Here is a 72,089-nt window from a genome sequence, read left to right as displayed (position 1 = left end):
CAGTAACTGGGACATCCATTTCCAACACATTCAGCACCCTCTATTTTAACACATTGCCTCCCTGTCATTGGTACATTCTGTGCAAATCCTGAGCAAAGGGAGAAAAAAGTTCATGGACCAATGTGGAGAGCAAAGTAGAATCAGAACAGGGAGAAAGGGGAGCACAAGTTCACAGTCTTTCAAAGTGGTTTGGGGAACCAACACTCTTGTAACTTATGTCAATCAGATCTAGTCCAGCCCTTTCAAACATGATGGTGGCGGCGCATTTGGAGTGAGATTACTCTTCTCCCTTTGGCTCATCTGTCTCATGCAACCCCAGCCTCCACACAGTTTCATGGTGAGGGTGAAGCGTTTTCTGGTCCACCCCAGGCAGCCAAATGTCCAAGGCAAGCACTGCTCCCCGGTGCTGCTGGGTTTAGAATTACTACTATTATTTTATTAAGAAACCAGAGGCCTAAGTAAATCTTTTGATATGTCATCACCAAGAGACTCTATGTTTGGAACGAAGGGGGGGTGCAGGAAAAACTCTTTTTTTTCTTTATATGATGTGACAAAAATAACCCTCCACTCCAGAAAGAAACAAGATCGTTGCGTCTTTTTTAAGAAGCATAAGCAGAAGTTTAAGACTGTGTGGGAGGTGGAAAATAAGATCGGTGGATGCTGAGGAATTTTTATGACGCAGTAAAAAATGGCGGCTCGCCATGACAGGCTGCCGGTGAAAAGAAAAGAGAGATGGGGGAGGAGAATCAGGAATGCTGGAAAGAGAAGGAGTACGAAACTAAAGTTTGATCTGACAGAGCCCCTTGATCTATTTGATTTATTCGGCTAGCCTGGAAAAATAAAAGACAATGAAGAATTAATTTTGTTTACGGAGGTGTTGAACAGGGCTGTCCTGGACTAATCCCACACAGAGAAACCAGTTTTCGGTCTGCTTATGAGAATCATCAGAGATCGCAAAGAAAGGAATGTACGACAACAACAAGATGAAGAAAATATATAAAGAACTATCTGGACTGAACTGGATAGGACTGATTAATTAATGCAGTAAAATAAGTGAAGTCTGGACTTAGCCGGAATTTTGGACTCGTGTGGAGCTTGATATATGGGTACCCCCCAAAAAAATTAAAATTTGGCTGTATAATTTGGAACTAATGTGATTTGAACAATATGATGTGATTGGCCTGTTAATAAAAATTATTTTTTTTTAAAAAAAGAAACCAGAGGCCTTTCTACTTGGAATAATAGGTTTGGAAATGCCCAAGAAAGATGTTAGATTGTTTTTGTATGCCACAACTGCAGCTAGAATTTTGTTGGCCCAAAACTGGAAACCACAAGAAGTACCAACAGTGGAGGAACGGCAGGTGAAGATGATGGATTTTTCGGAGCTGGCCGACCTGTCCGGAAGAGTCCGCGACCAGAAGGAGGAGGAGTATCAGGAGGAATGGAAGAAATTCAAAGACTATTTAGTTAAATATGTTAAGATAACTTAAATAGAATTACTTGCGAGTATCAGATTGGCCTAGGATTTAAATAGAATACTATGGATAAAAGTTAAAATGAAAGAAACAAAGATGTTAATGGACTCAATAAATTTTATGTGAACTCAGTTTTGGGAAACTGCTGCAATGATTTATATGGAAACTCAGCCAGGGGGATTCAAGGAAGTCACCTAACAATGATTTAAAAAATGGAATTTTTACAGTCAAGATATCTGTTTGTTTTCTTTTTGATGTTTTCTTTTTTATGTTTGTGGATATGTTTGTTATAAATTTGGAAAATTAATAAAAAAGATTTGAAAAAAATATTGAATTACTGCTATTATTTTTCCCTGTGCAGACCCTGAGTGCAACAGCACTCTCTCTTTCCTTCTTTCCCTCCATCCTTTACCTGAAGTAGTCAGCAGCAGCACAGACAGGACAGCTAAGCACAGGTGAAGGATCTTCATGGCTCAGTCAGAATGGACGGATGCAGAGAGGCTGCAAGTCAGAAGGTTGTTAGGTTGGCAAGGCTGAGCTATTTGTAGGGTCCTGGGGGAGCTGCTTCCTCCCACTTCTTTGTGAAGTCCAACAGGTCGCCACCATGCCCTGACAGAAGGTGGCGCTGCTGGACTTTGCAGAGCACAGTGTCCTCTCTAGAATGAGACAACGAGATATAGAGATAAGAAGCTTTGGCCTCATACAAGACCTGAAAGATGGAACACCAGGAAAAAGCACCCAGCTGTGCCACTGAGTACCTACTGGTCTATGCATAGTTGCTTTGCAGTAGCCTGATAAGGGCCTGTGAATCTCAATTGTTTAACAGGGCAGCAAAGAGAGCCCACCCTCCCTGCTCTACTGCCCTTTCCATCTTGATAGCTTGAGGGTCACCAGAAGTGAATTTTTGAGTGGAAGGACCGTGAGCTCCATTTGATAACAAATTCCTGGGCTTGGGCTGCGTATACTTTAATGGACCGAAAAGCAGTGAGGTTGCTCCCCTGCTCCCCCAATGTGCATTCAGTGTTGGTGCTGACCTTTAAAACCCTAAACAGCCTCGGTCTCCACCCCCATCATCCAGCCCGGACACTGAGGTCCAGCACCGAGGGGCTTCTAGCGGTTCTCTCACTGCAAGAAGTGAGGTTACAGGGAACCAGGCAGAGGGCCTTCTTGGTAGTGGCGCCTGCCCTGTGGAATGCCCTCCCAGCAGATGTCAAGACAATAAACAACTATTTTACTTTTAAAAGACAACTGAAGAAGGCCCTGTTTAGGGAAGTTTTTAATGTCTGATGCTGTATTGTTTTTAATATTCAGGTGGAAGCTGCCCAGAGTGGCTGGGGAAACCCAGTCAAATGGGCAGGGTATAAATAATAAATTTTATTATTATTATTATTATTATTATTATTATTATTATTATTATTATATATTCAGGACATAGGATGAGCTTGCTGGATCAGGCCAGTGGCCCATCTACTGCAGCATCCTGTTCTTGAAGTGGCCAAACAGATGCCCTTTGGGGACCCTGCAAGCAGGATTCGAACATTGTGTGTAAATAAATACGTTGTTTAGCTCTACGATGTCTCACGCGTCTTGCCATGTTATGCCAGAAGTTTAAGTGTGCATGTATCATTTTATATATGTTGCCGGAGCACCCTGGAGAAGAAGGGAAATGACTTTTCCATTGCTGCGCATACGGGAGGATGCTCGGACAGTAGGGGCTGCAGGGACACCCCAGGGTGTTTTCCAACATGCAACACTGTGGGAGTCATAAAGCCATGGCAGAGGCTTGTAATACTGCAGGGTGCCCCCTGACCACAGCTGACCAGCACTCTGTGCCTTACAATGTATTGACCTTATATGGAGTTGTGTTTCCTCTGGGCAGTGATTACCTTATATGGGGATGGGTGTAGTAAAAGCCATGACCGGATGATGTAACGTGAGACATTGGCAGACCGGCCATGCGGGCAGAGGGGAACAAAGGAGAATAAAATCGGAGGAGAGTGGTCGAAGGAGCTGCTCATCCCGTCCTGAAAATATTGCTGGCTCTCTGTGTCTTTTTTCTATGCTTTGCACCATTTAATGACAGCTGGACTCCCGTCAAGTGGTGCCCCGTGTGAGGCAGACTAAAAGAATACGTCTGAGGCTTTTAAAAGAAAACCGTGTGAGGTTCTTCGATTCACACAACGGCATCATCGACTCACCACGTCCGGCAAGGGTTTCAAGCGCTAATCATCTTCGGATTCCCGGTGAGTCGATCCCTTTTATCTTGATTTTAGAAAAATGGGCAGCTCTTTGTCTATTCCCCAACAGAAATTTTTAAAAGACTTACAATTTCTCCTCTCCTCCAACAAATTGGAAGTTCCTGAGGGTGATTTGATACAGCTTATTCTGGCCATCGATGAGCATTCCCCCTGGTATCCTCAAGATGGAACTTGGGAATTAAAACATTGGGACAAAATTGGAGCACATTTCCACGGACACCCCAGCATTGGTGTTCGCGTTCTAAATGCATGGTGCAAGGTTCGTTACGCCATGGGCTCTTTATCACAAAAAAAATCTCCATGGCTGTATTGCCAACATCACCTCCGGCTTCTTTAGTCCAGCCTGCTGTGATGCCGTCTGTTCCGGCACTTGCCTTGCCAGCACCACCAGACCCCAAGCCTCCAGACTATTGTTCCTCACCAGAGGATCCAATCCTGCAAAAATACCGTGGTCTGGCTGGCAATGATCCTACTCTCTCATCGACAGAACCAGCCACCCCTTTTCAACGTGCAGTCCTTGCCTGTTCCTTAATTCAGGATACTGTGGCATTTCCTGTTATAGTGCCCCCTGCTGGCGCTCCAGCAGGAACTCAAGCCCAACACCAACCTTTTGACTTTAAAATCTTGAAAGAGCTGCAATTGTCAGTAAGGACAAATGGACTCCAAGCCCCATATACGCAGGCGCTTTTGGAAGCCACATTAGCACAGCTCTTGGTTCCAGATGACATCAAGCTTTTGGCCCGTACAGTGTTACCCCCATCAGCGGGCGTTTTGTTTGCCCACAAATGGGAAACTGCCTGCCGTGTTTATGCTCTGGCTTTGTTACAACAAATTAGAGGAAATAATCCAAATATTACCCTTGCAGACGTCCTAGACGCCATGATGGGGCGTGGTCTCTTTGTTCAGGCTTCAGTGCAAGCCACACTGCTGCAAATCTTATTGAGGGACACCGCTCTTGCTGCTAAACAAGCAATGAGAAAAATCCCAGAACCCACCAGTATTCAGTCAAGGTGGGGTTCAATCAGGCAAGAGGAAAGAGAATCATATTCTTCCTTTATGGACAGGCTGCTTACAGCAGTGAGTCGCCAAATTGAAACTCCTGAAGCCAAACAAATAATTATCAAACAATTGGCCTTTGAAAATGCCAATGAGGATTGTAAGGTTGCATTGCGACCGATAATACACAATCCTACCACAGACACAGCAGCCATGCTTCGCATTTGTCAGTCTGTAGGTACAGCCACCCACAAGGCTCATCTGTTAGCGGCGGCGCTAAATAAAAACCAGCCTGTAGCCACCGATACAACTTGTTTCCAGTGTGGCAAACCAGGATCACCGATACCCCAGTGTGGGTAGAACAGTGGCCTCTGCCAAAAGAAAAATCCGCAGCAGCGGCACCAGCTTGTTTCTGAACAGCTTATTTCTGAACAATTGACTTTCGGCCACATTGAACCATCTTCATCCCACTGGCTCCAGCAGACAGGGAACGGTTTGCTTTTACATTGCCAGTATATAACAATTCGCAGCCCACCCAGCGATATCAGTGGGTTGTCCTGCCTCAGGGCATGGGGAACTCCCCTACACTTTGTCAACATTTTGTGGGTGAAGCATTGAAACCTTTCCGCATGCGCCACCTGGAGGTGCTGCACACGAGCTGCATCTGGCAGTGTTTGCCTTCCTAACCATTTGCCTTGTCATCCTTTCCTGCACCGTTATACAAGGAAGAGAAGCAGACGACCCAGTCCAGTTGAAACCACCATATTTCACCTTATCGGCTGGCAAGCCGCTGTCGCCTGAATCCTACTCTGGCTGGCAGTATCCACGGCTCAGCCACTCTCGAACTAGAAGGACAGTGTTATTGAATAAGACTTTTAGGGGAGAAAATTATCATAAGATATGGAGGGATAATTTTTTTGTACAACATATGATTATGTTTACCAGTTTATTGCATGCTTCTAGATGCTGGTTGTGTATGCACATGCCCCCTTTTGCCAGTCATTCAGGCATAATGCTTCATGGTGTGCCTATCAATGGATCCTTTCAATTTACAAATGTTATATCCCCTAAGCAATCTTTTTGGCCTCCAGTACAATTGACCCTCCATGAGCCTGCCCCCATTTGTTTTCAAATTAAAGAGGGGAAAGAATCATGGGGCATATATCCAAACTGTCAATATACATTGAATTTCACTTTTAATAGCTCTTGTTCTCTTACAGGAACATACAGTGACCAATCTCAGTGCTATAGGAGCGATACCAGTGCATGGCTAAAAACTAGAAAAGAAACCTACCATGCAAATTGGAGTCTGAATTCTTCTTTCCCTGGCTTAGCAAATGCCGCAGATGAGCAATTTCATATCAGTTCTTTATTTACTGAAGCCCTTGATTGGTCCCAACAGAGTAGTAATATCAGCTATTTACTCCAAAAAGAGTTATGGTTGCTTTGTGGCGAAAAAGCATACAAAGCCATTCCTCGAAACCTCACAGGCACATGTACCTTGGGTATCGTGGTTCCGTTGTTGTATAAGGCTGATAAGTTACCATCTTCTCTTAGACTACGAAATCGTCGGGAGGTTAATTCACCCATAAATCAATATATCGGGACCCAGATTTCTTGGGCCTTGCTGCCCTCAGTGGGCGCAGCAATGAACTATAGGGACCTCAATCGGCTAGCAAATTGGACTAAAGGATTATTCAATGATACCATAAAAGCTTTGAAGAATCTCAACCAGGAGGTGTCTGCAATGAGAGAGGTGGTCTTACAGAATCGTTATACTTTGGATGTCATTTTAGCCTCAAAAGGAGGGGTTTGTGCACTTGTTCATTCTCATTGTTGTATGTTTATTCCTGATAATAATGTCAGCATATCTGCGACGATCGACCATATGGAAACCATGGTAGCCCACAATCCGTTTGCCCCCCCTCCTTCCGTTGATCCATGGGCATGGTTATATTCTTGGCTTCCGGATGGAAGTTGGCTTCGACATTTATTGATTTTAGTGATCCTAATAGTAGTTATTTACGTTATTTTGTGTTGCTGTATACAATGTATTCCTTCTTTAATCTCTATATGTACTGCATGGTTCTCCCGTCAGCGGCCTGCTTCTGGCCTCACAAGAGTCGCCTATCGCGCTCAATATAACCATATTGGTAATGACATATATGACTCTGATTAATAAAATAAAGAAAGAGGGCATGTGGGAGTCATAAAGCTATGGCAGAGGCTTGTAATACTGCAGGGTGCCCCCTGACCTCGGCTGACCAGCACTCTGTGCCTTACAATGTATTGACCTTATATGGAGTTGTGTTTCCTCTGGGCAGTGATTACCTTATATGGGGATGGGTGTAGTAAAAGCCATGACCGGATGATGTAACGTGAGACATTGGCAGACCGGCCATGCGGGCAGAGGGGAACAAAGGAGAATAAAATCGGAGGAGAGTGGTCGAAAGAGCTGCTCATACCATCCTGGAAATATTGCTGGCTTTCTGTGTCTTTTTTCTATGCTGTGCACCATTTAATGACGGCTGGACTTCCGTCACCACACATCCTGGGCATATCTGGGATTCAACAACCAGAATGCTCAAAAACTGGTTAAAATGTCCAGGGAAACTCTGGCGCATGGGAACCCATGTCAGAAATACTGATTTCTTTCTTACTAGGAAGCATGAGGAAAGGAATCAGAAAAAAACAACTATTGGTACTATAATGCCATTATACAAATCTATGATGTGTCTTTGGCCACATATGATAATACTTTGGCCACCTCATGAGAAGAGAAGACTCCCTGGAAAAGACCCTGATGTTGGGAAAGATTGAGGGCACAAGGAGAAGGGGACGACAGAGGACGAGGTGGTTGGACAGTGTTCTCGAAGCTACAAACATGAGTCTGACCAAACTGTGGGAGGCAGTGGAAGACAGGAGTGCCTGGCGTGCTCTGGTCCATGGGGTCATGAAGAGTCAGACACGACTAAACGACTAAACAACAACATGATGTGTCTGCATTTGGAATACTGTGTACAGTTCTCCTGTACCTGAAAAAGAGTATCAAATAGTTGGAAAAAGTTTGGAAAAGGGCAACCCAAACAATGAAAGGAATGGAACAACTTCTGTAAGAAGAAAGGTTGCAGCATCTATAGCTTAGAGGAAAGTTGCATGCAGCAGTTTGATACGGGCCTTTGAATCTCAATTGTTTAAGAGAACAGCACAGAGTGTCCATCCTCCATGGTCTGCTGCCCCTTCCATCTAAACTTTATGCCTCAGATAAAGAAAGCTTGGAGGGTAACCAAGAGTGAATTTTTCTATGGAAGGACCATTAGCTCCATTATGTTCTGGTACTGAAAACAATTTCCTGGGCTTGGGCTACGTACACATTAATAAGCTGAAAAGCAGTGAGGTTCTCACCATGGACAACCCAATGCCTTCTATGAAATGGATGCTGATTGCTTTGGTGGTAACTCTCCCAATAATCAATTCTTCCTAAGGTGGTTGCTTGATGTCCTTGATCATTGTGATTGCCCTTTTCTGCACCTTTTCCAGCTCCACAATATCCTTTTACAGGAGTGTTGGCCAGAACTGCACACAGTGATCCAAATTCACAATTTTGTATAATAGCCTGGCAGGAGCATTTGTAGTTGTAGGATCTCAGGACGGTTCACTGTATAAAAGTCTAAGAGGAGAACACAAAACACATTTCACATTCCACTTGGAAACTAATTGGCAGCCGGGGCAGGATCGGTTTAATATGCTCAAACTGTTTTATCCTGGTGAACAATCTGGGGGCTGAATTCTGCAACAAATGAAGATTCTGCACCATCTTCAGAGGCAGGGCTTTGTATAAACTGTTGCAGAGATGTGAGGATCCCCCAGAACAGTCCAATGAGGAGGACTAAAGAGTCTTTATTTGAGGCATATCTTAGCTCACATACCTGCCAAGTGCATTTTTGGGTTTAAGGCGTGATCTTGCCCCTCAAAAAGTGCCTTTGTGGGGGGGGGAAGAGTGAGGCATGGGTCATGTGACTTGCCAATGAACACAGCACGGAAGATGCATCTCCCAGTGTTGCGTCTCCAAAAATTGGACATTACGAGCTCACTGCGCTCTGCTGAGCCTTTGGCAAGTCCTCCCCAGAACAAGATGTAGATACGAAGAAATAAGAGGTCTTGGCTTTTGGCAAGATGCAGAGGATGCAAAACCAGGAAAAAAGCACTCAGTTGAGTCACTGAGTACCTCCTGTTAGATCCATGGCTGATTTGTAGTAGGCCAACAAGGACGCGGGTGGTGCTGTGGGTTAAACCACAGAGCCTAGGACTTGCTGATCAGAAGGTCGGTGGTTTGAATACCTGCAACGGGGTGAGCTCTCGTTGCTCGGTCCCTGCTCTTGCCCACCTAGCAGTTCGAAAGCACGTCAAAGTGCAAGTAGATAAATAGGTACTGCTCTGGCAGGAAGGTAAACGGCGTTTCCGTGCACTGCTCTGGTTCGCCATAAGCGGCTTAGTCATGCTGGCCACATGACCCAGAAGCTGTACGCCGGCTCCCTCGGCCAATAAAGCGAGATGAGCGATGCATCCCCAGAGTCGGCCATGACTGGATCTAATGGTCAGGGGTCCCTTTACCTTTACCTTTAACAAGGACTTCGGATTCCCATTTCCCTCGTCTGGCAACGTGATCTGGCAACCATTTGGCCTTCTGTGTAGCTACCTTCTCTGCTCTCCTTGACCTTGGACTGAGCGCTTCGACACTTTCCAGTGAAAGGGAGTCTGTTAATTCTCTCTCTCTCTCTCTCTCTCTCTCTCTCTCTCTCTCTCTCTCCCTCCTCTTTTTCTCCTGGCTGTGCCCCACTCGGTTCTGCCCAGCTGTTGTCTTCCAAACTATGTCCCTCTACAAACCATTGCTCCAAATCTATACTGCTCCACTGCTCCTGGGCAACTTCAGGATCCTGGTTAGGAGCAGGGGGAGGGGCAGGCCCCCACCATTCCTCATCAGAGTAGCTCTCCTCAGCCTGGTCCCTAACAGGAGTGGTCATTTGTGTGGAATCACCATGAGCTCTATTCAGTTCTGATCCCTGAAACAAATTCCTGGGCTTGGGCTATGTGCACATTAGTGGCACAATCTCCTTTATGCGGGGCTCAGCAGTGCAGCATGACTTCATAGCGCCCGGGGCGGGTGCGCCCAGGGGTAGGGCTTGTAGGGCAACATGTGGAGGATGTAGCAAGGCATGCATGCCCTCCAAGGACAGTGTGATGGCCTGGGACTCGGGCTCGGACTTGGAACCAGAGGGGTCTCAGTCTGCAACGGATCCTTTGCCTCAGGCATCATCTGAACCAAGTCTGGGGCCTGATCCTGAAGAGTCCCAGTCTGTACAGGTTCCCCTGCAACAAACACCAGCTGGGCCGAGTCAGGGGCCTGAGCCTGCCCTGTCTCCAGATGTGGGGATGACCTCGTTGCCTCCAGCTGGGCTCTCACTTACAGCTGCTCCACTACAGGTTGGGTCAGGGGAGGCTGAGGAGGGCCCTGGGTCTAGTAAACCACCGACGTCCCCGAGCTGCAGAGACTGAGGTCTGAGAGAAGGAGAGACCTGAGTACTCACAAGAGGAGTGCTCACCTTAAGGCGAAACAGGTGGGGTAGCTGGGGGATCAGGACCGGCTGTTAACCCAACAAAGATAAAAGGCTGTCAGACCCCAGGTTGCGGAAACAACATTGCTGTATGCCAGATCCTGCACCTGTCCTTGCCTGGTTTCCTGCCTTGTGTCCTGCTTTGGCCCCGTCAGACTGACTTCTAGCAGAACCTTTGGATTCTGGACTGGTCCTGGACCGTGTTTCTTGGGTTACCCCCCGGGCCAGCACAGACAGGACTGGGTGCAGAGGCACACACTTAGAGTTCAGAATCTGAAAGAGATAACAGGGATGTGACTCAGAAGAGTGTGACTCCAAGGTCACACAGAGCTTTACACATTTGTTGTTTAGTCGTTTAGTCGTGTCCGACTCTTTGTGGCCCCCTGGACCAGAGCACGCCAGGCACTCCTGTCTTCCACCTCCTCCCGCAGTCTGGTCAAACTCATGCTGGCAGTTTCGAGAACACTGTCCAACCATCTCGTCCTCTATCATCCCCTTCTCCTTGTGCCCTCCATCTTTCCCAACATCAGGGTCTCTTCCAGGGAGTCTTCTCTTCTTATGAGGTGGCCAGAGTCTTGGAGCCTCAGCTTCAGGATTTGCCCTTCCAGGAAGCACTCAGGGCTGATTTCCTTCAGAATGATATGTTTGATCTTCTTGCAGTCCATGGGACTCTCAAGTGTCTCCTCCAGCACCATAATTAAAAAGCATCAATTCTTCGGTGATCAGCCTTCTTTATGGTCCAGCTCTCACTCACATAGCTGAATAGAAATCTAGAAAAGCCCGAGGGTGGGGCCCTTCTTCCCGCCAGAGTTTGTGCCTGCTTGTAAGACGTCCAGAAGAGGACAGTTAGAAGGAAGAGGAGATGCCAAGAGCCAGTCTTGGCAAGGTCTTCATGGAGACAGCAGTGCCTGAGTGAACTCTGCTGTATACTAATTTCCTAAATAAAACGGCTAACTTTACTTTGAGTCTCCGAGGCTCCCTTCTGACCTGTTGATGAACCAGCTCCCCTGGCAGCCCCTTGACACTAAAACAGACAAATAAAGAAACCGTCGTGCATGTAAAAAGCCAACAGCAGAGGGAGATTGTGGCGATGCAACGGTGAGGTTGCCAGTGCCTGAGCAACTGCTGTCAGGCTATTTGGATCTAGGAATAGCTGTAGCTGTCTTATCAACTGAAGTTGGTCAAAGGCTCTCCTAGCCATAGAATCATAGAATCATAGAATCATAGAATCATAGAATCATAGAATCATAGAATCATAGAATCATAGAGTTGGAAGAGACCACAAGGGCCATCGAGTCCAACCCACTGCCAAGCAGGAAACACCATCAGAGCACTCCTGACATATGGTTGTCAAGCCTCTGCTTAAAGACCTCCAAAGAAGGAGACTCCACCACACTCCTTGGCAGCAAATTCCACTGTCGAACAGCTCTTACTGTCAGGAAGTTCTTCCTAATGTTTAGGTGGAATCTTCTTTCTTGTAGTTTGGATCCATTGCTCCGTGTCCGCTTCTCTGGAGCAGCAGAAAACAACCTTTCTCCCTCCTCTATGTGACATCCTTTTATATATTTGAACATGGCTATCATATCACCCCTTAACCTCCTCTTCTCCAGGCTAAACATGCCCAGCTCCCTTAGCTGTTCCTCATAAGGCATCGTTTCCAGGCCTTTGACCATTTTGGTTGCCCTCCTCTGGACATGTTCCAGTTTGTCAGTGTCCTTCTTGAACTGTGGCGCCCAGAACTGGACACAGTACTCCATTGAGGACACCTGCAAGAAACTACAAGATGCCCGTGGATTCCGGCTGACATTACGTGTACTCGACTTGAAACACCAGGATTGAAGCCAGAGAAAGAGGTAATGTGGGTCTGTGGTGATCACACAGGGTCCCCGGACATTTCACCATCTCTTGATCCCTGTTCCACCACTTTATTCCTCGCTGCCACCACCCAGGCCCTACCTGGTAAATTACTGAGTGCAGTCAGGGTTAAATTGAAACATAAACTTTTGTTTATTTATTGCAGTTTAACAAGCACGTGGTTTCATAAACGGTATCAGTCAATTACATTTATGGGGTGCCTATCCATTTATGGGGTGCCTATCCAGACCTATAGAGGGATGCGGGTGGTGCTGTGGGTTAAACCACAGAGCCTAGGACTTGCCAATCAGAAGGTCGTGGTTCTAATCCCCGCCACAGAGTGAGCTCCCGTTGCTTGGTCCCTGCTCCTGCCAACCTAGCAGTTCGAAAGCAGGTCAAAGTGCAAGTAGATAAATAGGTACCGCTCTGGCGGGAAGGTAAATGGCATTTCCGTGCCCTGCTCTTGTTCACCAGAAGTGGCTTAGTCATGCTGGCCACATGACCCGGAACCTGTACGCCGGCTCCCTCGGCCTATAAAGCGAGATGAGTGCCGCAACCCCAGAGTCGGTCACGACTGGACCTAATGGTCAGGGGTCCCTTTACCTTTACCTAATAGTTATTATTATTTCTTATTGGTAGAAGGCAATGTTAATTTAGGCGTCTTTGTTTTGCTGTCTGTGTAACTTATTTATTTTTAATCCAATAAAAGAAGAAAAAGAAGAAGATGACTCTTGGGCCCCTTCCAACTTTACCTTTCTATGATTCTATGATCCAGTGGCGTAGCGTGGGTTGTCAGCACCCGGGGCAAGGCAAGTAATTTGCGCCCCCTAACCCGTGGATTTGCGCCCCCTAACCCTAACCCCCAGATATTGCGCCAGGTGCGGCTGGCCCCCCTGCACCCCCCACGCTACGCCACTGCTGAGGCGTTATTTCGCTTCCTCTTTTTCTCCCTGCAATACGCACGAATTTCCAGTTTTTGACCCGTCAGGCTTGGTGCTTTCCAGGCTTCCACAGTTGGCAGAGAATGGCGAATCGATGAAGAAAGAAAGAAAGAGAAGGAAAGAGAAGGAAAGGGAAGAAAAGGGAAGAAAGAAAGAAAGAAAGAAAGAACGAAAGAAAGAAAGAAAGAAAGAAAGAAAGAAAGAGGGAAAACGTGATAGGAAAAAGCGCCAGAAAACCAATGAGAACGAAGGGCAAGCCAAGTTGAAAGCGGTGAAGGGGTTATCCTCTCTCCGCGCTCAGACAGAGGGGGGGGGGCAGCCTTGCATCCTGAATTAAGCATCTACAAAGTCCCGTTGAGTTCAATGGAAGCACCGGAGCACGTGCTGGAACCGCTCTCCTTTGCCATGCCTGAGATCCATGAGGCTGATGCTCTTTTGAAACTTTGAAAAGCTGCTATTTCCTTGATCGCCGGCACCACCGAGCAGGGCTGGCCTAGGGGTGTCAGCGCCTCCACAGGGCAGACAGCAATCCCAGCCAAGCTTACCTGAGAGTAGCCCCCCCATTGAATTCAATAGGACTTGCTTCTTTTGCGTTAGGCAGGCACCGTCAGGCTCGCTGGGTGTGACTCCTGCGTTAGGATCGCGCGACTGAGCCGAAGCCCTGGGTCCAGGCTTGCAGAGCTCACCAGGGTGCGCGGAAGGGCGACCCCCCCCTCTTCCCCTTTTGGGTGTTTGGTTTTGATCGACGTTTCGGCCTCTGAACAACCGCTCCCTTCCCCCCCCGCCCCCCGAACAGGGATTCAGGGCTCGCCTGTTTGGGTTGCTTTTGCAGAGATTGTTGTATCTCACGTCTGTCTTCGCCAGGGAAGCGTGCGCAGTCCAGCCGCTTTTGGGAAGGAAGAAGCCACGCGCCCTTTTCTCCCGACCCCCACGCGCAAAAAAAGTTGTCCCCGAATCCTCCCACTCCCGGGGAACCCGATTTGCTTCGCGATGGGGTGGGGGCTGGGGGCTGGGAGAAGAGAAGCCTTCAGATCTCAGCCTTGGGCCGTGTCCCTTCCATAACCCTCCGATGCCTCGCTCGGGGCTGTTTACACAGCTTTACCTGCGCTGCGCTGCTTTCCCTGTCAAATCCCAGCCCAGTAAACGTAACATAATCCTATTCCAGTCGATTGTATGCGGGCTAAAAGCAGTTCGGCGACGGGATGAAGTGTGTGTGTGTGTGTGTGTGTGTGTGTGTGTGTGTTGCATGTGTGCGGCGGAGGAAGGAACTTGTCCCTTCCCTCTGGACTCGCGCCCCCCCCAGACGTTGCGCCCGGTGCGGCCGGCACCCCTGGCACCCCCCACGCTACGCCACTGCTATGATCTCAGGATTCCAGTAAAAACCAGTGAAGATCCCACATGGCTGAAGTTGGCCCACACCTTCTCTAGATGTGCATACCTTCATGTGATGCTTCTGAAGAGGGCTTGACATCAATGAATGGCTTTCTGGGAGGATGAGGGTTCCTGCTTCTTTGCATTCTACTCTCTTTCCCTTTTTTCTGACATTCTGTCACAACCACCTGCCTGGCCTAGGGAGGCCATGAATTACATAGAAGAATGTCCTCTGCTGTGTTTGGCAGCTTATTCCAAAAGACATGCACAGAGGGATTTTAAAACCAGGCCCATTTATTACAGAGAAACATTGAACAGAGGGCAAGAGATAAATTTATAAAGACAACCACAAAAATGCAAACTCTATAGGTCAAAGCAAGAGAAAGCAATTATCATCTTTAATGGTGCTTTCTACCCAATAATGCCAGTCAGACAGGGCTAAATATACGGTATGTCCTTCCCCACCCCCCTCAAAAAAAGCAATGAACTGCCCTGTCAATATTTCACTGATTAAAAAGAAAGTTTCTTCCATTCTGTTAGCATTGTTTAGGAGGGATTCATTTTGTAAACCACTTTGATTTTTTCTGCACTCAATTTAAAAATAATTAAGTGTTTCTATAAAATTTTGCTCAAGATGCATATTTTTGTGAAGCAATATTCGTTAATAGGATGCTGGGGCAGAATGGTTGGGACAACCCAGTCAGATGGGTGGTGTATAAATAATAACATTTGTTGTTACTATAATTATTATTATTGCCATATTCATGCCCACTTTCACCAACTATATGCATTATTATATATATATACATGATATAAGGTTAGAGTACTGCATTGCAGAATTAGGAGAAAGGTGAGCTAAAAATCAGAAGCAGAGGCAATGTGGCTTTTTAATTTGCTTTTATTGTGAGGGAGAAGCACATACAACCAATGAAAATATTGCAGATCTTTCTGATCTGGATGCTTTCCTGGAGAAGGAGGAGACTCCAGCTGGGGCTGAAGCAGGATCCAGTTGCTCTCAAAGTAAGGGAGCATCTCCCAATTTTCAAAGGGTCCTGTGTAAGCTGGCATCAATCTTCTGGGACACTTAAAAACAAGCAAACAAAAGCAAAAGCAAAAAACCCCCAGTTACTTCCATATCACCTGGAATCTGATGTCAAAATTACAATCATAGAAAGGAAGGCTGGGGAACTCGGAAGAATGTTAAACGATAGAACAGGGAACTGATGAGCCAAAACAAGTTAGACTAAGAATGCAACAGCATAGGTCCCAGATCATTTTGATGCTGAACAATAGCATAACAAAAGTGAGCTGAACTGAAAGAGGAAACTGAAGGATGTGGACAACGTAAGTAGGCAAAATAAAATATGCATCATAGGTCTAAAGGATGATGTAGAAACAAGATTTAGGACATAACATACAAATGGAAGACTGGGGAAAATTATGGAAAGCGAACTTAACATTTGCTGATTGTATATTGTTGAAAGAGAATTACAGTGGTACCTCGGGTTACATACGCTTCAGGTTACAGACTCCACTAACCCAGAAATAGTGCTTCAGGTTAAGACCTTTGCTTCAGGATGAGAACAGAAATTGTGCTCCAGCGGCATGGCAGCAGCAAGAGGCCCCATTGGCTAAAGTGGTGCTTCAGGTTAAGAACAGTTTCAGTTTAAGAACAGACCTCAGGAACGAATTAAGTACTTAACCCGAGTACCACTGTATATGAAAATGATGTACAGATGGTATATCACTGCTGTAAAAATGGCAAAAATGTATAGAACAGGCTCCAATAAGTTTCGGAAGTGTAAAGAAAAGGAAGGCACATTTATTCATATGTGGTGGAACTGTAAAATAACCAAAAACTTTGGGGAAATGATTGATAACCAAATGGAAAATTTTTTTTTAAGATAACATTTGTTAAAAAAACAAAAGCTTTCTTGACGGGCATTACAGGTCAAAACTTTTCAAAAGAGCAGAATACATTATTTATGTATGCAACAACAGTGGCTAGGATTTTACCAGCCCAGAAATGGAAAGATGACAAGATACCAACTAAAGAAGAATGGCAAGAAAAACTGGTGGAATGTGCTGGTGAAGCTGACTGGGAAACTTAGAGATAAGGACAATAGAGACTGGGAATCATTTATGTTCTACCTACAGAAAAACTGCAAAGAAGTGGACTCACTAGCAGGGTTCAATTTAACACTTACAATTAATAACATAGAAATTAAGATGTACAAACTGGAAAATAATAAAGTGTAAGTGGAAATATGAAAATAAGTATGGTATGAAAATGTTAAGAATATAATAATATATAAGTTCATCTCCGGCACCTTGTTTGAGCTCTTTTTACCTCTTGCAACATATCTTTTTCATGTTGCACATTCCATCTTGAATCATTCCTTTGGGACACTTGTTAGATTTGCAAGTGCTGCCTCTCTTATAGCAATCTGGTCCAAGATTTGGGTCTTCCTTGGCAAATCCTTTGCAAAAGGAGAAACAAAAAAGATCCCTGTCCATTGCAAATTCAGAAGTGGAGGTAAGGGAAGGGAAACTTCAAAATGGGAAACTTTATGTTGGATATGCAAAAAAGATACAGGATCATATTTCTGTATGTGGTGGAATTGCGAGGTCATCTGTGAATTTTGGAACAACATTTACAGTGAATTTTTAAAAAACTATTCAAATTTACATTTCTAAAAAAAAACCAGAAATTTTTCTATTAGGAATACTACCAATGGAAATAATAATAATAATAATAATAATAATAATAATAATAATAATGACCATTGTTTATGTATGCAGTTAAGGCAGCCAGAATAACAGTGGCAAGAAATTGGAAAAATGAAACCTTACCAACGATCACAGAGTGGCAAATTCTTAAGATAGAATACCTGCAACTAGAAAAATTGACTGGAAAACTTAGAGGAATGTCAAACCAAAAGGTATTTAGGGAATGGGAAATATATAAAGAATACTTGAAAACTTACTGCACGAACAATAAGATACTTGCAGAAATAGAGTGATACTGACAACCAAGAATTATTCAAAATGTAATAGTGGATTATATGTCTATATACAAAATAAAATAATATAAATCTGTACAAGGGATACAGATAACATAAGTAGTAAAGGTGAAGGGTAAAGGGACCCCTGACCATTAGGTCCAGTCGTGACCGACTCTGGGGTTGCGGGAGTCATCTCGCTTTATTGGCCAGCATACAGCTTCTGGGTCATGTGGCCAGCATGACTAAGCTGCTTCTGGCGAACCAGAGCAGCGCACAGAAATGCTGTTTACCTTCCTGCTGGAGCAGTACCTATTTATCTACTTGCACTTTGACATGCTTTCGAACTGCTAGGTGGGCAGGAGCTGGGACCGAGCAATGGGAGCTCACCCCGTCGTGGGGATTCAAACCGGCAAGTCCTAGGCACTGTGGTTGAACCCACAGTGCCACCCGCGTCCCTACATAAGTAGTTTTAATCTTTTAATTTGTGGGCGTTTCTGTGCACTCTGGCACTTGTCACGGTGTTACGTTGTGCCAGAAGCGGTTTAGTTATGCTGGCCACATGACTCGAAAAGCTGTCTGTGGAAAAATGCCGGCTCCCTCGGCCTGAAAGCGAGATAAGCGCCACAACCCCATAGTCGCCTTTGACTGGACTTAACTTTCCAGGGGTCCTTTGAAGGCAGCCCTGTTTAGGGAAGCTTTTAATGTTTAATAGATTATTGTATTTTAGTGTTCTGTTGGCAGCTGCCCAGAGTGGCTGGAGAAACCCAGCCAAATGGGCAGGGTATAAATAAATTATTATTATTATTATTATTATTATTATTATTATTATTATTATTATTATGTCGTGCAAGTTATCTCATCCACCCTGTAAGCAACACAAGGAATCTAGAATTTGAGCATCCCCAACAGATGCTCATCCCTAATGGAGAATGGAGCCCACCTCCATTCAACTGAAATCTACACTCCTGTAGCTCAAGCCATTCAGAGCTATCCTTGCCATCTGAAGTGGATGGCGTTTACCACCTGTTTTTATTTGTTTCTTTGTTCCCAATGTTAATGTTTTAACTTTTTTTGGAAACTGATCAGAGACTTCATTGCACAATTAAATTAAATTTAGAAAGAACTATGGGGACGTGGGTGGCGCTGTGGGTTAAACCACAGAGCCTAGGACTTGCTGATCGAAAGGTCGGCGGTTCGAATCCCAGCTGTGGGGTGAGCTCCCGTCGTTCGGTCCCAGCTCCTGCCAACCTAGCAGTTCGAAAGCACCCCTAAGTGCAAGTGGATAAATAGGGACCGCTTTCTAGTGGGAAGGTAAACGGTGTTTCCGTGTGCGGCGCTGGTGCTGGCTCGCCAGATGCAGCTTCGTCACGCTGGCCACGTGACCCGGAAGTGTCTTTGGACAGCGCCAGCTCCCGGCCTCTTGAGCGAGATGAGTGCGCAACCCTAGAGTCGGTCACGACTGGCCCTGACAGGCAGGGGTACCTTTACCTTTACTAGAAAGAACTAGGAAAGAGCAAAATGTCTGCAAGCTCCTCTCTGGGAGCTGGTGTGTATGTATGGTCCCAGAAATCCAAAATCTGTGACCTGTCAATCATGACTAAATGTGTATCTTTACGCGTAAATCAGCACATGCACATTTCCTGCAAACCTGTGTCCTCTTTTGCCCTTTTTCCTGGTCAGGCTTCATTGTTATGTTAGCTTTTCCTATGCAGAACATAAGCGGAACAGCATTCTCCCTCCTTCCTCTCCATCCCTTACCTGAAGCAGTCAGCAGCAGCAAAGACAGGACAGCCCAGAACAGGTGAAGGATCTTCATGGCTCAGTGAGGATGGATGGATGGATGGATGCAGAAAGGCTCAATGCAGGGCTACAAGGGCGAAGGTTGTCAGGGTTGGGAGAGCTGAGCTTCCCATATTTGTAGGATCCTTGGGAAGCTGTTCCCTCCCACTTCCTTGAGATGTCTAGCAAGTTGTCACCATGCCCTGAAGGAAGATGGGGCTGCAAACCCAACCCTAAGCACAGTGTCTTTCTTGAAATGATATGGAGAGATGCAGAGATTAGATGTTTTGGCCTGTGGTAAGACCTAGAGGGTGCAAAACCAGGAAAAAGCACCCAGCCAAGTCACTGAGTACATCCTGGTAGATCCATGGCTGATTTATTGACTCCCAATTGTTTAACAAGACAGCAGAAAGTCTCCGTTGACCTTCTCTGTCGCTCCTTCAATTCTATATTATATGCCTAAAACAAAGGAAGGCTTGTTGGGTCATCAGGGATGGAAGGACCATGAGCCCCATTCAGTTTGGCACTAAAAACAAATTCTTGGGCTTGGGCTATGTACACACAGGTTGCCTGAAATGCAGCAAAATCCCCCTTCCCATGTGCTTTAAGACCATAAGAAAAACCTGCCACTCAGGCCAATGATCTACAGTCATACCTCGGGTTACGAACGCTGTGGGTTGCATGTTTTCGGGTTGTGGACCGCACCGAACCCAGAAGTACCGGAATGGGTTACCTCCGGGTTTCTGCACTTATGCATGTGCAGAAGCGCAAAATGATGTCATGAACATGCACAGAAGTGCCAGATTGCGTCATGCGCGTGCGCAGATGTGGCACTTCAGGCTACGAACGCTTCGGGTTGCGAACGTGCCTCCCGCATGGATCACTTTTGCAACCGGAGGCATGACTGTATGTCTTTGTGGTTTTTATGTTGTAATTTTACATTGTGAACAGCCCTGCATCAAAGAAGAGTTGGAAGGGACGATGAGGATCATCTAGTTCAACCCCCCGCAATGCAGGAATATGCATACAAGGATTAAACCTGCTCACTTTATCCATGCTGTCCTCTAAGGTCAAGGACTCCAGTTCACCCATCAATGGCAGGGAGGTGTCCAGCACTGGCATGCAAACACTTGAATACCGTCATAGAATTGTAGATTTGGAAGGGACCACGAGGAGCACCGAGTGCAACCCCACACAACGCAGCAATCCTTCACCCAATGTGGGCTCAAACCCAAGACCCTGAGATTAAGAGCCTCATGCTCTACTAACTGTCTTCAAGTGTAGGTTGGGATTATTAAAAGGGGGTCCCTGGAGTGAAGACATAGAAGGCCACTGGGAAAGCAAACTCTCAGAATAATGCATTAGGCTATTTGGGAGAGTTAAAAATGGAGGCCCCTTCACTCTTGAGAGTCCCATGGACTGCAAGAAGATCCAACCTCTCCATTCTGAAGGAAATCAGCTCTGAGTGCTCACTGGAAGGACAGATCCTGAAGCTGAGGCTCCAATCCTTTGGCCACCTCATGAGAAGAGAAGACTCTCTGAAAAAGGCCCTGATGTTGGGAAAGATGGAGGGCACAAGGAGAAGGGGACGACAGAGGACGAGATGGTGGGACAGTGTTCTCGAAGCTACAAACATGAGTCTGACCAAACTGCGGGAGGCAGTGGAAGACAGGAGTGCCTGGTGTGCTCTGGTCCATGGGGTCATGAAGAGTTGGACACGACTAAACGACTGAACAACAACAAAAATGGAGGATGTTTTGCAGGGGAGGAGGGAAAATGGGTGTCCTTCCTTGGGCTACGTTATACACATGACTTAAAGGCAGGTGGGGAGAGAGTGCCCATTCTCTCTGCAGAACCAGAACTTGCCATTATTCATAGAATTATGGACACAGAGGCAACAGGACTGCTTGAGGTCCCCTGATTACATAATTGAAGAACACAAGAGAGATGTTGCTGTCCCAGAGGCATACCTCAATTTCCTTGTATGCAGAAATGCAAGAAGGGCCTTTAACTCTTGCCAGAAGTTCGGCTCTGCCCTCGCCGGTTCTGGAAGGAACTTTTGGAAAAGTCCCGTACACTCAGAAACTTTGTGCCTGCCCATTAGGGGAAATACGAAGCCCTGAACACTTATTTTTTAGATGTCCCTTTTACGATGAGGCACGTAGAGATGCCATCGACCCCCATCTGGTGAGGCTTGCTGACCTTCCGGACAAGCCTAAACTCATTTTTCTCCTCTTAGGCAAAAATCACAAGATGACCCGGATGGTCACCAGATTCCGTGCACAGATTTGTAAGCGTAGAACACCCCCTGGAACAAATTGATCTCTAGGAAAACCGCCGTAGCCGGCCTCCTGGGCGTCCCAGGGGCAATCTGCATGTTAGTTTAACCTTAGGTCTTTTTGTGTTCATGCGACTATTTTAATTTTAATCTATGAGCTGTTATTGTATATTGTTTTAAATGCCTATTTCACTCTTGTGAAAGCAGTCTCAGTTGTGCTTCTGAACTGGTTTTTGACCATAATAATATATTATTACAGTCATACCTCATGTTACGTTTGCTTCAGGTTGCGCATTTTCAGGTTGCGTCCCTGGAACCCTGGAAGTACCGGAAAGGGTTCCTTCTTGGTTTGGCCGCTCGCGCATGCGCAGACATGAAAAATGACGTCGCAGGCATGCACAGAAGCTGCGAGTCGCGACCCGCGACCCTCCGGAATGGATCCCATTCGCAACCAGAGGTACCACTGTATTATTATTGTCTTCAGGTGTCTTGGGCACTCATGTTTTGACTTCTTGTACATTGGCCTGCTACACCTGTGCCCCTGCACTCACAATACATAGTTCTGTGGCACCTCCATATTGATTTTTATAGGTTTTGTGATCTACATGCCAGGTTCCAAAGCAGAACCTCCCCAGTTCCCACCCTCAATCAGTTTTAAAGCCTTTTTGTTATAAGCACCAGCAGTCTATTTCCACTTTGTTTGAAGGGCCAAAGGTGGGCACAAAACCCCAGAAAAAGCACAACATGCCTGTCCCCTACCAGAGGTGCCACCTCTCCCCTAACACCTCATCCACCCAACATATTTACAAGTCTGTCAATCAAGATGCCTGACAACACCTGATAAATGCCCGCCCTGGGACATTCTTTGAAATGGTGAATACCTTGACTCCAGGATGCCTTATCAAGGGCATGTTTCATTCATACATAGATATCTGCTCTTTTAACAAGTCTGCTCAGATAGTTCATCTATACTTGCTAAACCAGTTTCACAGAAAGGAGGCCAGGAAGAATTTCCTGCTGTGTGACTGGAGGGGCTTCCGGGGTCCATTAACAGCTAAACATGGCTTTGATCTTGCTGGCCCTACTATTTCAGACATGTGGTTTATGCACAAATGTGCATTTCCCTTGTGCACTTAGGGAAGTGCATGTATTTATGACGCCTTAGATTTCTTAAAGCATAATCCCAGCCCTAACCACAGTGTAACCAGCTGAGCTATTGACATTGTTTAGAACCTTGAACCCAGATAATGGAAAATTGGCAAGCAGTGCATCTCTGAACAGTGTAACATGTTGTCCCCAGTAGCTGATCCTGTTTGCAGTCTGACTGCTGTTTCTGCACTGGTTTCAAATACTAGTTTTATCAACTCTGCCTGAGTCTCCAGGTTTCTAAATTTAGCCTCACGCAAAAACCAAAAGATAATTCATGGTGGTTATAGTATAGTTACCAGATTTTTTTCAATGAATCCAGGGACACGTTCTTTCTTTTTCTTTTTTCTTTTGAAGCTGAGTACTAACAGGGAGTCAGTAGTGGTGATGGTGAGGCAAAAGACCCTGGGCCAAAGCACACATGCATATTGTATAAAAGTGCCAAGCCCTTCTTTCAGCATCCTGTGAAACATAAATGCTCTGAGTTTTTAAAAAGCTGGGCAATGGCTGCCTGCCCACGGCTCCTGAGCCTCCCCCGATCTCCTTCCCCCTTTCGCCTTTGTTTTGACTGATCAGGGGAGGATTGGGAGTCGCAGGAGGGCAGCCATTGCCCAGTTTCTTAAAAACTCGGAGCATTTATGTTTCACAGGGCGCGAAAGAAGCGCTTTGCTCCTTGCCTGGCAGAAAAACCGTGCACCTTGCGCTTGTGCTGGGCAACGGCCGCCCGCCCGCGACTCCTGATCCTCCCCTGATACGTCAAAACAAAGGGGAAGGGGGAAGGAGATCTGTACCGCCGGATGTCCCTGGTTCCCCCTTGGCAGTGGCAGTGGCGGCGGCAGCAAGCAGTTCCTGAAGCCAGCCAGAGCCAACTGCCCTACCAGGCTGTCTCCGGGCTGCTGAGGCTGCTGCTGCCACATTTCCTGGGGACAGGTTTGCAAATCTGAGGACATTCTAGTTCATTATCCTCATTGTGGCTCAACGGACTGTTTTGGGGGGACCCTTTTGCCTTCTAACATTATTTTCTAAAGATCTGCTTTGCTTCTGCACAACCATGCTGGTCTCATGGGTAAAGGTAAAGGTAAAGGGACCACTGACCATTAGGTCCAGTCGTGGCCGTCTCTGGGGTTGCGGCGCTCATCTCGCTTTATTGGCCGAGGGAGCCGGCGTACAGCTTCCAGGTCATGTGGCCACCATGATTAAGCCTCTCCTGGCGAACCAGAGCAGCGCACGGAAACGCCGTTTACCTTCCTGCCAGAGCGGTACCTATTTATCTACTTGCACTTTGACCTGCGTTCGAACTGCTAGGTTGGCAGGATGAGGGACCAAGCAATGGGAGCTCACCCCGTCACGGGGATTCGAACTGCCGACCTTCTGATCGGCAAGTCCTAGGCTCTGTGGTTTAACACACAGTGCCACCCACGGCTCATGAGTGCAAGGTGCTATTTTTGCTGCAGAAGCAAGGACTCATACCTGAAAACTGGAAAGAGAGGGAACGGGGTTTTTTAATTGGCTTTTATTGCAAGGGACAAGCTGGTATAATCATGGAACATTTTACAATGGCTTATTCTTTCGATCCAGATGCTTTGGTGAAGAAGCAGAAGGTGTCTCTAACTGGGTATCAAGCGGCAATCCAGTGGCTCTTAAAAGATCTTGGGTAAGCAGGCCTCCTCCATCAGTCTAACCTGTTTGAAAACAAAGCAAAATATAAAGCAGTTATTTCTATTTCACCTTTCATCAGATGTCAAAATGATGAACATAGGAAGGTGGAGCATTGCAGGGAATGAATGAGCTAAGGCAATCAACAATAAGTATTGTAAACTCCTGTGGACAAGAATAAAGATCTTGCCATGGTTTTTGTATATATTTCCATTGTTCTAGTGCATGTCCCAGCTGGTCTGAGAACTGAACAGCAACAATAAATGACAAATGAAGGAAAATGGAAGATATAGACAATATACACTGGTAAAAGAAAATTACAGATCTGAAAGAAAAGTGAGGCATGCCTAGGACTCTACTGTCATATTCTAATCAATAAATGAAGACAGATTCCAGTTACAGAATCAACTCTGAGACTGTACAAACTCTTTAGAGATATTAACGTGAGTTTTCAGAATGAAGGATCAAATGAGTTAGTTATGTGTAGAATATGGGGAAATCCTAGTACTAAATTTGAGTCGGACCTTTCCTCTTTTACTCTATGCAAAAGCAAAGAATGGCACCATGATTTAATTGATATGTTAATGAGCTGAGGAATGCAGTGCATATGGCAATTCCATTAGTCCTACATGTTAAGTATATCTCAGCAAGAGCTACAACACTATAAGATAAGAAGAGGCTGTAGTAATTGCAAAAGGATATGGGGGAAAACTCAGGTGTGTTTCCTTGGCTGTAAGTTCCATTGTGGTTCACAGAAATGAGTCATTAGTCAAGTGATTGTGGAGAGAAGCCTGAAGACCCTGAAATCAGAGGCTCCTTGACATGCTGTGCCTGGAGGGTTCGGGCCGTGGATGCTATTTGTGAGATTACGCTTACCTCTGGCAGGTTCTTCAATCTCTTGTTTGGGGAACCGAGATTACCGTACTTCTATTTACAACACCTGAGGCTACTCCATCTCCCGCACATTCCAATCCGAGTCTTGGGGTAACATGTCACTAGTAGGCAACAACCCCCTTCAGCGTCGCATTCTTCCTTAGTCTGTGGTGACTCCTGGGGTTCTTGACTCTGTTCTGTCTCCTGGGGTTCCTCACTCTGTGCTGTCTCCTTACAAAATCCTGCACAAAGAGAGAGAGGAAATATTGCTGTGCACTGCAGAGAGCAAAATAATGTTACAGGTTTGCAGGGGGCAAAGAAAATTCAGGAGAGGAAGGAAAAGGGGGTACAAGTTCTTGGCACCTCAGGGTACAGTGGCATTCCAGCTCCGAACTCCAACCTTTGGCCACACATGTAGTCAGGGCAAGAGTCAGACGCCGGTCAGCAAAAAGAAGCAGTTTTCAGTGAAGTTTACTTTTTATTCAAAGAATCGGCACACAACTCAGTCACACGTCCAAGTAGGTCTTGTCCCTACTGAGCAGTTACCAGGACTGAAGGTCCCTGCCTTCCACTTCTTCTAAGGCTCCTCCTCTTTCAAACATTTCCCAAGCCCTCTCTAAAGTCATCTGCCCACCTCTGACCTCTGTTCTGCTTTTCTCATTGTCCTGCACGTTCTTGGGGACCAGTGGGGAGCGGAGCTTGTCACAACTGGAGTGAAAGACTCCCGGCATTCTTCAGCAGCCTCTAGATCAGTCTGCTTCAGCCTTGGAGTCTGAACTGCTCCCTGCCACAGGTTCCTCCTGCTCACTAAACCCTGTTGCCCCTTTGGTACACTGCACCTCCTCCCAATCTTCTCCCTCTGAACTCTCCTCAGTGTCCCACCACCAGTCCCCATGATCTGAGCTTTCTTTCTCTGGGATTTCCATTTGGGGCTTCCCAGCTGGCACCTCAACACCACTCCTCCTCGTCCAGCCAGTCCCTGACACATGTTCTCCATCCCTGCTTTGGAATCCATAGAAATGGGACCTTCAAGAATATTGCAACACATTATACGTAGGCTGCCTCAGAAGACAGTTTGGAAACTTTAGCTGATGTAGAATTTGGTGGCCTGGTTGCTCACCTGGCCAAGAGGGCCCAAGCATATTACACCATTCCTGGCCCAACTGCACTGGCTACTGATTAATTTCCAGCCCCAATTCAATGTTCTGGTTTTGACTTATGAAGGCTTAAATGGCTCAGGGTTGCAATACCTCCAGGTCTGCCTCTCTCTCAGCGGTTCTCAATCTGTGGATCCCCAGATGTTGTTGGGCTACAACTCCCATCTTCCCTGAGCTCTGGCCTTGCTAGCTAGGGGTGATGTGAGTCATAGTTCAACAACATCTGGAGACCCACAGGTTGAGAAACCTGTTCCAGAGGAACCGACCCAGACCCTTTGATCACCATCTGAGGCCCTTCTTCATTTGCACCCTCCACGAGAGGTCTGGAGGGTGGTAACACAAGATTGGGCTTTTATCTGCTGGTCCCTGTTTGCGGAATGCTCTCCCCAAGGTGGCACACCTGGAGCCATCATTGCATATATTTGTGCACCAAGCCAAAGCTTTCCTTTATAACCAGGCCTTTGACCTTGAACTAACAAATTTGATAATACAATAAAATAAGGAAGTGTTTATAGTTCTGAGTAGTGCTCTCCTCTCCATTCCATTCTCCCTCCCCAGTTTTACACCCACACCCACACACACCCCTTTACAGACCTCTTTAGGATATGGGATTATTTGAAGGGGGGCTGTCCCTAACATTTACTGAGGTTTCCCCTGCCCTAAAGCTTCTTGGAACTACTGCAAATCTTAAGGTGCTCCTCAGCCCTTGTTGATATGTTCCTCTTTTGCTTGAGTGCTGCTGCTTTGAACAATGCAGGGAATCCAGCACTTGAGCTCTCCAGTAAGGATCTGCAAATGTTTAGCTGAAATCTACACTCCTATAACTTAGGCCAGTTATAGATCTAATTTCTCATTGGCAGCAGAAAGTAAACATTTCCACCCTTTCATGGAGCGGACAAGCATCAACCCAGGATCTCCAGGCTGCGGCTCTTTCCTTGAGAGCCACTGTCTGTTAGTGTAGACAGTTTTAAGCTAGATGGACCAGTGGTCTGATTTGCTAGAAAGCAGAAGGGTTAAAAGGACTGAGCTGTTCTCAAAACCTTTGAATAGTGCTGTTACCCAGCCCCACTATGCAGGACCTGAAGACAACTGCCTTCTTCTGTATCACTTACCAGACGTAGCCAGGAGCAGCAAAGACAGAATAGCCAAACATAGCTGGAGGATCTTCATGGCTCTGTTAGCATAGACGGTGCAGTGAGACTGGGTGCAGGGCCACAGGCCAGAAGGTTGTCAGGAGAGAGCCGAGTGATCCATATTTGCAGGATCTTTGGGAAGCTGTTTCCTCCCACTTCCTTGCGAAGTCCAGCAAGTCGTCACCATGCCCTGAAGGAAAGTAGGGCTGCTGGTTCAGCAATCAGCACACTGTCTTCCCCAGAATGACATGTAGAGATGGAAAGATTAGAGGTTTTGGCCCATTGTGAGACGTGGAGGACGCTAAGACCGGAAGAAGCACCCAGGTGAGTCACTGAGCACCTACTGTTAGAAATAAAGCCAGTGTACTGTAAGAGGCAAAGGTCACCAGTGCGATCGCTGAAAAATGGGACACACTGGGCTGTGAGCACTCCAACTGCAGCACAGTGTTAATCAAAGGTAACATGGTCTTTGGAGATGCACGAACTCAGGAAAAAAGGGAAGAAACATGCTACGAGGAAGGCACGCTTGGCAAACCCTCACCATGATCAACTCCCTCCTGGAAACCTATGTCCCCACTGTGGAAGGACATGTGGATGCAGAATTGGCCTCCACCATCACTGACGGTCTCACTGTTAATACTGTGTTTATGGAAGATGTAGGATTTATTGCTGTTTTAACTGCATTCTTTGCTTTTAATATTGTGTGCTGCTTACAGATTTTAACAGGTTTATAAATGCTTTCAAGTCAATTCAGGTTTGCTTTTATCAAAGTGACTCTAGTGTTCCATGTTACGAAAAAGGAGCAATGCAGCAGCGAGCTCCAGGTGGCTGGAAAGCCAAACAGGATGTTGACGTATGGGACTGTACCGTGGGAACAAAGGGACAGTCTATTCACACCACTGAGCACCGGATGTTAGCTCAGTGTGTCACCTGACCTGTACTGGAAGTACATGGGAGGAGTTATTCTCTCTCTGCTGTTGATGTTAAGAGAGTGCAGACACGTTTTCTCTGTACTGCTGGAAAGACAGGAATAAAGGCATGTAAATACATTTCTGTCTGTCTCTCTCCCCTCCCTGGGGATGGTAGGGGAGGAGTGGTGTGTTCTTCTCACGTTGAGGAGGATCACCGATTGAGATCTCGCCTTATCTTGCCGGGAGTCGCAGACAGGGAGGTCAACAAGGAACTCAAGCCGGGTGCCTGGATAGTGGCCAAATTCCTCTGACTAAGGCTTGATATTCCGACAACTGGTAGCATTAGCCGTTGGTTATATGATCCATGGGAATCAGCATGAGAGGTGAGAGGTCGATGAATCATTGCACCTAAGAAGATAAGATAACGTCTGCGTGCAGCCAGAAGCTGAACAGACGGCTGGACACCGAGAGGGGGTGTTTTCCAAGCAACGGAGCCCCAAAAGGTATGCTGAATTTCGAGCTAAAAGTGTGAACGCAGATTGATTCATTCTCTGGTTCACGGGAGCTGCGTTTGGGAAAACAGCTCTGAAAGCAAAGGCTAGCATACCAGGAATTCTTGTGGTTGATAAGATTTCCTGTACGAAGATTGGTATGCACAGTTGCTAGGCAACGACAGTCAGTAAGTGGAACGTTACTGGCTGGCTCAGCAACGAGCCTGGGAAAGCGAAAGTTGTTTTGACTTTGAAACAGCTTGCAGTTTTGCCTGCCAGAGAAGGCAGTAAACAACCCAAAAGAGACTTTTGGATTTTACAGGCTCGAAAGTGAGAGCAGTGACTTGGATTCAGAATGGATGCCAAGAAGGGGGGAGGTTTACCTTACCCACCTCCCCTGACAAATGACAATTATTCATCTTGGTCTGTAAAGATGAAGGCCCTGCTGCAGAATCAGAGGATCTTTGAGGTGATTGAGAACCCCATCCCTGCAGCACCAATGCGAGGTTGGGAATCACAGAATCTAAAGGCCAGGACGGCTATAATTCTGTGTGTCTCAGATAGCCAACTGGTGCATATTCAGAATTTAGAGTATGCGTGAGAGATTTGGGAGACGCTGCGTAGAACACATCAGAGGGATGCTGGTTCTTCAGCGTTGCTGTATTTTGAGAAGCTGACCAATCTGAGGCTTGCGCCTGATGGAGATGTTCAAGCGCACCTGACAGAGATGAAATATCTGCGCCAACAGATGGTGGAACGCAATTTCCGTCTACAGGAGGAAGTGTTTTGCTTCATGATGATAAACAGCCTGAATCGGACTTACAAAACGGTTGCCAGTCAGCTTGGTTCCCTTCCGGCTCAAGATTTGACCGCGGAGAGGGTGTGTGCCGTTGTTTTGAATGAACACGACCGCCTTGCTGCACTGGAAGTAAAGGACAGGGGGAGGGAGGAACGGAGTTCTAATTCCCCCACTGATGTTGCTACTGGAGAGAATGCTGTAGCTTTGAACGTTGTCCGATGTTACAATTGTGGACAGGCTGGGCATCTTCAGCGGAACTGCAAGAAGCCACGCCAGCCAAAAGGAGCTAAGGGCCGCTCAGCAAAGCCTGAGGCATCAGGCAAAGGTCATACCAAGTCTTCAGTGAAACCTGCAAAGGCTTTGATGGCGAAAGGAACCACGCCAGATGTTGGGAACTCGTTTGTAATTGACACGGGCTGTACTTTTCATATGTCCCCACACAGAGGACTCTTTTCAATGTTTAAGAAGCAAAGCTTCGCTGTGAAACAGGCCAACGGTCAGGAGCTGGAAGCAACCGGGATAGGGACTGTGTATCTTAAGAGTCTGAACCTGACTATAAACAATGTTTACTTGGTTCCTGAATTGAAGTTCAATCTGCTGAGTGTTTCGCAGATTGCAAAGAAAGGACTGAAACTGTCATATGATGCTGAGAGCTGCAAGATCTTCAAAGATGGAGAGTTGTATCTTTCTGCCAGAGAGAAAGATGGGCTGTATTTGTTGACTTATGACCAAAGTGATTACATGGAATGTAATTCATCTGTGTCTAACTTGGTTTCTCTCGCAGGTGTGACCAAAACGAGCGCCGAGAAGATGGCCAGGGTCGACAGAGCGTTTCAGCGGGTGTATGCTGATGTGATTGGTCCTCTAGAACCATCTAGAGGCAATGCACGATTTTATCTTGTGTGTGTGGATCATTTCTCTAATTTTGTCTGGATTTATGTGTTGAAGAGACCACAGGAAGCCTTAGAAAGGTTTCAGGAGTTTTGTGACAAGATTGAAAATATGCATGATGCTAACATTGATTGTCTTTTCACAGATGAAAAGCAAATTTTCCTTTTACAGGATTTTCAGGAGTTCCTGCAGAAGAAAGGGATAAGACACAAGGTTGCTGTTTCAGGGGAAGCGTGGAACAGGGGTGTCTGTGTACGGGTGAACAAAGAATTGCAAAAGGGGATGAAAGCGCAATTGCTTAGTTCACATCTGCCACATGAGTACTGGGCGGAGTCGATAATGTCGTTTTGTTATACGTGGTTGAGAAAGGTTTCAAAAGAGTTGGGAAGTTCTCCTTTTGAGAAACTGTTCCATAGAAAACCTTCTGTTGCCCATTTCAAGGTTTTTGGGTCTCATGTGAGGACAGAAGCTCCAGGTGGAGTAAAGAATGCCAGAGGCATTTTTGTGGGATATGAAAAGGGTCTCTACAGAGTAATTTTGTCTGAATCTGGTCAGGTGATTCTCACAAAATTTCTAGAGAGTGCTCCTGAACAGGAGAGAGTGATAGTACACACATTTCCCACAGAGGACAATTCAGATGATGTTGATGATTTTACAGATTACAGTGGTACTGAGAGCGACAGTGATAGCTCAAAGAGCTCAGTAGACACAGTCATTGAGAGGAAATCTCACACAATGGATAGACCTTCACAGGTGAAGGATGAACCACTGTTTACCATTGGTACTGGTTCTCAACAGAGTCCTGAGACTGGACCAGTGAGCAAAGAAGATCAGCACCTCATACGAAGGTCTGAGAGAGTTACAAAGGGTCAACCACCCAAGAGGTACTCAAAAGAGTTTGCTAACTTAGCTGTTGCATGTGTTGCTGTTGTACACAACCGAGGACAAGTTGGAGCTGTGTCTAAGTCAGAGACAAAGACACAACAGAGAGTTGCTAGCCAAGGTAATGCAGATGCACTCATTCCTTGGAAGCCAGACAACCAGAGAGGTACACTGGGGAAACCAGTGGCGAGGAGTTCCAAGGGTGGAACTGTAACAACAGGGGAGTGTTATGTGTATAACAACTGTTTGTTTTCTTCTCTGGATCACGCTTTGCTTGCCGCAACACGCATTGATACTTTTGGGGGAGGATGTTACGAAAAAGGAGCAATGCAGCAGCGAGCTCCAGGTGGCTGGAAAGCCAAACAGGATGTTGACGTATGGGACTGTACCGTGGGAACAAAGGGACAGTCTATTCACACCACTGAGCACCGGATGTTAGCTCAGAGTGTCATCTGACCTGTACTGGAAGTACATGGGAGGAGTTATTCTCTCTCTGCTGTTGATGTTAAGAGAGTGCAGACACGTTTTCTCTGTACTGCTGGAAAGACAGGAATAAAGGCATGTAAATACATTTCTGTCTGTCTCTCTCCCCTCCCTGGGGATGGTAGGGGAGGAGTGGTGTGTTCTTCTCACGTTGAGGAGGATCGCCGATTGAGATCTCGCCTTATCTTGCCGGGAGTCGCAGACAGGGAGGTCAACAAGGAACTCAAGCTGGGTGCCTGGATAGTGGCCAAATTCCTCTGACTAAGGCTTGATATTCCGACTGTTTACTGTCTAGAAAGATTTTTAATAATATCAACGGCCTTGGTCCAGTATACTGGAAGGAGCGTCTCCACCCTCTTCGTTCAGCTGTTGACCTTGTTCAGAACCCAGAACCCGGATAATAGAAAATTGGCAACCAGTGCATCTCTGAGCAGCGTAATATGTTGTCCCCAGTAGCTGCTCCTGTGTGACGTCTGGCTGCTGATTTCTACTAGTTTTATCAACACTGTTTACAAGGTTTAGCCTCACAGAAAAACCAAAACATAACCCGTGGTGGTTATAGGGTATATTGCTGGGAGGGGGTTGCCACACCTCCCTTCCCATTTTGTCATATTTCACTATCCTCATTGTGGCTCAACAGACTGTTTTGGGAGAATCCTTTCTCCTATTAGGGTTCTTTTCTAAAGATCTGCTCTGCTTCTGCACAATCGTGTTGGTTGAAACCTCTGTCTCATGAGGGCAAGGTGCTATTTTGGCTGCATAAGCAAGGACGGATACCTGAAAACAGGAAAGAGAGGGAATGTGGTTTTTTAATTTGCTTTTATTGCAAGGGACAAGCTGGTATAATCATGGAACATTTTGTGGTGGCTTATTCTTTCGATCCAGATGTTTTGGTGAAGAAGCAGAAGGCGTCTCTAGCTGGGGATGAAGCAGCATTCTACGTGGCTCTTAAAAGATCTTGGGTAAGCAGACCTCCTCCATCAGTCTAACCTGTTTGAAAACAAAGCAAAATATAAAGCAGTTATTTCTATTTCACCTTTTATCAGATGTCAAAATGATGAACATAGGAAGGCGGAGCATTGCAGGCAATGAATGAGCTAAGGCAATCAATAACAAGTATTTCAGGGAAATGTAAACTCCTGTGGACAAGAACAAATACATTTCTGAGCACAATTCAAAGTGTCGGTGCTGACCTTTAAGGCCCTAAACGGCCTTGGCCCAGTATACCTGAAAGAGCATCTCCATCCTCATCATTCAGCCTGGACACTGAGATCCAGCGCCGAGGGCCTTCTGGAGGTTCCCTCCCTGCGAGAAGTGAGGTTACAGGGAACCAGGCAGAGGGCCTTCTCGGTAGCGGCGCCCGCCCTGTGGAATGCCCTCCCATCAGGTATCAAGGAAATAAACAACTATCTGATTTTTAGAAGAGATCTGAAGGCTGCCCTGTTTAGGGAAGTTTTTATGTTTGATGTTTCATCGTGTTTTTAATAATCGGTTGGGAGCCACCCAGAGTGGTTTGGGAAACCCCGCCAGATGGGCGAGGTATAAATAACAAATTGTTGTTGTTTTCTGAATATATTTGTATTGTTCTAGAGCAGGTCCCCAGCTCATCTGAGAATTGAACAACAAAAAATGACAAATGAAGGGCAATAGAAGGTATAGACAATATATACAGGTAAAAGAAAAAGAAGAAAAAAAGTGAGGTATGCCTAGGACTCTACTGTCAGATTCTGATGAACAAATGAGGACAGATTCCAGTTACACAATAAACTCTGAGAATGTTAAAACTCTTTAGAGATATTGGCATGAGTTTTCAGAATGAGAGTATAAAACTCTGCCAAAAATGTATAAGATATTGCTAGAATGGTATACTAAGGATGAAGAGGTCAAATCGGTAATGATACAGTGGGCAAGGGATGTTGGGCAGAACATTCAATTTGAAGAATGGGAAAAATTGTGGAAGGAGAATATAAAATTTACGGCATGTACGTTACTGAAAGAGAATGTGATGAAAATGTTTTATAGATGGTATATGACACCTGTAAAATGAGTTTTCAGAATGAAGGATGAAAAGAGTTAGTTATGTGAGGAGAGGACTTCCAGAACAGCGCGCTCAGTGTTGGGTCAGAGTTTGAGCTCTGAGCTGCTCTAGACAGACTCGGCACCTGGAGAGGCGAAGCAGGAGCAACAGGAGGCATAAGTTGCCCCTACTTGGGTGGATTTCCCAGGAGCAGAGGCTCAGCAGCGCAAAAAAGGGGTTTCCCCACACTAGAACTGGACTTTAAGACACTTTAAAAAAGAAATTTAGGGGAGAACCTCTGCGCAAAGGAGCGACACCGCCCTCCGGTGCCTTCGCCTCCAGACCCCATGAGCTAGGGCTGGACTCTCCAGTAAGATATTGACACAAATTCAAGGAGCATTCCCCCCCCTAATTTATACAGTGAGAAAGGGGTTATCTAAACCCCAACAATACATCAGAAACAAAAAAGGGGGGACTAACAAACAGATAAAATTAAGAAGTTGCAAGTGGAATGCTAAAAGGGGGTCAACAGAAATTAACGCTGGAGAACTGACAGTGCGGTAGAGATTTTGAGGGGCTTCTCTGCACTCCCAAAATAACACAGTCAACCCAAGAAGTATCACTGGAGTTTGGAGCGGGGGAACAGTTTAGACCAGCTAAACAGACAACAGAAATAAGGAGAGCTCTTTACGAGAGACTTGCAGAGATCTGGAGACGCGAGGAGAAGGCTGGAGGAGTGAGTCAGCAGATTGAGTGAGGTGGGTGGTGGTCATTACTGAAAGACTAGGCTGGAGAAGACTTTAAAGAGCTGCTTTAACACCAGAGAAAGATAGAGTGAGGAACGGCAGGAAGAGTGACATAGCAGCCACTAGTGGAAGTAAAAGACATAAAACAGCTAAGAGACATAATAGTCAAGAACCGTAGGAAGAGCTACACAGCGGCCACTAGTGGAAGAAGAAGGCATAACAGCCAAGAGGCATAATAATTAAAAATAGGAAGAGCGACACAGCGGCCACTAGTGGAAGAAGAAGTTACAGTAGCCAAAAACGGTAGAAAGAGCTACACAGCGGCCACTAGTGGAGGAAGAAGACATAACAGCCAAGAGACATAATACTCAAGAATAGTAGGAAGAACGACACAGCGGCCACTTGTGGAAGGAAAAGATACAACAGCCAAGAGGAAAAGTAATAGCCATACCCGCAACGCCAATACTTGCTTAAAGGAACTGTAAAGCATAAACATCAAAGGGGAAATTTAAAATTCCAAATATTTCCAGCATAAAGGTAAAATTAATTACCCATGAAAATTAGATCCAATTAAACTTCCCACAGGGGAACTCCCAATAGCTTTAATCTTTGGAGACTATATAGAATCCGAGGCGGAGAAGCGGAATCGAAAGACAAGTGAACTCAATCTCAAAACAACCAGCCATCCAAAAATACCCAAATGGGTTCAAAGAAAACGCAATCAACAATTGGCTAAACTTAAATTGCCAGCCAAGCTAGGAGAACTTCGATGGCGGAAGGTGAAGCAAGTATGAATGTAAAGGATTTGATTATTGCCATGCAGAAAGACTTAGGGGACAGAATAAACTCAGTAGGCGGAAATATTAAATCACTGGAAGAGAAAGTAGTAACGATGGGCAATAAAATTGAAAAAAATTCAGCTCTTATAATGGACCTTACACATCAAATGAACCAATTGACAATGAAGAATAAAGAAATTGATAAGACAGTGCAAGAAGTGAAGGCAAAGACATTGAAGCAAGAGGAAATAACCAAAAAGATGGGGGCTGAGCAAAAAGAACTGAAAAAAACCCAAGACAAAAACAAAGGGGAAATAGAGAACCTAAGGAAGATGCAGGAGGTGATTTGGGACGAATTGGCTGTCCTTGAGTTGAGACAAAAGGAAATGATTCTCCGCCTGAGAGGAATACCAGAGAGCCAGGATGAGGACATTTCGACAAAATTGTTAAAAGCCCTGGCGGACTGGTTGGGGGTTCAGGAGGAGGACTTATCACTTGATATTGATAAAATCTTCAGGATAAAACTGCATATAAGAGGAATTAACGTAGGAACTCGATACTACAAAATTAAAGCCTTTTCCGATGATATAATCGTAACCACTGAAAATCCAGTGGCAAGTATCCAAAAAACGCTTGCACAACTGGAAGAATTTGGGAAGGTCTCTGGGTTCAAACTGAATAAAGGAAAATCCAAATTATTAACGAAAAATTTACGGAAGTTGCAACAAGAGGAACTGGAAAATACAACAGGTTTAAAGGTAGCCAATAAGGTAAATTATTTGGGGGTTTGGATCACCAATAAGAATATAAACTTATATAAGGACAATTATGAGAAGAAGTGGAAGGAAATAAAAAAAAGAATTAGAGACTTGGGGAAAATTGAATTTGTCCCTGTGGGGGAGAATATCCACAGTTAAAATGATGGTATTGCCAAAGATGATTTTTATGTTCCAAATAATACCTATAATTAGAGGCGTAAAGTGTTTTAAGGATTGGCAGAAAGACCTTGCCAAGTTTATTTGGCAAGGGAAAAAACCACACATAAAATTTAAGCTGCTAACAGAGTTGAAGGAAAAAGGAGGCTTCGCGGTCCCTGACCTTAAACTGTACTTTGAGGCAGTGTGCTGGACATGGATTAAGGACTGGATATTAATTAAAAACACAGAAGTCCTAGATCTGGAGGGATGGGATATTGTGTACGGGTGGCATGGCTACATAGGCTATGACAAGGTTAAATCCCACAAAGGATTTTTAAATCATATTGTGAGAAGGGCATTATATGAAGTATGGGAGAGGAGTAAAAAATCAGTAGTATGAATCTATGTCGGTTCAAAGGATGAATATGAACAGTGATTGGCTAACATATAAGGATTTAGTAGAGGAAACAAGTAGCGATCCGAAAATAAAGGGCCTAAGCGAATTGAAACAGAAGGGAATAACCTGGCTGGAGTATTATCAATTAAAAGCTGCCCTTAAAAAGGATAAAAGAACCAAATGATTTGACAAAAAAATATCCTATCTGGAGAAGGATATTTTATATAATAATCAAAAGACACTTTCTAAAATGTACAAACTACTTTTGGATTGGGAAAGAAAGGAGGAAGATATCAAAGAAATTACAGTAAAATGGGAGAGGGACCTGGGACATACGATCAAACCCAATATTTGGAACGAATTATGGACTAAAAATATAAAATTCACGGCTTGTTTCCTTATAAGGGAAAATCTTATGAAAATGTACTATAGGTGGTACCTGACCCCTGTAAAACTAGCAAAAATAAATAAATCAAATAATAACAAGTGCTGGCGATGTAAGGAACAGATAGGATCATACTACCATATGTGGTGGTCCTGTCTAGAGATACAAAGATTTTGGAACATGATTTATAAAGAGATAAAGAGATTGATAAAAACTACATTTAGCAAGAAACTGGAAGAATTTTTACTAGGAATGGTTTCAGATAATATTCCCAAAAACAAAACCAGGCTATTTATGTATGCAACGTCAGCAGCAAGGGTTATAGTGGCAAAACACTGGAAAGATAAAAATACACCCACTAAAGAGGAATGGGTAGTCAAATTGTGCGAGTACTTGGAGCTCACAAAGCTGACAGATGCAATAAGAGATAAACCTAAAAAATTGGTGAAAGAAGAATGGGAATGTTTAAATAATTATTTAGGGGACAAGGGCTCAGCAAGAAAGATCTGGCTATGTTTAGAATGATGCCGCATAGAGAAATGTTCCCTGATACCAAGATGAGGGATTCCTTTGGAACGCAGATAGAGATAATTGATAAGAATAATGATCTGTTGTGAGCTTGATGGAAGTGTACAATAGATGAGCCTTCCTGCTTTGGCTCATCTTCCTTTTTCTTTTTTTCTTTTTTCTTTTCTTTTATCTTTCCCATAGTTGCTTATGTTCTGTGTCATATACTTCGATATTTTTTGAAGTTTTTAAAGGTTTTTTTTCATTACTATTAATGAATTTTCCTTTGTAATTTTGGTTGTCTATATTATATGTAGCTGTTTACATGTACCTGTTTAAAGCAAAAAAAAAGTAAAAAAAAAAGAGTTAGTTATGTGAGGAATATGGGGAAATCCTGGTACTAAATTTGAGTCGGACCTTTCCTCTTTTACTCTATGCAAAAGCAAGAATGGCACCATGATTTAAATGATATGTTAATGAGTTGAGGAATGTAAGGCATATGACAATGACCGCTCCCCGCTTAAAAACGGGGGGCGCCCTTTGCGTGGACGCGTGCAGCCCCTGGATCTCGAGCGGCTCCAATAGCTTAGGCTTGGCCTTGCCTTCCCTCAGGTGGGGTACCTGGAGGTCTCCGCCTACCTCAGTCATTTGCCCAATCCCACCTGGGGGAAGCGTTGCCAAGGAGACCAGTCCAGGTAGGGGAGGGATTACCTGCCCACACAATAGAGGGAGGATCTTACCTGGGAATCCTCACTTGGCTCCAGAGCTTCTCCAGGAAGGACGTCGCTGGACTTCCTTGCTCCAAAAGGTAAGCCTGGGGCCTTTGGCCTCCCCCCCCCCGCGACAGGGTTCCCAGAGGATAACGGGGGGGGGGGGGTAATGGATTTCAGGATACCCCTTTTAAAAGGGGATCCTTTTCCCGAGGCGGGCCCTGATGCCCCGGGGTGTTGGGTGGTGGCATGGGGGCCCCTCTAGCTGCCCCCCCGTGCCTGCGGGGGCGTGTGGGCCGCGGGGGGGGGAGGCAACGCCACACGCGGCACTTCCCTTTCCCCGCCAGGCCTGGCGGCCCCGGGGTACGGCGGGTGGTGGCGGGGGGGTACCCAGTCACCCCCCAGGGCCTTGGAGGCCACCAAGCGGCCTCGTTTAGGCCGCAGGGAGGCCCGCCGCGTTTTTGTGAGGCCTTACTGGGCCTCAAGGGGGGCTCCTCCGCATTCCGCGGCCTAGTTGGGCCTCCCGCGGCCCTGGAGCCTCCCCTGGGTGGCGGGGGCCTTCCCGCCGCCCCCGCGATCGCCAGAGGAGCCGCGGGCCGCACCGCGCGGCCTCCCCGGCTCCGGAGGCCTACCTGGGCCTCAATGGGGCCTGGCTGGGCCTCGAGGAGGCCTTGCCACGTTTTGCGGCCTAATCAGGCCTCTGGCGGCCCGGGAGGCTCTCCTGGGCGGCGGGGGCCTTCCCGCCGCCCCCACGATCGCTGGGGGGGGCCGCGGACCGCGCGGCCTACCCCGGCTCCGGAGGCCTGGCTGGGCCTCGGGGGGGGCTCTGCCGCATCCGGCGGCCTAGCGGGCCTCCCGCGGCCCTGGAGCCTCCCCAGGGTGGCGGGGGCCTTCCCGCCACCCCCGCGATCGCCGGGGGGGCCGCGGGCTGCGCTGCGCGGCCTCCCCCGGCTCCGGAGGCCCAGCGGGGCCTCAGGGAGGCCTGGCTGGGCCTCGAGGAGGCCTTGCCGCGTCTCGCGGCCTAGGCAGGCCTCTGGCAGCCCTGGAGTCTCTCATCGGGCCTCCGGTGGCCCTGGAGCCTCCCCCCGGGTGGCGGGGGCCTTCCCGCCACACCCACGATCGCCGGGGGGGCGCGGGCCATGGCCTCAGGGAGGCTCCGCCAGGTTGTGCGGCCTAGTTGGGCCTTTGGCGGCCTCGGAGCCTCCCCTGGGCGGCGGGGGCCTTCCTGCCGCCCCCACGTTCCGTGGGGGGGCCACAGGCCACACCATGTGGCCTTCCCCCACCTTTGGCCGGCCCTTTGTGAGGGCGCAGGGAGGTCCTGCCGCCTCACATGGCCTACGCCATGTCTCTGGCGACCCTGGAACCTCCCCCGGGCGGCGGGGGGGGTCTTCTGCACCCGGCGGGCATACCCACCCCCCCCCGGGATGGCCTCTGCATGGCAGCATGGGGCTCTGCTTGCCCCACACCCCCATAAACCATGGCAGGGCCTGCTTAATGGTGGCTCCACGTCTGCAGCCATTTCAATGGTGACCGCATGGCGGCAGCCATTGTGCCGGTGGCCGCATGGTAGCAGCCATCCTGGATCTGGCCTCATGGTGGTGGTCATCACACCTATGGCCTCATTCGGTACGTATTGGTTTTACATCTCACCATCATGGCTTGCCAGCAGGTGCAGCGGACACCAGGCATCGCGCTCATTATCAACAAGGGGAGACCCATGGACCCCAACTGAAACCTGTGCAGTGATTTTCTAAACTATTGCTCGTCTTATTTTGCAGCCTTCAGTAGCGATCCCTGCTGCGACTCAGTTCTTGCCTTATCCCCTCCCCTCCCATCAATTGTACCCTTACCTTTATCACTAGTCTGTGTTTGCAAATTAATAGTGGGCATTTCCTACCAATCATTGCCCCCCCTTCTTACGGATTCCTTAGCATACCCCACTCTATTAGCCCCACACCATGCCACCAAAGCGTCAGGCTGCTTCTCCTCCCCGCACCAGAAGGGGCACCGTAAGGGGTGCGCCCACCAAGCCTGCCCAGAGACAGGCAACCGGACAGCGGAAGGCGCGTGCAACCAGGGAGGAGCAGCCCAAGCCCAAGAAAGCCGCGCCCAAGAGGGCAGCGGCACCTAGAGGGTCTTCTGGGTCCATAAGCCCACTAGCCTTGGCAAGCCGTGCTGGCAGGGGGTTGGCTGCCAAGCCGAGACGTGCAGAGAGCTCCTCCTCCACCCACTCCTCTCTTAGTAGCAGTCTCTCGCACTCGGTGCGTGGAGACAGTAGGGACAGGACCATCGCCCGGCTGAGGCGCCGCCTGGAGCGGCGGGATTCGCGCAGAGGGAGCTACGGGTCACCTCACGGCCGCAGGCGAGGGCGCAGTAGCAGCTCCTCTGACCGCGGTGCTCAGGAAGGCGGGTCACGTTCATCATCCGCATCCACCAGGCGCAGAGGTAGGTCCCCCCATTCCAGCTCCTCGGACAGGTACAAGAGTGACAAGAGCCCTGAGTCGCGCAGATCGCGTCATCGCGGGAGGAAACACCACAAATCCAGGAGGAGGGGCCACAAGTCCAAGAGGGACTCGTCTGGATCATCTAGTTCCTCAGGTAGGTCCAGCTCCACTGATAGTGAACAGGGGGGGAGCATCAAAGGCTATTGGGTTACAGGCCCCGACGCCCCAGGGCTGCCGCACTGGGTCTGGCGGCGCCGCAACCGGAGGCACAGGCGTGAACATGGTGCTATCGCGCCGTGCGGGGAGGAGGGCATTGACTCCAGAGGTAGAATTAGGAAATCCAACCACAAAAGAACCGACCAGCCCCCAGGCATTCGCATCCGTGAGAAGTTGCGGGAACGCATCCTTAATGGGGAGTTCGTGGATTTGTTTGATCTGCTATCCCCTGCCGCTTCGACAGCCCTAAAATCTAAATCCGCCGAGCAGAGAAAAAAAAAGATAAAAAAGTGAGTGTTGAGCGTACCTTTCGTAATTGGCTCACTGCATATACCAATTACATGGGTATTATAGTCGCCAGTTACCCTGACAGGGGTTGGCACCTCACCAACTACCTACTCATCATCCTAAAGGCTGAAGCCATGGCGGGGGGGGAGGCGGCACTCGCCTATGACCAGGCATTCAGGGAGCGGGCGGCAGAGGACGACACAGTTAGATGGGATATCAAAGATGACGACGTGTGGTCTGAGTTGGTTTCCCCGTTCTTCAAGGAAGGGCCCGACAATGTGAAACAGTCCAAATATCAATCCAAGGCCCCCAAGAGATCTTGCTGGGAGTATAACAACGGCTCCTGCTTCAGAGAAAAATGTCGATTTGCTCATGAATGCGAGCGCTGTAGTGGATCTCACCCCACCATAAAATGTTTTCGGGGGAAGAAGCTTTTTCGAGGCTCCCGCGGATCAGGCGCAAGCACATCTCAAGACAAAAGAGAGGCCGGAGCCTCTACAGGCTCCTCTGGCGCCCAGCAAAGCAAAAACAATGCCCGCAAATAGCGCTCTCCTTTCCCTAGCCCCCTCACCCATATCTCTATCAGCAATGCTGCCTTTGTTACACCAGTACCCCAACAAAGAGGCAGCAAAATACATTGAGGAGGGCTTTAAGGAAGGTTTCCGCATCCCAGTGGTAGGCACCCCCTCATGCACCAATCCCCCCAACCAAAAGTCTGTCCGAGATATGCCACACATTGCCGAGAAGAAGATCACCAAAGAACGCTTGCTGGGGCGAGTGGCAGGTCCCTTCACAGAACCTCCATTTCCTAACCTCATAGTGTCTCCACTAGGTATTGTACCTAAGAAGGCCCCAGGCGAGTTTCGATTAATACATAACCTTTCTTACCCAAAGGGTGGGTCAGTAAATGATGCCATTCCCCAAGAACAATGCTCAGTCAAATATGCATCTCTTGATCAGGCAATCAGGCTGGTTAGGGAGTGTGGCCCGGGCGCGCTCATGGCAAAATGTGACATCGAATCAGCCTTCCGTCTGTTACCAGTCCACCCCAGGGACTTCTGGTTGCTAGGTTTCAAATTCCAGGACCACTGGTACTTTGACAAAGCTATGCCCATGGGCTGTTCCATCGCATGCGCTGCATTTGAAACCTTCAGCACATTCGTGGAATGGGCCATGAAACGCAGGTCAGGGTCCCACCGCATTTCCCATTACCTAGATGACTACTTTTTCGTGCAGCCAGCAGGCTCTGACGCGTGTGCTAGGGCGCTGGCATGCTTCATTCAGCTGGCAGCTGAATTGGGCATCCCGTTGGCGGCGGACAAGACCGAAGGTCCAACCACTGTCATCTCATATCTGGGTATTGAAATGGATTCTGTCAGCCAAACCTCACGCCTGCCCCTGGCCAAACTCGCCACGTTGAGGGAATTGATAACTAACATGATGGCCCAGAAAAAGACCACGTTGCGTCAGGTCCAGACACTCTTAGGACACCTCAACTTTGCATGCAGGGTTATCTCGCCCGGTCGCGCCTTTTGCGCACGCTTAGCCCGTCTCACGGCTGGCGGTGTTGCCCCCCATCACCACATCAGGGTCACCCACACCATAAGGGAAGACCTCAAAATATGGCTAACCTTCCTGGAAAGTTACAATGGGGTGTCCTTCTGGCAAGATTGGCTGCTGCCTAAGGAACAGCTACAGGTGCACTCTGACGCCTCTGGTCGCTTTGGCTTCGGCGTCTACTTCAGAGGTCACTGGTGCGCGCAGCCTTGGCCGACATCTTGGCACGAGGAGGGCATTACACGTGATTTAACTTTTCTTGAGTTCTTCCCAATCCTAGTGGCCCTCCGTGTTTGGGGGCACCTCCTCAAGGACACCAGGGTGTGCTTCTGGTCGGACAACCAGGCGGTGGTAAGAATCATTGCGAAGCAATCCGCAAAATCCAACAGGGTAATTCGCGTGCTCCGTCTCTTCGTGCTAGAATGTCTGAAAGGTAACATCTCCTTTTCTGCGCGGTTCATCCCGGGCCTCAATAACGACATTGCAGATGCCCTGTCTCGCTTTCAGATGGAGCGCTTTCGCGACCTAGCACCCGAGGCCGATCAACTCCCAGAAGCCTTTCCGGAGGACCTCTGGGAAATTGGACGGGAGAAGTGACAGCAGGAGTTCTGAGTGCCCTTGCACCATCAACGCTGCGGTCCTACACCAGAGCATGGTCCCAATTCGAGGGGTTCAGAGATAAGTTTGGCTCACGACGCAGACGTACAGCTAAGGAGTCTGATGTTCTAAAATATTTGGTTCACCTAAAGCGTAGGGGCATGGCCCTTAAAACCATCAGCCTGCACAAGGCCGCTATCTCCTACTTCAGCAACTGTTTTTGGCTCCCAGACCCCTGTAACACTTTCCACGTAAGGAAGCTTCTTGCGGGGTGGCGTCGCTCCCACCCGCCCATTCCAGATAAGAGGAGGCCAGTAACCATAGAGATCCTCCGGCTGATATGGGATGCGCTCCCCAGTATTTGCTGGTCCAACTATGAGGTCAGGCTCTTCAGGGCAGCCTTCTCCCTGGCCTTCTTTGGTGCGCTCCGTATCGGAGAGTGCATAGGGGGCACATTGTCACCTCATCGCAGAGGCTTGTCTGTGGCTGATATCAACCTTGACAGGCACATGATACAAGTCAAAATCCGAGCCTCCAAAACCGATCAACTAGGTAGGGGTTCCACGCTAAGTCTAGCCTCCTCCCCGCACACTGGACCATGCCCTGTTGCGGACACACGCAAATTCCTGAAGGTACGTCCTCCAGGACCAGGCCCTCTCTTCATTCATGCATCAGGCCGCCCCATGACCCGTTGCCAATTTGTCTCAATAATGCGCAAGGCCATCCACGCTTGTGGAGGCGACCCGGCACAATTTTCCGGGCATTCCTTTCGCATCGGTGCAGCAACCACGGCAGCTGCAAGCGGCCTCCCGGCAGAACACATAAAGACAATGGGGCGGTGGCGTTCAGCTGCCTTCAAAGGCTACATTAGAGACTACCAACAGGCATTGACAGATTCCATATAATCCTTTCTTTCAGGCTCAACCCCCAAACATGTGTGGATCTTCGGCCACAGCATTGTGCATTGGGCGGCCATCCATGCCACTACTGGTCCAGGCAGAGAGCATCTGGGTCTTCAGCCAAAGATCTCCATTTCCTGGTTCGGACAACGTGGAATGCGGTGGGATGCCCTGCTCCCTCGGTTGCGTCACGAACTTGCGTTCCGCCACCCGCCAAACGCGGTTGTGCTCCACCTTGGCGAAAACGACTTGGTCGTGCGTAAAAGCATAGTTCTGATCAAAACAGCTATCGCAGACCTGGAAAGCATACACGCCACTCACCCCAGTATTACGATTTTCTGGTCCGAACTTCTGCCACGCTTGCATTGGCGTGGCAACATCAAACCCACCAGACTTAACTACACTGTGGAAAAAATCAATAGGGCACCGCGCTCTGCAACCACTCGCATGGGAGGTCGCGTCGTGAAACACCCCAACATTAAAGTTTACATGCAGGAGCTATTTCGGCCCGATGGCGTGCACCTATCGGACCTTGGTAACGAGCGTTGGCTGAGCGACATCAGGCATGGCCTGACTGACTGGTTGGAGGATGGCAAAGGCGCTTTTCAGATGTGGGTAGTCTTGGCGGCGAGACCGCAATCTTTGCGGTCTCGGGTGGCGGTATCAGGCCTTGGGCGGAATCCTTTAGTCCATCTTCCTCTTTGCGGCGGCGATACCAGGGTTCCCCGTTAAAGGGGTTTCTGAAGGGAGGCTTTGGCCGTGCGCCGAAAGGTTGTCATTGCTCTCCCCTGCGGCGGCGGCGTAACGGGGGCGGCTGTCTCTGCTTGAACATATGTTCTCCAGAGCCGGCCCATCCCCCCCACACACACTGGAAAACCCTGATGCTCCCTAGATCCCCGGCTGGGGACTGGGGAGGGAGAACGCCCAATGCCTGAGCCAAGGTCTACCCACATTTGAAATTCAATAAAGTTGTGGCCAATTTAATCCCATAGCACGTTGTCTCGAGTCGTTATTCCGCAAGGCGGGGGGACCGCGGGGGATCTCGGGACTCCGCCTGTCCACGCAATGACCGCTCCCCGCTTAAAAACGGGGGGCGCCCTTTGCGTGGACGCGTGCAGCCCCTGGATCTCGAGCGGCTCCAATAGCTTAGGCTTGGCCTTGCCTTCCCTCAGGTGGGGTACCTGGAGGTCTCCGCCTACCTCAGTCATTTGCCCAATCCCACCTGGGGGAAGCGTTGCCAAGGAGACCAGTCCAGGTAGGGGAGGGATTACCTGCCCACACAATAGAGGGAGGATCTTACCTGGGAATCCTCACTTGGCTCCAGAGCTTCTCCCACCCTACCCACCCTCAGTTAATGCCTTATTTTGCAGGTTAACTTTTCTTCACAGGTTTCGCAGGTTAACTTTTCTTCACAGGTATGCGGGCGCTGCAACGTAAGGTCGCTGTTAAAGGGCCGGAAAGGAATTTCCCTGCATTGGCAGGTTTCGCCTTTCCCGTAGCAAAACGTCACAACTTTGGCAGTATCAGGCCTTGGGCGGAATCCTTTAGTCCATCTTCCTCTTTGCGGCGGCGATACCAGGGTTCCCCGTTAAAGGGGTTTCTGAAGGGAGGCTTTGGCCGTGCGCCGAAAGGTTGTCATTGCTCTCCCCTGCGGCGGCGGCGGCGTAACGGGGGCGGCTGTCTCTGCTTGAACATATGTTCTCCAGAGCCGGCCCATCCCCCCCCCACACACTGGAAAACCCTGATGCTCCCTAGATCCCCGGCTGGGGACTGGGGAGGGAGAACGCCCAATGCCTGAGCCAAGGTCTACCCACATTTGAAATTCAATAAAGTTGTGGCCAATTTAATCCCATAGCACGTTGTCTCGAGTCGTTATTCCGCATGACGGGGGGACCGCGGGGGATCTCGGGACTCCGCCTGTCCACGCAATGCCATCAGCCCTACATGTTAAGTATATCTGAGCAAGGGCTACAACACTAGAAGGTAAGAAGAGGCTGTGGTAATTGCAAAAGGATATGGGGAAAAACTCAGGTGTGCTTCCTTGGCTGTAAGTCCCATTGTGGTTCACAGAAATGAGTCTTTAGTCAAGCGATTGTGGAGAGAAGCCTGAAGACCCTGAAATCAGAGGCTCCTTGACATGCTCATCCTGGAGGGTTGGGGCCGTGGATGCTATTTGTGAGATTAAGCTTACCTCTGGCAGGTTCTTCAATCTCTTGTTTGGGGAACAGAGATTAATCATTTTTACAGCACTTCATGGTCAAAAACCCCTTGCATTTTCCAATCTGAGTCATGTGGAGACACGTCAGAGGTATGCAACGCCCCCCTGCAGCTTTGCATTCTTTCTTAGTCTGTGGTGACTCCTTGGGTTCTTGACTCTGTTCTGTCTCCTGGGGTTCCTCACTCTCTGCTGTCTCCTTAGAAAATCCTGCACAAAGAGAGAGAGGAAATATCACTGTACACTACAGGGACCAAAATAAAGTTACAGGTTTTCAGCGGGCAAAGAAAATTCAGAAGAGGAAGAAAAAGGGGGTACAAGTTCATTGGCAACTCAGGGTACAGTGACATTCCAACTCCCACCTCCAGCCATTGGCCACACATGTTGTCTGGGCTGGAGTCAGATGCCGGTCATCACAAAGAAACAGTTGTCAGTGAAGTTTACTTTTTAGTCAAGGAATCGGAATACAGTTCAGTCACACGTCCCAGTAGGTCTTGAGCCTACTGAGCAGTTACCAGGACTGAAGGTCCCTGTCTTCCACTCCTTCTAAGGTTCCTCCTCTTCCAAACATTTCCCAAGCCCTCTCTAAAGCCATCTGCCCACCTCTGATCTTTGTTCTGCTTTTCTCATTGTCCTGCACATTCTTGGAGACCAGTGATGAGGGGAGCTTGTCGCAACTGGAGAGAAAGACTTCTGGCATTCTTCAGCAGCCTCTTCACCACCACCCCTCCTCTGCTTCAGCCTTGGAGACTGAACTGCTCCCTGCCACAGGTTCCTCCTACTCTCTAAACCCTGTTGCCCCTTCAGCATCCTGCACATCCTCCCAATCTTCTCCCTCTGAGCTCTCCTCAGTGTCCCACCACCAATCCCTGGGCTGTGAGCCTTCCTCCTCTGGGATTTCCAAATGTTTAATGTTCTGAATAGTTCTCTCCTCTCCATTCCATTCTCCCACCCCGGTTTTACAAACAAAGACACCTGTATAGACCTCATTAGGATATGGAATTATTTGGAGAGGACTTTCCCTAACATTTTGTGTGATTTCCCCTGCCCTAAAGATTCTTGGAACTACTGCAAATCTTAAGGTGCTCCTCAACCCTTGTTGATATGTCTCTCTGCTGCATGAGTGCTGTTGCTTTAAACAATGCAGGATATCCAGCACTTGAGCTCTCCAGTAAGGATCTGCAAATGTTCAGCTGAAATCCACATTCCCGTAACTAAAGCCAGTTAGATCTAATTTCTCCCTCCGGGGCAGCAGAAAGCAAACATTTCCAGCCTTTCATGGAGTAGACCAGCATCAACCCAGTATCCGCAGGCTGTGGCTCTTTCCTTGAGAGCCACAGTCAGTTGATATAGACAGTATTAAGCTAGGTGGACCAGTGGCAGAAGGGTTAAAAGTACTGAGCTGTTCTCAAAACCTTTGAATAGTGCTGTTTCCCAGCCCCAATAAGCAGGACCTGAAGACAACTGCCTTCTTCTGTATCACTTACCAGATGTAGCCAGGAGCAGGAAAGACAGAATAGCCAAACATAGCGGGAGGATCTTCATGGCTCTGTTAGGATAGACGGTGCAGTGAGACTCGGTATAGGGCCACAGGCCAGAAGGTTGTCAGGGGAGAGACGAGTGATCCATATTTGTAGGATCCTTGGGAAGCTGTTTCCTCCCACTTCCTTGCAAAGTCCAGCAAGTCGTCACCATGCCCTGAAGGAAAGTAGGGCTGCTGGTTCAGCCATCAGCACACTGTCTTCCCCAGAATGACAGGTAGAGATGGAAAGATTAGAGGTTTGGCCCATTGTGAGATCTGGAGGACACAAAGACTGGAAGAAGCACCCAGATGAGTCACTGAGCAACTACTGTTAGAAGTAATGTCTGTATACTGGAAGAGGCAAAGGTCACCAGTGTCAAAGCAATGATTCTTCAAAATCAACATCATTGGACTGGTCATGTTGTTCAGTTGCTTGATTAGTGGTCAACAAAAGAGGTTTAAAGATTCTCTGAAGGCAAATCTTAAAAAAAGTAGTATAAACACCAAAAAATGGGAAACACTGGTCTGTGAGCACTCCAATTGGAGAACAGCCTTTTTTAAAGGTATCATAGTCTTTGAAGACGCTCGAACTTAGGACAAAGGGGAGAAATGTACTAAGAGGAAGGCACGCTTGGTGAACCCTCACCATGATCAACTCCCACCTGGAAACCTATGTCCCCACTGTGGAAGGACATGTGGATCCAGAATTAGCCTGCATAATCACTGACGGACTCACTGTTAAGACCGTGTTTATAGAAGACAATCTTACTTGGCTATGAGTGATTGCCAAAGAAGAAGGAGAATATTGTAAGATCGATCCATGACTGATTTGCTATAGACCAATAAGGACCTTTCACTCTCAATTGTTTAATGGGGCAGCAAAAAGCCTTTTGCCTCTCCGCTCCCCCTTCTATTCTAAATTATATGCCTAAAATAAAGGAAAGCTTGGGAGGAACCAGGAGTGGGATTTTTGTGTCGAAATACAATGAACTCCACTCACTTCAGATACCGATACCCAATTTCTGTGGGTGGGTTATGTTCACATGAGCACCTTGAAGCACCTTGGAACACAGTGCCATTACGTCTTTGGTTGGCACCCGGGGCAGGACCAGCGGCTGCACAGAGGGTGGACAAAACATAATGTGCCAGCCCAACCCTTGCCACTTCTGCTGGGAGGGCTTGGAGCACAAAGGTTTCATGGGGCCATGCTGCAATGCTTGCCCACACAGACTGCAGCCCAGTCGGCCAACATGAACCTTGGCGTGCACAGCCTTTCAGCGCTTGCTGGGCGGCCCTTCAGTGAAGCACCCAGGGACAAGGCGACAATGCCAGGTCGGGCTCCAGAGACCCCTGGCTGCAGGCAGGGCAGGGAGAATTACATGGGGGTGCCTAGGTCTCGCCTCCTCAAAATCGTTCACCCAGGGCTACGGTCCCCCTGGCCTTCCCCACTCTACACCCCTGCTCCAACCCCTACCCCGTCATTCAAAACACAAGCCCACTCACCCCTTTGTGTGTGGCGACATTGCGGGACAGAGGAGGCTTATCTTGGCCCCCAGCGTGGGAATTCAATCTGCTATGCCCTTCTTGATAGCCATAGGAGGCTTGAAGCCCCTCCACCCACCAGGAACCAAATCTTAGCCTACTTTGGCAAATGTGGCTGCAGGCTGTGCCAGGGGCAGTGCTGATAGAACCGCCAGTGGGCTTCTCTCCTATACACCCCTTGCCTTGCTTGTTATTGCGCTGGGCTGACTTTACCTTGGCTACAGTGGTTGCCATTGTTCAAGGGGCCTGGTAGGAAATTGCCCACCAGGGTAATTGGCAATGACCCAGTGGTTTTGCCTACCTTTATAGCACTTATCACAACTGGTTGGGCATTGGGGAAATCCTTTGTTCTGGACGGAGGGGAGGTTGTAGACTCCACCTGCCACTCCAAATGCTGGGCTATCCCATTAAAGGGATCCGGGGGGAGTAGCCATGTCTGTGTGCCTAGGCAGGGCCAAGGCTGAAGGCACTCTCCCAAACGATGGTCCCTGCAGGGGTCACCCTATTTGATGTACGTCTTAGGAACCCCAGCCAGGATTGACCACGCATCCCTTCCAGTGGGTGAGCCAGAAGTATTTTGATTGCCCCATGCCTAAGTCATACCTCTTTCATCTGTATCTAGTAAAGTTGTGGCCTGTTTTGACCCAAAGTCCAGTCTTATTGGTTTCTTATTATACAGCGGCTGCACAGAGGGTGGACAAAACATAATGTGCCAGCCCAACCCTTGCCACTTCTGCTGGGACGGCTTGGAGCACAGAGGTTTCATGGGGCCATGCTGCAATGCTCTTGCCCACAACAGCCCAGTTGACCATCACGAACTTTGGCATACACATCCTTCCAGCACTTGCTGGGCGCCCTTTCAGAGAAGCACCCAGAGGCAAGGTGACAAGGCCAGGTCGGGCTCCAGAACCCAAAGACCCCTGGCTGCAGGCAGGGCAGGGCAGGGAGAATTGCCTGGTTCTCGCCTCCTCAAAATCATCTACCCAGGGCTACATTCTCCCTGGCCTTCCCCACTCTACACCCCTGCTCCAACCACTATCCATTCAGAACACAAGCCTGCTCACCCCTTTGTGTGCAGCAGCATTGCGGGAAAGAGAAGTGAAAGGTCGTTATTAGTCTATTGCAAATCAGCCATGGATCTAATAGTCTTCTTCTTCTTCTTTGGCGATCACTCATAGCCGAGTAAAATTGTCTTCCATAAACTCGGTATTAACAGTGGAGGCCAATTCTGGATCCTACTTTTTTTAGATTTGCCTTCAGAGAGTCTTTAAACCTCTTTTGTTGTCCACCAGCATTACACTCTCCATTTTTAAGTTGGGAATAGAGTAGTTGCTTTGGAAGATGATAATTAAGCACAACAACATGACCAGTCCAATGATACTGATGTGGAAAAATCATTACTTTGACACTGTTCACTCATGAGACAGAGGTTTCAACCAGCATGGCTGTGCAGAAGCAAAGCAGATCTTTAGAAAAGAACCCTAGAAGGCGGAAGGATCCCCCAAAACAGTCTGTTGAGCCACAATGAGGATAACGAAATATGACAAAATGGGAAGGGAGGTGTGGCAACCCCCCTAGCATGTACCCTATAACCACCACAGGTTATGTTTTGGTTTTTGCGTGAGGCTAAACCTTATAAACAGAGTTGATAAAACTAGTAGAAATCAGCAGCCAGACGTCACACAGGAGCAGCTACTGGGGACAACATGTTACGCTGCTCAGAGATGCACTGGTTGCCAATTTTCTATTATCTGGGTTCGAGGTTCTAAACAAGGTCTATAGCTGAATGAAGAGGGTGGAGAAGCTCCTTCAGGTGTACTTGGGCCAAGGCTGTTGAGATTATTAAAAATCTTTCTAGACAGTGGTTTTCTTTAAAAAAACAACAACCAAGCATGACAGTAAACAATTTGCAACATTATAGTCACTTTGATAACAGTAAACCTGAATTGATTTGAAAGCATTTATAAACCAGTTAACATTTTAAAAATCTGTAAGCAGCACACAATATTAAAAGCAAAGAATGCCATTAAAACAGCAATATATCCTACATCTTCCATAAACACAGTATTAACAGTGAGACCGTCAGTGATGGTGGAGGCCAATTCTGGATCCACATGTCCTTCCACAGTGGGGACACTGGTTTCCAGGAGGGAGTTGATCATGGTGAGGGTTATCAAGCGTGCCTTCCTCGTAGCACGTTTCTTCCCTTTGTCCTGAGTTCGTGCATCTTAAAAGACCATGTTACCTTTGATTAAGACTGTTCTCCAATTGAAGTGCTCACAGCCCAGTGTTTCCCATTTTTCAGCGATCGCACTGGTGACCTTGCCTCTTCCAGTACACAGGCTTTAGTTCTAACAGTAGGTTCTCAGTGACTCATCTGGGTGCTTCTTCCAGTCTTTGTGTCCTCCAGATCTCACAATGGGCCAAAACCTCCAATCTTTCCATCTCTACATGTCATTCTGGGGAAGACAGTGTGCTGATTGCTGAACCAGCAGCCCTACTTTCCTTCAGGGCATGGTGACGACTTGCTGGACTTTGCAAGGAAGTGGGAGGAAACAGCTTCCCAAAGATCCTGCAAATATGGATCACTCGTCTCTCTCCTGACAACCTTCTGGCCTGTGGCCCTGCACCCAGTCTCACTGCACTGTCTATCCTAACAGAGCCATGAAGATCCTCCCGCTATGTTTGGCTATTCTGTCTTTGCTGCTCCTGGCTACGTATGGTAGTGATAAAGAAGAAGGCAGTTGTCTTCAGGTCGTGCATAGTGGGGCTGGGAAACCGCACTATTCAAAGGTTTTGAGAACAGCTCAGTCCTTTTAACCCTTCTGCTTTCTACCAAATGAAGTTCCAAGGTGCTTCAAGGTGCTCATGTGAACATAACCCACTCCCAGGAATTGGGTTTCAGTATCTGAACTGAGTGGAGTTCATTGTCTTTCTACACAAAATTCCCACTCCTGGTTCCTCCCAAGCTTTCCTTTATTTTAGGCATATAATTTAGAATAGAAGGGGGAGCGGAGGGGCAAAAGGCTTTTTGCTGCCCCATTAAACAATTGAGAGTCAAAGGTCCTTATCGGTCTATAGCAATTAAGCCATAGATCTAACAGCCTCCTCCTCCTCCTTCTTCCTCTTTGGCGATCACTCGTAGCCAAGTAAGATTGTCTTCCATAAACACGGTATTAACAGTGAGACCGTCAGTGATTGTGGAGGCCAATTCTGGATCCACATGTGCTTCCACAGTGGGGACATAGGTTTCCAGCTGGGAGTTGATCATGGTGAGGGTTTGCCAAGCGTGTCTTCCTTGTAGCATGTTTCTTCCCTTTGTCCTGAGTGTGAGCGTCTTCAAAGACCATGGTACCTTTGATAAAGGCTGTTCTCCAATTGGAGTGCTCACAGCCCAGTGTGTCCCATTTTTCTGTGTTTATACTACTTTTTCTTAGATTTGCCTTTAGAGAATCTTTAAACCTCTTTTGTTGACCACTAATCAAGCAGCTGAACAACATGGCCAGTCCAACGATGCTGATCTTGAAGAATCATTCCTTTGACACTGGTGACCTTTGCCTCTTCCAGTACACAGGCTTTAGTTCTAACAGTAGTTGCTCAGTGACTCATCTGGGTGCTTCTTCCAGTCTTTGTGCCTGCAGGTCTCACAATGGGCCAAACCTCTAATCTTTCCATCTCTACATGTCATTCTGGGGAAGACAGTGTGCTGATGGCTGAACCAGCAGCCCCACTTTCCTTCAGGGCATGGTGACGACTTGCTGGACTTTGCAAGGAAGTGGGAGGAAACAGCTTCCCAAGGATCCTACAAATATGGATCACTCGGCTCTCTCCTGACAACCTTCTGGCCTGTGGCCCTGCACCCAGTCTCACTGCACCGTCTATCCTAACAGAGCCATGAAGATCCTCCCGCTATGTTTGGCTATTCTGTCTTTGCTGCTGCTGGCTACGTCTGGTAAGTGATACAGAAGAAGGCGGTTGTCTTCAGGTCCTGCTTATTGGGGCTGGGAAACAACACTATTCAAAGGTTTTGAGAACAGCTCAGTACTTTTAACCCTTCTGCCACTGGTCCACCTAGCTTAATACTGTTTATACCAACTGACTGTGGCTCTCAAGGAAAGAGCCACAGCCTGGAGATCCTGGGTTGATGCTTGTCCGCTCCATGAAAGGGTGGAAATGTTTACTTTCTGCTGCCAATGAGAAATTAGATCTATAACTGGCCTAAGTTATAGGAGTGTAGATTTCAGCTAAACATTTGCAGATCCTTACTGGAGAGCTCAAGTGCTGGATTCCCTGCATTGTTCAAAGCAACAGCACTCAAGCAGAAGAGGGACATATCAACAAGGGTTGAGGAGCACCTTAAGATTTGCAGCAGCTCCAAGAAGCTTTAGGGCAGGGAAAACCGCAGTAAATGTTAGGGACAGCCCCCCTTCAAATAATCCCATATCCTAAAGAGGTCTGTAAAGTGTGTGGGTGTGTGCGTGTAAAACTGGGGAGGGAAAATGGAATGGAGAGAAGAGCACTACTCAGAACTATAAACACTTCCTTATTTTATTGTATTATCAAATTTGTTAGTTCAAGGTCAAAGGCCTGGTTATAAAGCAAAGCTTTGGCTTGGTGCACAAATATATGCCATGATGGCTCCAGGTGTTCCACCTTGGGGAGAGCATTCCGCAAACATGGACCAGCAGATAAAAGCCCAATCTCGCGTTACCACCCTCCAGACCTCTCGTGGAGGGTGCAAATGAAGAAGGGCCTCAGATGGTGATCACAGGGTCTGGGCCGGTTCCTCTGGAACAGGTTTCTCAACCTGTGGGTCTCCAGATGTTGTTGAACTACAACTCACATCACCCCTAGCTAGCAAGGCCAGAGCTCAGGGAAGATGGGAGTTGTAGCCCAACAACATCTGGGGACCCACAGATTGAGAACCGCTGAGAGAGAGGCAGACCTGGAGGTATTGCAACCCTGAGCCATTTAAGCCTTCATAAGTCAAAACCAGAACATTGAATTGGGGCTGGAAATTAATCGGTAGCCAGTGCAGTTGGGCCAGGAATGGTGTAATATGCTTGGGCCCTCTTGGCCAGGTGAGCAACCAGGCCACCAAATTCTACATCAGCTAAAGTTTCCAAACTGTCTTCTGAGGCAGCCTACGTATAACGTGTTGCAATATTCTTGAAGATCCCATTTCTATGGATTCCAAAGCAGGGATGGAGAACATGTGTCAGGGACTGGCTGGACGAGGAGGAGTGGTGTTGACGTGCCAGCTGGGAACCCCCAAATGGAAATCCCAGAGAAAGAAAGCTCAGATCGTGGGGATTGGTGGTGGGACACTGAGGAGAGGTCAGAGGGAGAAGATTGGGAGGAGGTGGAGTGTGCCAAAGGGGCAACAGGGTTTAGTGAGCAGGAGGAACCTGTGACAGGGAGCAGTTCAGACTCCAAGGCTGAAGCAGAGGAGGGGTCGTGGTGAAGAGGTTGCTGAAGAATGCTGGGATTCTTTGTCTCAAGCTGCAACAAGCTTCCCTCCTCACTGGTCTCCAAGGAGGTGCAGGACAATGAGTATGGCAAATGGTTGAAGGAACTGGAGGTTTGAGTTGGAATGGCACTGTATCCTGATGTGCCAATGAACTTGTACCCCCTTTTTCTTCCTCTTCTGAATTTTCTTTGCCTTCTGAAAACCCATAATATTACTTTTCTCTCTGCAGTGTACAGTGATATTTTCTCTCTCTCTCTCTTTGTGCAGGATTTGCCCAGGAGACACCACAGAGTAGGGAAGCATGCAAGGCTCAAGGTGGTAGTTGCTTACCTCGTACGTGCATCAATTTTCCTGAGATTGGAAGCTGCGGGGGGAAGATTAAGTGTTGCAAAGAAAAGTAATCTCGGTTCCCCAAACAAGAGATTGAAGAACCTGCCAGAGGTAAGCGTAATCTCACAAATAGCATCCACGGCCCGAACCCTCCAGGATGAGCATGTCAAGGAGCCTCTGATTTCAGGGTCTTCAGGCTTCTCTCCACAATCGCTTGACTAAAGACTCATTTCTGTGAACCACAATCGGACTTACAGCCAAGGAAACACACCTGAGTTTTCCCCCATATCCTTTTGCAATTACCACAGCCTCTTCTTACCTTCTAGTGTTGTAGCCCTTGCTGAGATATACTTAACATGTAGGACTAATGGAATTGCCATATGCATTGCATTCCTCAGCTCATTAACATATCATTTAAATCATGGTGCCATTCTTTGCTTTCCCATAGAGCAAAAGAGAAAAGGTCCGACTCAAATTTAGTACCAGGATTTCCCCATACTCCTCACATAACTCTTTTCATCCTTCATTCTGAAAACTCATGTCAATATCTCTAAAGAGTTTGTACAGTCTCAGACTTGATTCTGTAACTGGAATCTGTTCTCATTTGTTCATCAGAATCTGACAGTAGAGTCCTAGGCATGCCTCATTTTTCTTTTCTTTTGCTTGTTTATATTGCCTATATCTTCCATTTTCCTTCATTCGTCATTTTTTGTTGTTTTTCAGTTCTCAGATGAGCTGGGGATCTTCTCTAGAAAAATACAAATATATACAGAAAACCATGACAAGAAAAGAACAACAACAACAATTTGTTATTTATACCCCACCCATCTGGCTGGGTTTCCCAAACCACTCTGGGTGGCTCCCAACCGATTATTAAAAGCACGATGAAACATCAAACATAAAAACTTCCCTAAACAGGGCAGCCTTCAGATGTCTTCTAAAAGTCAGATAGTTGTTTATTTCCTTGTCATCTGTTGGGAGGGCGTTCCACAGGGTGGGCGCCACCACTGAGAAGGCCCTCTGCCTGGTTCCCTGTTACCTCACTTCTTGCAGGGAGGGAATCTCCAGAAGGCCCTCGCCGCTGGACCTCAGTATCTGGGCTGAATGATGAGGGTGGAGATGCTCTTTCAGGTATACTGGGCCAAGGCCGTTTAGGGCCTTAAAGGTCAGCACCAACACTTCGAATTGTGCTCAGAAACGTTTTTGTTCTTGTCCACAGGAGTTTACATTTCCCTGAAATACTTGTTATTGATTGCCTTAGCTCATTCATTGCCTGCAATGCTCCGCCTTCCTATGTTCATCATTTTGACATCTGATTCCAGGTGAAATGGAAATAACTGCTTTATATTTTGCTTTGTTTTCAAACAGGTTAGACTGATGGAGGAGGTCTGCTTACCCAAGATCTTTTAAGAGCCACGTAGAATGCTGCTTCATCCCCAGCTAGAGACGCCTTCTGCTTCTTCACCAAAACATCTGGATCGAAAGAATAAGCCACCACAAAATGTTCCATGATTATACCAGCTTGTCCCTTGCAATAAAAGCAAATTAAAAAACCACATTCCCTCTCTTTCCTGTTTTCAGGTATGCGTCCTTGCTTATGCAGCCAAAATAGCACCTTGCCCTCATGAGACAGAGGTTTCAACCAGCACGATTGTGCAGAAGCAAAGCAGATCTGTAGAAAAGAACCCTAATAGGAGAAGGGATTCTCCCAAAACAGTCTGTTGAGCCACAATGAGGATAGTGAAATATGACAAAATGGGAAGGGAGGTGTGGCAACCTCTCCAGCATATACCCTATAACCACCACGAGTTATGTTTTGGTTTTTCCGTGAGGCTAAACCTTGTAAACAGTGTTGATAAAACTAGTAGAAATCAGCAGCCAGACGCCACACAGAAGCAGCTACTGGGGACAACATGTTACGCTGCTCAGAGATGCACTGGTTGCCAATTTTCTATTATCTGGGTTCGAGGTTCTAAACAAGGTCTATAGCTGAATGAAGAGGGTGGAGATGCTCCTTCAGGTATACTGGGCCAAGGCCATTGAGATTATTAAAAATCTTTCTAGACAGCATGCAGAATGCTGGAGAAGAGGACGAACTGGGGAGGTAGCAGGTGGAAGGGGCTGGGGGTAAAGGGTGCATTTGCAGTGCTGTGGATGAGGAAGATGGAGCACTGGGATGAAAGAAAGGGGTTGTGGGTCAGGGGGATGGAGATTTTGGAGGGTAGTCATGTCTGTGGTAAGTGGCTGAGGGAGGTTGAAAGGAAAGACTGGAATGGAAGGAGAGTGTTTATGACACTTTTAGGCAATGCTTAGCTAAATGGACTCAATATGAGGTAGCTTCCTATCTTCTAAAACACACACCCTACCTCTGGCCTCCTTTGGAAAAACATGGCGGGTCTCAGACACCAAGAGATGGAAACCCTCCCATAGTAACTTGATATATTTCAGAAGTCATTGCTGGAAAGGATATTGGAGACAGCCTGGTCCAACCTTAAGCTCAGGGAAGAATCTCCAGTACAGGTTGGAACTGCAGCATCCTTAAGAGATGACTATTCAGCCTCTGCTTATACCTCTTGGGCTTGCCGATCAGATCGGCGGTTTGAATCCCCGTGACGAGGTGAGCTCCCATTGCTCTGCCCCAGCTCTTGCCAAGCTAGCAGCTTAAAAGCATACCAGTGCAAGTAGATAAATAGGTACCGCTGCTGCGGGAAGGTAAACGGCGTTTCTGTGCTCTCTGGTTTCGGTCACAGTGTTCCGTTGCACCAAAAGCAGTTTAGTTATGCTGGCCACATGACTCGGAAAGCTGTCTGTGGGCAAACACCTTCTCCCTCAGCCTGAAAGCGAGATGAGAGCTGCAACCCCATAGTCGCCTTCGACTGGACTTAACCATCCAGAGGTCCTTTACCTTTTACCTTTTACCTATACCTCTAGTAGAGAAGACCTCCCACATCAGACTGATCAACACAAAACCTCCTTGCATGTAGAATACTAGCTTTCAGAAAGGAAGGCTACAGAATGATGGGAACTGCAGCCACATTGGCTACTCCAGGTTTTGGATGTCTTGAAAAACACTAAAGCATCCTGCAGCTGCCAATTATCTGTTTTTCTCTTTGGCTTGATGGTATTCCAATCTTTGGATTAATTTGTAGTTTGAAACCCCCTTTGCTTCATCTTCAAAGTGCCTAATGTACACTATGAGCCTATTCATTTTTTCAGTTTGTGTTTTAAATCTCCAAACTTTTTTGTTGTTGCTACACTGTATATTCCTGCTCTATTGCTTGTTTTAAATACTTCTATTTAATTTTTTTTAAAAAACCCACATTGTCTTAAGATAGGTAGGCAATTTTTGTTTTGTAAGAATGAGGAAATGCTGAGAGAGGAAAGAGGCAACTTGAAACTGTCCTTAACGTTTGTGGTCTGTAGCTGGGATGCTGTCTTTGTGCAAACTGCTCTGACTGACAGACTGTAGCAATACCTTTCCAATGGCCTTTGATTTTGGCAAGTTTCCCTTCAACCGCTCCCTGTGTCACAACGTCCCAAGGATCCTATAAATATCGAAAGCTCTGTCTTGCCCTGGAAACCTTTGAGACTTGGCCTTGTTTGTAAGACTGAATCCAGCTTTCCCGCATTGCTCCATCCCAGCTGAGTCATGAAGATCCTCCAGTTGTGCATGGCAGTTCTCTCTTTGCTGCTCCTGTCTTCCTCAGGTAAGGGAGAGGGACACTTGTCAGCCAATGGGAAGGGGAAGAGGAATCAAGACGTTGTTCTGTGGCCCTGCAAAGGGAACAAGCGTTTCTCTCTAACTTTTATACCATAGAAGGAAAGTGGCTTGGTCCTTCCATCAGAAATGGGTATCCCCAGAAGCTGCACCCTGCACCATGCGCTGCAACTCCCATTGCACACTTGCGCAGAACTGTAGCAGCTTCTGCTCTACAGTTGGTTGAGATTTCTAAACCATTAAGCTGCTTGCAAATGCTTTTAAATAAAATAAATAAATAAAAATAGCTAGAGATGTTTCTTTAGTGGACACTGACAGCCAGAAGATACTTGCTTGAACTAGCACTGGTGGCCTTCTAGCTAAATTTCAGGCAGAGGCATGGCCCAGTCCATGGTCTACCTGGCTCAATACAGTCTACATATCTGGCAGTGGCTCTCTGGGGTGCTAGGCAAGAGTCTCCCCAAACCCTCCTTGGAGATGATGAGTTGATGCTTGGCTGTTCCACCGAAGAGGGAAAATACTTGCTTTCTGCTGCCCCAGAGGGCAGGACTATTTGGATCAAGTGATGCATAGGTTTCAGTTGAACATTAGAAAAACCTTCTTGATGGTAAGAGCAGCTGTGGTGGGCTCTCGCTCACTGAAGAGCCATCTGTTGGGGGAAGCTCACATTCTGGATTCTCTGCATTGTTCACAGGGTGGAGTAGATGACCCAGTGATGTCCTCCATCCTCTCCTATAAACCAATAGGAAACTCACTTGGAATCCTGGTTTCCATGAAGGCAAAACAACGCCATCCTTGCACAAAAGGGATGCTTGGGGGAGGACCTCAAGCACAGCAGATATTCAAAAAAATTTTAAGGGTGAGGGACTCAGGAAACCTTCTCCCACCCAAAAAAGCAGCCCACAGACTAATGAGGCCCATTGTCTATTTGTGGGGGTGGGGACTGGAGAGGAGGGTGCATGGAATGGTGTACCAGGGATGAGGGCATGGCCAGCTGAGACCATGAAAAGGAGCACTCTGAACTATAAGCACTTCGTTGAAGGTCCCATTTCTGATGAAGTGATTCTGAAGCAGGAATGGGGAGCAACTTCAGCTAATGGCTGAGAGGTGCTGGGAGTGGAACACCCCAACATCCAGAGAGTCGCGGAATCCCCCATTCCTGAACTTGTGCCTCCCTTTCTTCCTCTTTTGAATTTCCTCTCCTCTCCCCAGTGGACAGTAACCTATTTTTCTTCCTCTGTGTAGGATCTGCCCAGCTAACAGCAGGGAATAGTCAACAATGCGGTGGTGTTTGCAGATTTGGAGGTTGTATCTATCCCTTCATTCAGAGGGGGAGATGTGGATTTCTGAGGATATGTTGCGTAAGGTAACTTCAGCTCACCAGACAAGAGATCAAATGAGTAGCCAGAATGTAATTGTCATCAAAGTTTTTTTGATGCTTGCTAGACTTAACCAGATGTTTCTTTAGATGTCTGAAGGCAGCCCTTTTAAGGGAAGCTTTGAATGTTTAATAGAATATTTTATTTTAATATTTTGTTGGAAGCCGCCCAGATGGGCAGGGTTGTTGTTGTTTAGTCGTTTAGTCGTGTCCGACTCTTCGTGACACCTGGACCAGAGCACGCCAGGCATTCCTGTCTTCCACTGCCTCCCGCAGTTTGGTCAAACTCATGCTGGTGGCTTCGAGAACACTGTCCAACCATCTCGTCCTCTGTTGTCCCCTTCTTCTTGTGCCCTCCATCTTTCCCAGCATCAGGGTCTTTTCCAGGGAGTCTTCTCTTCTCATGAGGTGGCCAATGTATCGGAGCCTCAGCTTCACGATCTGTCCTTCCAGTGAGCACTCGGGGCTGATTTCCTTAAGAATGGATACGTTTGATCTTCTTGCAGTCCATGGGACTCTCAAGAGTCTCCTCCAGCACCATAATTCAAAAGCATCAATTCTTCGGTGATCAGCCTTCTCCCCCCCCCATTTTATTTTATTTATACAACAAGAAAAACAACAACAACAAAACACAAATACCAAATTACACACAAATTACAAAAATAACCATAGACACAGCATTTTCTTAGCAAACAATAAAACATCTATTGGTCTTAACACTAAAGACCCAACCTCCCGTCTATTCCATATTTCAAATTCATATTACTCATTGCCAATACACATTTTTTTCATAATTAAACTTATTCTCAATAAATCTAATTTCTTATATCTACCTTGCAACTATTACTGAAGTTCCTCGAATGCTGCAACAGAATTTAAACTACTATATTTATTTTTCAGATATTCTTTGAAAACCTCCCATTTAGAAATAAATTCCTGTTTTGATTTATTCTTTATTTTTTCTGATAAACCATCTAATTCGGCATATTCTGTCAGCTTTTGGATCCAATCTTGCACAGAGGGGACCTCATCACTCTTCCACTTTCCTGCGATCAAAACTCTTGCTGCTGCTGTCGCATATAAAAAGATAACCTTCCTCTTTTGTGGAATATCCAAATCTGTTATTCCCAGGAGGCAGGCCTCTGGTTTTTTATTGAAAGAGATCTTTAGCATTTTTTGCAGTTCTGCATGTATACTCTCCCAGAATACCTGTATTTTCCTACATATCCACCACATATGGTAGAATGTTCCTGAGTCTCCGCATCTCCAACAATTACTTGACACATTTTTATACATTTTTGAAAGTTTCCATGGTGTTAGATACCAACGATGTTGCATTTTCTGAAAGTTCTCTCTAATCGTGTAACAATTTGTAAATTTCCAATTGATCTTCCATAAATTTTCCCATTGGGCCACGGTTATTGAATAGCCAAAATCCTGGGACCACCTCACCATTGCCACTGTTACCTCCTCCTCCTTGACTGTCCAGTCAAGGAGGAGTCGGTAAGTTTTGGAAAGAGTTTTTCTTTTAGAATTTACAAGATCAGATTCGGATCAGGAAGTTTCTGTTGAGAACCCCTTTTGTTTGTCAGATTTAAATTTTTCAAATAGCTGATGGTATTGGAACCAGTCTGAAATGTGTTCTCTTATTTCCTCAAAGTTTTTAAATTTTATTTGGTTATCTTCATTTTTTAGAAGTATTTTATATGTTGGCCAGCTTTCCTAAGTATTTTTCCGTTTTACTGCTATGGCTTCTACAGGAGAAGTCCACCACGGGACTTTAGGCTCCATCAGGTCTTTATATTTTTCCCATACAGCAAAGAGTGAGTTTCTTATTATATGGTTGGTAAAATTTTTATGAATTTTCACTTTTCCATATATTAGGTAGGCGTGCCATCCCCAACGGTTGTCAAAACCTTCCAGGTCCAGGAGGTCCGGATCCTGCAACGTGCACCAATCTTTTAGCCAGGTGAAGCAGGCTGCCTCGTAGTAAAGTTTTAGGTTGGGTAGGGAAAAGCCTCCTCTCTCTTTTATGTCTATTAAGATCAGGTGTTTAATCCTAGGTTTCTTCCCTTCCCACAGGAATTTGGAAATTTCTCTTTGCCATATCTTGAGACAACCTGCTTCGCCCAGTATTGGAATCATTTGAAATAAAAAGATTAATTTTGGAAGCACATTCATCTTTATAATGGAAATCCTACCCAGAAATGTTAATTTTAGTTTACTCCAGGTTACCAAGTTTCTTCTAATCTCTAACCAAGTTTTGGTGTAATTATCCTGAAATAAGTTTATGTTCTTGGGGGTGATCCAAATACCCAAGTATTTCGTTTTTGAAGAGATTTTCCGGTCCAATATTTTTTCTAAGTCATCCTTTTCTTCTGTGGTTACATTTTTAACAAGCATTTTTGTTTTTGTTATATTCAGCTTAAAGCCTGCCACTTCTCCAAATTCTTTAATCAATTCCAGCACTCTTTTCAGACTTTCTTTAGGGTTTTCAGTCATAACAAGTAAATCGTACGCAAAAGCTTTAATTTTATATGTTTTGTTTCCCAGAGTGATACCTTTAAGAAGCTGATTGTTCAAGACTTCCATCACCAAGATAAATATCAGTGGTGATAGTGGGCAGCCCTGTCTGGTTCCCTTGTTTATTTTGCACTCCTCAGTAATTCTTCCGTTGATGATCAATTTTGCATATTGTTCCAAATAGATGGCATTTATTCCTTTACAAATATTTTCTCCCAGTCCGATTTCTTCCATTAATTTTTTCATAAACTTCCAGGACACATTGTCAAAAGCCTTTTCAGCGTCCACCAACATAATAGCTGCTGGTTTATCAATTTTAATATCCAAATATTCTAATACATTAATCACACATCTAATATTGGATTGCATAAATCGTCCGGGAAGAAATCCGGTTTGATCTTTATGAATTATCTCTTTCAGCACCATTTTTAATCTATTTGCAAGAATGTCTGCGAATATCTTGTAATCGTTATTTAGCAGTGCAATGGGTCTGTAATTGGCCATGTTTGAGGCATCTGTTCCCTGTTTGTGGATAAGAGTAATAAAGCTGTCCTTCCAGGTTTTCGGTAGCTTTCCATTTGCCAGAAGATTATTCATTAGGTCTTTCATGGGAAGAAATAATGCTTGTTCTAACTTTTTATAGTAATTAGCTGGAAGACCACCTGGGCCCGGTGTCTTTCCTAATTTTGATCTCTGTATAGCTTGTTGCACCTCCATAGCTGTTATTGGTGAATTCAAGATTTCAGTTTTTTCCTTAGGTATTATTGGTAGTTTATTTTTGCCCAAATAATCCATTATTTTTTTCTAGAGTCTCTGGATCTTCTTTATATAGTTTTCCGAAAAAACTAGCAAAGTTTTTACTAATTTCCTTCGGTTCTTGAATCCATTTGTCTTCAATTTTAATTTTATTGATAATTCTATCTTCCTTTTTCTTCTTTAATTGCCAGGCCAGAAGTTTGCCAGGTTTATTTGCAAATTCAAAATTTCTATGTCTCAACCATTTTATCTTCCATTCTATCTCTTCATTTATTATCATGGAGAATTGCGTCTGTAAAATTTTTATACTTTGCTTAATTAGTTCATCCTCTGGTTTTTGGAAAAGGATCCTTTCCTTTTTTCTAATTTCCTCCCAGATCTCCATTTCCTTCCTTTATTTTCCTTTGGAATGCGTTTTGTTGGATAAAGAAGCCTCTTATGACGGCTTTACCCGCGTCCCAAACCGTCTCTAGATCTACTCCTTGATTTAAATTAAACTTAAAATATTCTTCTAAGATTTGCTTGGCCTTCTGTACAGTTTTTTCCTCGTTTAGCATACTCTCATTAAGTTGCCACCTTTTAACCTTTTCTTATTTTCCTTTAAAGTTAACCCAGACTGCGCTGTGATCTGAAATTGTCCTTGGATGGATTTCTGCTTTTGTAATATTATTTAATAAATCCATTGTTGTCCAGATCTCGTCGATTCGTCCTGCCGATTTATGTGGCTCTGAATAATGTGTAAATTCTTTCTCTGTTGGATTCTTAAACCTCCAAGTGTCAAACAAATTCAGGAGTTCTATTAATTGGAAAAATGTAGTTGGGAGTTTGTTCTGCCTCTTTTCTTTCTTCTTTATTGTTCTGTCCATGTTTGGATTTACTACTCCATTAAAATCTCCTAATAATATAATTTCCCCCCCTAAATATTCTATGACTTTTTCTTCTAGGAATTGATAGAATTCGGATTTTCTTTCATTTGGTGCATAAATTCCAATAACTATCACCTTTTCATTATTGATCTTAACCTCTATAATCACTGTTCGACCTTTTTCATCATTGTAAAGCAGTTTTGGCTGCAGCTGAGGTTTTACATAGATTACCACCCCTCTCTTTTTTTCTTTACTTGATGCAATAAACTCAAGCCCCAATCTTTTATTTATTAATACTCTTTTATGTTTTTCCGCTACATGGGTTTCTTGCAGACAGATTAGATCATATTTTTGCTTAACCAGAATATGTTCCACCTTGTTCCTTTTTGATTTTTCATTTAAACCATTTACGTTCCAAGTAATAAATTTACAATCCATACTTTATTTCTTATGATACGTCAACGGGTTTAAAAAAAAAACACACATTCAAGGTCTCAGTATACATTTAATAAATTCCCTTCTTAGATCTGTCTCCTAACTCTCAACTGTTTGTTCAATTTCCTCTGATTCTCCCAACAATTGCCTTTTTCCTCCAAGCTCCTTCCGGTACTGTCTCCAGAACTTGTCCGCATCTAATGCCGACAAGCACTTTCTACATTTCCCTTTAAAGAAAAAGGAGATGCCTTCAGGGTACTCCCACCTATAGTCCGCTGCCTTTGCCTTTAGTGCCTCGGCCAGAGGTCTGTAAGCTTCTCTCTTTTTTATCAACCGATTTGGAATAATCTTGTGGACGATAATATCATTTACTTCCGATTGGAATTTCTTCTTGTTACTAGCTTGTAAAATTCTATTTCTGAAATCCATAGAGTTAAAAGAGACTAAACAGTCAGCCGGCCAGTTATTTGCTTTTGCTACATTAGATTTGACTCTGAATGCTTTTTCTATTTTTTGTGCTACTTCTGCTTCTTCTAGGTCTAACCAAGCTGCTAGCTCTTTTGAGATTTTTTTTCTCAATTATTTCCTCTGCGTCCTCTGTTAGTCCTCTGAATCTTAGGGTATTCTCCCTTCTCTGCACTTGCAACATCGCAATAGAGTCGCAAGTTGAATCCTGCTGCACTTTCAGATCTGCTGTTTCTTTCCTTATCTTATCGCATTCCCTTTTCAACTCTCTATTTTCATTTTGTATTTTTTTCTGAGCCTCCTCTGGGTTCTGTGTTTTACCTTTAAGGTCTAGCACTATTTTCATCAATTCTGAATTTTTTTGTACTAAATTGTTGACCTGAGTTGATAACTCAGCTGCTATTTTCACATTTTCATCTATTTTAACTCCCATTGAAATAGGTTTTTCTTCTGTCTTGGAGCCTCAGCTTCAGGATCTGTCCTTCCAGTGAGCACTCAGGGCTGATTTCCTTCAGAATGAAGAGGTTTGATTTTCTTGCAGTCCATGGGACTCTCAAGAGTCTCCTCCAGCACCAGAATTCAAAAGCATCAATTCTTCGGCGATCAGCCTTCTTTATGGTCCAGCTCTCACTTCCATACATCACTACTGGGAAAACCATGGCTTTAACTATACGGACCTTTGTTGGCAAGGTGATGTCTCTGCTTTTTAAGATGCTGTCTAGGTTTGCCATCGCCTTTCTCCCAAGGAGCAGGCATCTTTTAATTTCGTGACTGCTGTCACCATCTGCAGTGATCATGGAGCCCAAGAAAGTAAAATCTCTCACTGCCTCCATTTCTTCCCCTTCTATTTGCCAGGAGGTGATGGGACCAGTGGCCATGATCTTCGTTTTTTTGATGTTGAGCTTCAGACCATATTTTGCGCTCTCCTCTTTCACCCTCATTAAATGGTTCTTTAATTCCTCCTCACTTTCTGCCATCAAGGTTGTGTCATCTGCATATCTGAGGTTGTTGATATTAAGGTAAATATCAACAACCTTAAGCCGATAGCAAGTATAATAATCCTGTGTGGATTTCCCGTTGAGCTTTTGTGTGCATGGACACTTCTTCAGATAGAAGAAGACACATCTTCAGTATTGAAGGAAGGCATTTTTTTATTTTGTTTATATTATTAAAAATCTTTATAGACAGTGGTTTATTTTTTTAAAAAAAACAGCAACAACCAAGCAACACAGGAAACAATTTACAACATTAGAGTGACTTTGATAAAAGCAAACCTGAATTGATTTGAAAGCATTTATAAACCACTTAACATTTTTAGAATCTGTAAGCAGCACACATCTGTAAGGATGTTCTTCTCATCATAGGGGATTGGAATGCTAAAGTAGGGAGGCAAGAGATAAAAGGAACAACTGGCAAGTTTGGCCTTGGAGATCAAAACGAAGCAGGGCAAAGGCTAATAGAGTTCTGTCAAGAGAACAAGCTGGTCATCACAAACACGCTTTTCCAACAACACAAGAGACGACTCTACACATGGACATCACCAGATGGGCAGTATCGAAATCAGATTGATTATATTCTCTGCAGCCAAAGATGGAGAAGCTCTATACAGTCAGCAAAAACAAGACCTGGAGCTGACTGTGGCTCAGATCATCAGCTTCTTATAGCAAAATTCAAGCTTAAACTGAAGAAAGTAGGAAAAACCACTGGGCCGGTAAGATACAATCTAAGTCAAATCCCTTATGAATACACAGTGGAAGTGACGAACAGGTTTAAGGATTTAGATTTGGTGGACAGAGTGCCTGAAGAACTATGGATGGAGGCTCGTAACATTGTACAGGAGGCGGCAACGAAAACCATCCCAATGAAAAGGAAATGCAAGAAAGCAAAGTGGCTGTCCAACGAGGCCTTACAAATAGCGGAGGAGAGAAGGCAAGCAAAATGCGAGGGAGATAGTGAAAGATACAGGAAATTGAATGCAGATTTCCAAAGAATAGCAAGGAGAGACAAGAAGGCCTTCTTAAACGAGTGATGCAAAGAAATAGAGGAAAACAACAGAATGGGAAGAACCAGAGATCTGTTCAAGAAAATTGGAGATATGAAAGGAACATTTCGTACAAAGATTACCATAATAAAGGACAAAAGTGGTAAGGACCTAACAGAAGCAGAAGACATCAAGAAGAGGTGGCAAGAATACACAGAGGAATTATACCAGAAAGATATGGATGTCTCGTACACCCCAGGTAGTGTGGTTGCTGACCTTGAGCCAGACATCCTGGAAAGTGAAGTCAAATGGGCCTTAGAAAGCACTGCAAATAACAAGGCCAGTGGAAGTGATGGTATTCCAGCTGAACTATTTAAAATTTTAAAAGATGATGCTGTTAAGGTGCTACACTCAATATGCCAGCAAATTTGGAAAACTCAGCAGTGGCCAGAAGATTGGAGAAGATCAGTCTACATCCCAATCCCAAAGAAGGGCAGTGCCAAAGAATGCTCCAACTACCGCACAATTGCACTCATTTCACACGCTAGCAAGGTTATGCTTAAAATTCTACAAGGAAGGCTCAAACAGTATGTGGATCGAGAACTCCCAGAAGTGCAAGCTGGATTTAGAAGAGGCAGAGGAACCAGAGACCAAATTGCAAACATGCGCTGGATTATGGAGAAAGCTAGAGAGTTCCAGAAAGACATCTACTTCTGCTTCATTGACTATGCAAAAGCCTTTGACTGTGTCGACCACAGCAAAATATGGCAAGTTCTTAAAGAAATGGGAGTGCCTGATCACCTCATCTGTCTCCTGAGAAATCTCTATGTGGGACAAGAAGCTACAGTTAGAACTGGATATGGAACAACTGATTGGTTCAAAATTGGGAAAGGCGTACGACAAGGCTGTATTTTATCTCCCTGCTTATTTAATTTATATGCAGAATACATCATGCGAAAGGCTGGGCTGGATGAATCCCAAGCTGGAATTAAAATTGCCGGAAGAAATATCAACAACCTCAGATATGCAGATGACACAACCTTGATGGCAGAAAGTGAGGAGGAATTAAAGAACCTTTTAATGAGGGTGAAAGAGGAGAGCGCAAAATATGGTCTGAGGCTCAACATCAAAAAAACGAAGATCATGGCCACTGGTCCCATCACCTCCTGGCAAATAGAAGGGGAAGAAATGGAGGCAGTGAGAGATTTTACTTTCTTGGGCTCCATGATCACTGCAGATGGTGACAGCAGCCACGAAATTAAAAGACGCCTGCTTCTTGGGAGAAGGGCAATGACAGGCCTAGACAGCATCTTGAGAAGTAGAGACGTCACCTTGCCAACAAAGATCCGTATAGTTAAAGCCATGGTTTTCCCAGTAGTGATGTATGGAAGTGAGAGCTGGACCATAAAGAAGGCTGATCGCCGAAGAATTGATGCTTTTGAATTATGGTGCTGGAGAAGACTCTTGAGAGTCCCATGGACTACAAGAAGATCAAACGCATCCATTCTTAATGAAATCAGCCCTGAGTGCTCACTGGAAGGACAGATCGTGAAGCTGAGGCTCCAGTACTTTGGCCACCTCATGAGAAGAGAAGACTCCCTGGAGAAGACACTGATGCTGGGAAAGATGGAGGGCACAAGGAGAAGGGGGCGACAGAGGATGAGATGGTTGGATAGTGTTTTCGAGGTTACCAGCATGAGTTTGACCAAACTGCGGGAGGTAGTGGAGGACAGAGGTGCCTGGCGTGCTCTGGTCCATGGGGTCACGAAGAGTCGGACACGACTAAACGACTAAACAACAACAACAACAACAACAACAACAAGCAGCACACAATATTCAAAACAACTAATGCCATTAAAACAGCAATACATCATAAATTAAGTACCTAATACATACTAAATTAAGTACAATTAAGTACCAGTATAAAAAGATCTTTTGGGGGGGGGGGAGTGAAATGAAATGTAACAAAGCAAAGCAAAGCAAAACAAAATCATGGGATTCCAGGAGAGAAAGAAAGGGTTTTTTTAAACACAAACGCCTCAAAGCTGAATTAAAAATATGTGAAAAACAAGGGGAAAATGAGAAAAAACAGTCAAATGGGGGAAAACCCCATAAAATGTTGTCTTATGCCGAACAATTTCAACGTGATCCATGGGTTGACTATGCAGCCAACCATTTGATTTAATCTAATGGTATTTTTTAAAAAGCATTTTACTAGAAGGCAACAGTTTATCTGATAAACCTGAATTTCGGCATCTTGTCAAAGATATTATTGTTCTTTGTTGCCTACCCTAAGATGGTTAAACAATGTGACCTTTTTACGATGAAAATTACTTACTAATTCTATTGTGTTGTCTGGGAATATAGGAACAAAGGACACTGATCATGTTGGATCGATCTATCTAACTCAGTACAGTCGTTCTTGTTGTCATACTAAATCCATTCCGGAAGTCTGTTCGACTTCCAAAACATTCGGAAACCAAGGTGCTGAAGCATATCAACCTACCCTCACTTGCTTCTCTCCGAATCCTACATTGTCATACTGTTTTCTCAGAGCATCCTCATCCCACTCCTGCCTTTAGAACCTTGGGAAAGCAGCCAATGAAAACAGAGTGACGCTGCCTTACAATTTTATTCTATAGTAAGAGATATAGCAGTATCCTGTACCTCCTGTGAAATATGCCCATTCCTCCTGACCCCATCTTATCTTCACAACAACCTCAAGGGTAACCATAATAATAATAATAATAATAATAATAATAATAATAATAATAATTTTATTCCTTGCATCCCACCCATCCGACCAGGTTGCCCCGGGCTCTTGGGGCGGCTTCCAACAAATTTATTGCACCATTCCCCCACTGAGCTCAAGGCACTGTACGTGGCTGATCCCCAGCTGATATCCTCACAATGGGCTGGCTGGGTTGAGAGATGGCGACTGTCCCAAGGTCCCCCCAATGTGCTTCATGGCTGGGCAGAGATTGTAACCTGGATCTCTGCAGCCCTCGCTTCTCATCACCATGACACAGTAGCTCTGGCAGAGAATGTGCGTGGTCCAAAGTCATCTGGTAAGTTTCATGGCCATGTGTGGATTAGAACTCAGGCCTTCCTGGTCTAAAGCACCCTGCCCATAGATCACCATGCCCTTGTGATCTCTGGAAAGTATAAATAAAGATAGTACATTAAAGTCCTAATAAACACTCGAAAAAGAACAAGAAAAAAACTGGAAAGAGAGGGAACACGACTTTTTAATTTGCTTTTATTGAAAGGGGCAAGCTGGTATAATCATGGAACATTTTACGATGGCTTATTCTTTCGATCCAGATGCTTTGGTGAAGAAGCAGAAGGTGTCTCTAACTGGGTATCAAGTGGCAATCCAGTGGCTCTTAAAAGATCTTGGGTAAGCAGGCCTCCTCCATCAGTCTAACCTGTTTGAAAACAAAGCAAAATATACAGCAGTTGTTGTTGGGATACTGCCAGGGAGACAAAGTCCATCTTAGCCCCCAAGCCGGCTGCCGGACGATCCATCGATCTCCCGTAGACACGCAGTATCAGCAATTAGCGACACGAAGCCTCAAGAATAGATTGCCACATTCTTAGGCTGGTGCACACTCTATCAGCAGAATTCACACAGCAAAAGATGCACAGCAGGAGAGCATTTTTCCAAGTTTATTTAGCGTTGGTCAGAACAAAGAAAAACATGACCACCTGCATCGGTATGCTTAGGCACGAAGGAAAGAAACGAAAGCAACTGAAAACATAAACATCCTGTGAACAGGAAATACGCAGACTCTGTGACTCACAAAGCCTGCTCCCTTTTAAGGTGGAATGGAAATATCCTAACAGTTATTTCCATTTCACCTGGAATCAGATGTCAAAATGAAGAACATAGGAAGGTGGAGCATTGCAGGGAATGCATGAGCTAAGGCAATCAACAATAAGTATTGAAGGGAAATGTAAACTCCTGTGGACAAGAATAAAGATCTTGTCATGGTTTTCTGTATATATTTCTATTGTTCTAGTGCATGTCCAGCTCATCTGAGAACTGAAAAACACTACAAATGACAAATGAAGGAAAATGGAAGATATAGACAAAATAAACAAGTAAAAGAAAAGAAAAGAAAAGGGAGACATGCCTAGGACTCTACTGTCAGATTCTGACGAACAAATGAGGACAGATTCCAGTTACAGAATCAACTCTGAGTCTGAACAAACTCTTTAGAGATATTAACATGAGTGGAACACGCTCCCATCAGATGTCAAGGAGATAAACAACTATCTGACATTTAGAAGACATTTGAAGGCAGCCCTGTTTGGGAAGTTTTTAATGACTGATTTTTTAATGTATTTTTAATCTTTTATTGGAAGCCACCCAGAGTGGCTGGGGAATAAATAATAATAATTATTATTATTATTATTATTATTATTATTATTA

At 46.2% G+C, this 72,089-nt stretch overlaps 2 long non-coding RNA genes across 2 annotated transcripts; both read right to left on the bottom strand.

Moving 5' to 3' along the window:
- Window positions 1-15,465: 15,465 nt before the first annotated feature.
- On the bottom strand, window positions 15,466-19,374 carry LOC128411427 (uncharacterized). The gene is made up of 3 exons (XR_008329807.1): window positions 19,274-19,374; window positions 16,861-16,990; window positions 15,466-15,593 (listed from the first exon to the last, which is right to left on the bottom strand). It is a non-coding gene; the product is annotated as an uncharacterized LOC128411427 (long non-coding RNA).
- Window positions 19,375-32,785: 13,411 nt separating this feature from the next.
- LOC128411433 (uncharacterized) lies at window positions 32,786-46,870 on the bottom strand. Its single transcript, XR_008329812.1, has 2 exons — window positions 46,645-46,870; window positions 32,786-32,984 (listed from the first exon to the last, which is right to left on the bottom strand). It is a non-coding gene; the product is annotated as an uncharacterized LOC128411433 (long non-coding RNA).
- Between the last annotated feature and the right edge of the window lie 25,219 nt (window positions 46,871-72,089).

Source organism: Podarcis raffonei, chromosome 3 (assembly GCF_027172205.1).
Source record: "Podarcis raffonei isolate rPodRaf1 chromosome 3, rPodRaf1.pri, whole genome shotgun sequence".
In the NCBI taxonomy this organism is placed as follows: domain Eukaryota; kingdom Metazoa; phylum Chordata; class Lepidosauria; order Squamata; family Lacertidae; genus Podarcis; species Podarcis raffonei.
Note: the sequence above shows the minus strand (reverse complement) of the source record. Positions and strands in the feature narration are given on the sequence as shown.